Source organism: Perognathus longimembris, chromosome 18, assembly GCF_023159225.1.
Source record: "Perognathus longimembris pacificus isolate PPM17 chromosome 18, ASM2315922v1, whole genome shotgun sequence".
NCBI classification, from domain to species: Eukaryota; Metazoa; Chordata; class Mammalia; order Rodentia; family Heteromyidae; genus Perognathus; species Perognathus longimembris.
The window spans coordinates 42,703,244-42,775,332 of record NC_063178.1 but is presented as its reverse complement, the minus strand read 5'-3'; the positions used below and the strand labels follow the sequence as shown (position 1 = coordinate 42,775,332).

The following is a 72,089-nucleotide window of genomic DNA, read 5'->3' as shown; positions in this document are numbered from 1 at the left end:
TTATTTATTTATTTATTTATTTATTTATTTTGGCCAGTCCTGGGGCTTGGACTCTGGGCCTGAGCACTGTCCCTGGCTTCTTTTTGCTCAAGGCTAGCACTCTGCCACTTGAGCCACAGCGCCCCTTCTGGCCATTTTCTGTATATGTGGTGCTGGGGAATTGAACCCAAGGCCTCATGTATACGAGGCAAGCACTCTTGCCACTAGGCCATATCCCCAGCCCATGGGGGGTTGCAGTTTAAAACCAGCCTGGGAAGGAAAGTTGTGAGACACTTATCTTCAGTTTACCACCAGAAAACAGGAAGTGGAGTTGGGGTTCATGTGGTAGAGCACTAGTCTTGAGCCAAAAATGTTCTGGGGTAGTGCCCAGTCCCTGAGTTCAAGCCCAAGATCTGGCACAAAAAAAAGAGGCTAAGTATATCACGGGGACTTCTTTGGGCCTACAGTATACCACTGCTTCCCAGGACACATGGTCCAATGTGTACATAAAGCTCAACATAAAAGATGGAACTTAAAATGTTCATGTCCACAGAAATACATGGAAAAGTTCTAACATGTCCAATAAGCACAGTCGTAGATGGTTGATACAATGATGTCTTAGGGTATAGGATTCACCAGCAAAGATGGCTGAGAAGACTCAGATAATCCCTATTCACTAGGAATTTCCCTGGAGTCCCTAGTCGCATCTCGCTTAATCAGCTAAGAACTTCTAATCCATTGTGGCATCTAGTGAACCATGTGTCCTTTGAGAGGCCTGTGGTAAGACTGTGAGAATAAGACACTTAACACGTAGGTTAAAGCTCCCCATACTGATCAGCAGTGAGATGAAACAACTCTAATACAGGAAACTCAACTGATGATTAAAAAATGCGACCAAAGAATCATCATCTAGAATATTAACTAAAAGTGGGATGTGCATTTGTTGGCCTAGTGAACATCAATCAGGACCTGCAATCAGGATGCTTATGAGGGTGTCAGAGCATACCTGCGACAACATCATGGTGCTTGCTGCCTAGAGACTTGACAAATGATCCTTCTCAGGCCCTGAGTGGAATGTTTGTCGTAGCTGCAAGGGCAGAGTTGCAGTGTTACCAGGTCAGCGTGAGAGGAAAGCCCCTGGGCAGGGGAATTTGGGCACGGTCAGGTCTTCTCGGAAGATCTCAAAGAGAATTCCCAGACTTCTGATTGAGTCACTGTATGTTTTATGAGATTTGGCCACTGGGGTTTTCTGGTTTTCTAGATCTCTGAGAAAGCACACATAATTCCATTTGCGTGTACGTGACTAAAGTTAGTGTAGCTTTCCCACACTGCATTTCTTGATATTACAATCAATATCAAGTGCTATGCCTCAGTGCCAGACTCAAGAACTCTTACTGGAGGCCTTTGGTAAGAGTTTAGGAGAAATCTTCCAGAAAGAACTACCATAGGTAGAAAATATATATATCAAATTGGTAAATTTCCAGTTATGGTAATAAAGCGAACGAGAAACTGATTAATATCTAAGCCTTGTGGAGCAATTAACTTTTTGGGCAGAGGTTGTTTTGAATGTGTGCATATGCGTACATATATATGAGTGCATATATATTGTTCAGAAACCTAAAGGGTTTTGTACATTTATTCCTCTTTCTAGAAGGAAACAGTTTGGGTCCTAGCTATGCCTCTCACTAGTTATCTTTGGGCAAGCTAATTTCTGCAAGTTTCAGACTTATAAATTTAAAATATGCTACTACCTTCTTAATGAGATATTATAAGGATCACATCAGATAATACAAAACATCTATAGCAGTCTTCCATTTAGTAACTTGTTTATGAGCATAGTTTTCTAAAAAATATTTGTTTTCTTTAAGTAGCGGTGCAAAGAGGTTTCAGTTCCAGAAGTCAGGTTCTAAGTAGAATGCATCTTAGTCAAGACCACCCTTCCATCATTCTCTTCCATCTTTCCACTGCATCATTACCCTTAAGTTACCTAGCTTAATTTTTACATAGTGTGCATTGAATATGACTGTAGTTTCTCATCCCTCCTCTATTTGTATGCCTCAACCTCTTATTAGCCCCCCAATAATGTGTTTCAGCTTCCTGGCATTCATTTTGTTAAACAGTTCATTTAGTGAACATTATTTTTTGAATTAGAATTCTGTATAAATGGTATTTCTTTCCAGAGGTTTTCTCTGGCAAGAGTTCTTGAGCAACTCAGTCACCCCAAATGGTTGGCCTGCCATTCAACCTTCAAGGGCCACTCCTAAAATCAAAGCTGGCACTATGCAGCAAAGACTCCAACTTGTTTCTTTAGTTCAATCTATTTTATAGGAAATCTTGGGGACTCATTAAAAAATCAATAGATTGATTGCCCATTCTTGGCCTCTGCTATTGCAATCACTTTTGGCATCAAAAGACTACAGCAGAACGTTAACATTATGAATAAGAATCAAGGAACAGTGGCATAAATTGGCATTTCTCAAAAAACCACTTGGGTAGGAAATACTAAGCAACTTGCTACTTCAAATCTCAGGGGTGGTCAGCTCAACAGTGTAAGCATCACTTGGGAACTGGTTAATAGATACAGATTTTTAAAAATCTCCATTTCAGATGTACTGAATCAGAAACAAGATGGGACCCAAAAGTCTGTGTTTCAGTCTCCTTCCTCCTCCTTGATTCTTGCATCCTGAAGTTTGATTTAGAGTCCGTTCTCGGTGAGGTCTCTGCAAGGAGGACTTGTATCTGGAAGGGTATAAGTTGGCTCTTGAATCAGAAATATGTGAGGAGGGAGGGTATGAGCTGTATTTTTTTTTCCAGTCCTGGGGCTTGAACTCAGGGCCTGAGCACTGTCCCTGGCTTCTTTTTGCTCAAGGATACTGCTCTACCACGTGAGCCGTAGTGCCACTTCTGGCCTTTTCTTATATATATGTGGTGCTGAGGAATTGAACCCAGGGCTTTGTGCATGCTAGACAAGCACTCTACCACTAAGCAACATTCCCATCCCTGATCTGTAATTTTATTTGAGCACAATGTTGGAGAGCATTGATGTAGAACAGAAATCTTCCTTACATTTTCTCTGTGGCTAAGGCATTTATCCATGACTTCCAGTGTTAAGAATGAGCTCACCCATTTGGGAAAGGACAAGCTAGAGAACATGGTTCTGTGCATTCTGTACAAGTTTTGAGTGGCTATTTGTAAATGTGTTTATGTGAATGTATAGATGGATGTTTATCGAAATATTCAAAACAAACTCGGTTTAATAGGTGAGCTTTACTAGGCTTGAATATTAGCTGATTCCTCTTTCATTTTATTACCATGCTTGAAACTTTACCTTTGCAGATATATTCAGATTAACAAACCTCTTTGCAAATTCAGCTGTGAAAGTGGATTACACATGAACATGATAAGAATGGCCTTTTGGGAGGCCATTTAACCTACTTTTCTTGTGAGTGTGCCTAGTTAGTACTTCAGCATCTTTTCTCCAAGAGATGGTCTTCCACTCCAGTAAATCACCCCAAGATGCCACAGAATGCATTGCCCCGTCCCCCCCACAGGAGGCATAAGAGATGACAGCCCAGTGAGGGACAGTGCTACTGCCCAGGGCCTCCAACAAGAGGTGCTACTTGAAGTCACCAGCCCTTTCCTTTAGCTCTGTGACTTGCAGAAGCAGGAATGATGTGTGTGTCCATTACCATTATCTCAGGAATCAAAAGGCACAGCATTAGAGCATTAGAAAGTGTGTGGAACATGCCAGCCTCCAGTCTCTAGTCCATCTTCCTAGATATCGCTTGGAAAAGAGGAAGCTATATGCATAGTGTTTAGCTCAGGACCTGAGGTTCCAGGTGAAAGCCAGGTCCCCTCCCTCCGTGCCTGCGTGCTGGAGTCAGTGCTGATAAGGTCAGAGCACCACACTGCTCTGGTGAATGGCACCTGCACTCAGGGGAGTGCCTCTTCCCCTTGCTCCCTGTGCTTTCCTACCCTTGACGCCTTCAGACAGGAAAGTGAGATCTCTACTAAGACTCGTGCTTTCCACCCAACTTCAGGATTCTCCCAGCATCCCCACTTCTGTAGCTTTCACCGACTGGAGGAGACTGTTCCAGCTGATGGAGTCACCTCCTCCTCTGTCAATCCAGAATGCCCATCTGTTAGCAGAGGTTTTCTTATGAAGAAACAGCAGAGGTACTGCTGTGTGAGAGACTAGTACCAGGCACCCGTGTTCCTGCAGAGAATATACACACTCTCTGTGCTCCACAGAGAGAGCATACAATTAATTAATTAACCAACCTTTTTTTTGTGCTGGTATTGGGGGGTTAACTCAGGGACAGGATGCTGCTGTCCTATGGCTTTTTCACTCAAGACTTGTGCTCTACCACTTTAGCCATGCTCCTAAGTCAGCTTTTTGCTGGTTAATTGGAGATAGGAGTCTCACAAACTTTTCTTGCTTGGACTAGTTTTGAACTGTGATCCTCAGAACATAACTTCCTAAGTAGCTAGGATTACAAGCATGAGCCATTGGGGCTCAGTTAGTTAACCATAATTATTGAGATGAGTTCTAGACTAGTACCACGGTAAATTACTCAGTGAGGTGAATGCCTTAGATACTCTCAGACTCATATAATGTAGGGAAAAGGAGGGGTAGGAACCGTCTAGAAACATAGGAACAATTAATGCTCTGCAACTCTTTGTGCTTTTACATCCATCTGCCTATGGTTAGGATAGGATCCCATGGTACCTCTGGGGAGAAGGAATTTTATCTATTTGGTTATCATATTAAATGATTTCTTTAACAAACATTGGAGTACTCTCTGTAAGAGCCCCTAGGGCTGTGCATTTGGAATTCCTAAAGACGAACTGCAAGTGCTGGGCTTATAGGCATGCCTGCTAGCCATTAGATGCAGAAGGTTGAAGAACTTCGGTAGAATAATTGGGTCTGTCCGTTAAACTCATCTTCATCTCCCATGGAGATATGAATGTATGTCTTGGCAGTATGAATATTTTCCCATGGTCACGGTGACTGCTAGGTGAAGCTGGCAGAAATGGATCATGTCCTACTGTACAGAAATGGGTCTCGAGTGATCTGGGGACCTGAGTCTACCACTTGGGGCTCCTATATAAGCCACACAAAGTATGGGGCTTAAGTCAATAGATCATTTCTTGTTAGGATCGGGAGATGTTACATTGAGAAAATGTTGTACTCCTTGGCAGAGGGGCTGGCTTTGCCCTTGATGACTTAAGGCTCCTTGGGTCCGTGTGGCCAGGAGAAGGTATGTCCCCTCGATCTCGATCAGCTGGGTTTCCTTCATGGGCTGCACATCACAGTGTGTGCGATCATGCTGCCATTGCAGCGTTCACGTTTTCTCTTGGAAATGGTGGCTCCAAAGGCGACTTTCCCCAGGAGAATCATTATCCTAAGAACTGTGGTCCCTTTAAACTGAATGCACAGGGCATTTTCACCCGACTAAGAGGAAAATTCCAGCAACGTCCTTTGGGGTACAGAAATATTTCCTTCAGGCATGGTTCTTGTCATGCTATCTGCTTGCTGCCGTTTGTATTGCTCACTGGCTCTGTGGGTTTCTCAATTTCATCTTGATTCTGAACGTTGGTTCCTTCCTCACCATGGTTACTTGAATTTGGGGCCCCCATCCTCTCTTGATGGCTGTCTTGAGGCAAGGATATAAAAATGAATCATTTATATTATGAGGTAGAACCACGGACTCAAGGTCTTTACTCTCCTTACTCCACGTGGGTGGAGGGAGGTTGAGTTGATAATTGCTTTTATTTTTAGCCCCTGGAAAATAAATGTCCAGGACAGATTTATTTCTATGGCTGTATGTTTATGGAGTATGCAGGAGGAGGAGGTCACGAGGAAGGTCACTGCTACCTGGTGACTGCTACCTAAGGCTTTAAAATAACTCTGACTTATCTTCATCCTTCCTGAAACTCCTGTTGGCTATGCAAAGAGATTTCTTGGATTATTTTGGCTTTGTGTCATGAGTCCAATATCTCCTCCTATTAAAGAAATGCCAACCTTGGACTATGCAACGTTGAAAAAATTATCTGTTCTAATGCTGATAGTGGTCATCCTTAGACCATTTCACCTTGGCTCTGGCGTCCCTTAGTACTATTTCCCCACCCAGAGGAAAATAGAGGTGATGCTGTTGCCTAATTGAGCTTTCAGGGATCAGAGCACAGTCATCTTCCTGCAATGCCACTTCTGCTGCCAAACAATCCCAGCTCATTCCTCCTTTGTTCATAGGGCCAAGTCATTTTGCCTTTACCACCTAGAGCCTTCTCTGTTGATAGCTGCTGCTGATGCAGTAGCCCACAAGCTACGTGGTTTGCAGAACAACACAAATCTGCATGGAGTGGAGGGTGGTTTTGTGCCCTTGGTTTTGTACAGCAACATGTTGCTTTCTTTTTTTTTTATTGTCAAACTCATGTACAGAGAAGTTACAGTTGCATACCTTAGGCATTGGATACATTTCTTATATTGTTTGTTACCTCCTCCCTCATTCCCCGCTCCCTCCTCTCTTTTCCCTCTCCCCCCCATGAGTTGTTCAGTTGGTTTACACCATGTGGTTTTGAAAATATTGCTTTTGGAGTCATTTGTCTTTTTATCTTGTGTCTCTCGATTTTGGTATTCCCTTTCATTTTCCTAGTTATATTACCAGTATACATAGTTTCCAATGTACTCAGATAAGATACAGTGATAGTCCAGTTACATCCACAGGAAGGGGAGACAAGAGGATCATCAACAATAGAAGCTACAATTTCACATTGCATGTTGAAAATAATTACAACAGTGATATAACACTCATTTCCATAATATGGAGTTCATTTCATGTAGCATCTTCTTATGTGTTCATAAGGGTATAGCTATTGGGCTCCTGTGATCCTCTACTGTGACTAGCCTAAACCTGTGCTAATTTTTCCCTATGAGGGAAACCATAGAGTCCATGTTTCTTTAGGTCTGGCTCACTTCACTTAGTATAATTTTTTCCAAGTCCTTCCATTTCCTTACAAATGGGGCAATGTCATTCTTTCTGAGAGAGGCATAAAATTCCATTGTGTATATGTACCACATTTTCCTGATCCATTCATCTACTGAGGGGCATCTGGTTTGGTTCCATATTTTAGCTATGACAAATTGTGCTGCGATGAACATTGTTGTGCTGGTGGCTTTAGTGTGTTCTTGTTTTGTGGTCTTTTGGGTAGATGCCCAAAAGTGGGCTGCTGGGTTATAGGGGAGCTCTATGTTTAGCCTTCTGAGGAATCTGCATACCACTTTCCAGAGTGGCTGAACCAGTTTACATTCCCACCAACAATGAAGTAGGGTTCCCTTTTAGCCACATCCCCTCCAACAATTGTTATTGTTAGTTTTATTGATATAGGACATTCTTACTGGGGTGAGGTGGAATCTCAGTGTTGTTTTGATTTGCATGTTGCTTTCACAGAGCCCTCCAGTCCTTTGCGGAGTCCTGGTCTCTCATGCTAGCAGCATTGTTAGTGAAGCCCCAGAAGCCTTTCCCTGCTGCCAGCCAGTCGTCTGAGCCCTCCTGTGATCGTCCACCACTTCCCAAAGGGATTTCTTTTCTTTAAGGGTGAGTTGTACTCGTCCTTTGATGTCCGTTTAAAATCTTGTCTCCAAACAATCTTCATATTAAGTCCAATCAAGTAATTTTTAAAATTTAATAGTTGTTATTTTTATTAAGTTTTATCATAAAGGTGATGTGCAAAGGGGTTACTGTTATGTAAGTAAGGTAATGTATATATTTCTTTTGAACAGTGTCACTCCCTCCCTCATTTCCTCCCAGTTTTTTCCCTGCCCCCTAGTTGTATAGTTCATTTCCAACATTGAGTCAAGTGAGTATCATTGCTGAATTGTTTGGACCTTTTTATTTTTTGCCACTACTGGGGCTTGAACTAATAGCCTGAGCACTGTCCCTGACTTCTTTTTGTTCAAGGCTAGCACTCTACCACTTGAGCCACAGTGCCACTTATGGCCGTTTTCTATATATGTGGTGCTGAGGAATCGAACACAGGACTTCATGTATAGAAGGCAAGCACACTACCACTAGGCCATATTCCCAGCCCTACTTGTATACAGTAGAAGCATTGCACCTTTGTGTTCTTCCTCTTAATAGTATCCCACTGTGGTCTCACTGTGTGAATACCTACAGTCCTGTATAATTGATCATGCCCTGGTGTATTTTAGATCTACCTTTCACATATGAGAGAAAACATGCATTTGTCTCTTTCAGATAGGCTTACCTCACACAACATAATTTTAGTTCCAGTATACTGATTCTTTAAAACTATTAGAATTAATTGATGTGATATTATTTCAATTCATAGAATTTTCTTGAAATTCAACTCACTAGTTTTTTCTAATTCATTTATATCTTCTGCTATCTACTACTGCTTAACAGACTAAGTGAAATTTAAAATAGTTCTCAAAAAGCATCACAACTTCTCGTTCCTTTCCCTTGAAAAACAATTTTAATTATTTCCCATTTGATGCATTAAGTATCCCTTCATTTTTTTTTGCATAATTTACATAGTTGATCAAAGTGATATCATTTGTTATTGATTAGGCTGGGGAAAACACATCCCTGGTGAAGAAAAACACATTAATTTACATTGGTTTAAGATTTTGAGGGGCGCTGCCAGAGGTAATCATCGTTAAGTGTCTGTCTGTCTCTCTCAGGTTGCGTTTTCGTTTATAAGGATGGTATAGGAACCTTGTCAAAGACTTGTCTTCAATTCATAATAATCTGAAGCATTTACTTTGCTCAACTGTTCCAGTGTAGGGTGTGTGTGTGTGTATTTGTGTGTGTGATCTCTGCTGTGATTTGTTCTTTATGGGCCCCTTGGTGTCTGCTAACACTCACCACTCCCTCATATGTGCTCACAAATCAACCTATTAATATTCTATGCCAGGAACTTGCCTGGATTGGATGTCAAGCTCACTAGTCCATAAATGGCAGGATCCATTTGCATCTTTTTTAGATAAATGGGAACACATTTGTGCAGTCTCCACAATCCCACCAAGCACACTGCACATTCTCCAAGCACACCACACCATGCATGAGTGTCTATCTAGTCAGGGAACAGAACCACTTCAGAGAAACCAGGTGGTGTTTTATTAGACCTTATGCATCTATCAATATTTATTCTACGCATTTCAGAATAAAAACCATGCTTGCGAACAAAGCAGAGAAAACACTTGCAAAATCTAAATTGACTTATTTTCTATCTCACTGTCTTCTGTTGGCATTACATCACTGGCCCAGGCGGCTGAGAAATACATTCTCATTATTCTATTTATTTTCAATATGACAAAAAAAGTGTGCTTTTTGTCCTGGTATGATTACCATTTCCTACCTATTTGAGAGAGTATTTGATATTTTAGTATTGTGAAAGATTTGAGGTAATTTCTTTCTCTCCTTTTTTCTCTATATGTTATCTTTCCTTCCCAAAATTCAGTTTCTAGAGACTTTACTATTTGAAGACATCAGTGTCTTTAGCTCTGTTATTCCTTTGTTCCTTTTTTAGATTATTTTAATTCCATTGTTGAGATACAGTTTTAAAATACTGGCCAGCTTCCAGGAATCATCATGTTTATATCAGATCAGTCTTGAGTTAAGAGGAAAGAAGCAGGAGAGAGACCTCTTTTTCCATCTCGTTTATTTCAGACACATGGAAAGGGAAACCAATTTTTAAAGGCACATTTTTATAGAAAACAAAAATTGAAAATTCAGTAGAAAAATGGCTTTAAACTTTTCCTAAACCTGTCAGTCTCAGCTTGTTAAATATAGCTAATGACATTCATATTTCTGTGTGTGTGCGTGTGTGTGAGTGTGTGTGTGTGTGTGTGTGTGTGTGTACAGTTCCTGAGGCTTGAACTAAGGGCTTGGGTACTGTCCCTGAATTTCTTTTGCTCACGGCTAGCTTTCTACCACTTGAGTCATAGCTTCGCTTGTGGATTTTTTTGTGTGTGTGATTAAGTGGAGATAAGAGTTTCATGATTTTACTGCTTGGTCTGGCTGCAAATTGAGATCCTCAAATCTCAGCCTCCTGGGTAGCTAGAATTACAGGTATGAGCTACAAGTGCCTGGCCATATTCAGTTTTGAGGAAGATCTTTTGAAAAAACATTATAATCTTTCTTTGCTGCCAGCAGTAATGACCTATTCCTTCTGACTGGCTCTGCCCAGATCCAAAAAAACAAGCAAAACCCCAAACCAACCAAAATCCAATCAAACAAAACTCACAACCAATCAGGGACCACTCTGCTACCCAGCCAGCCAACCAAAAAACCAAAACAAATGGTAGCCTTATTTCAACAAACGCTTGGCTCTGAGACATGGAAAAAAATATCATATTAATTGAAGTGAGTCAGACCCAAAGAAACATAGATTCCTGGTTACCCTGATTGGTAATAATTAGTATATGTATAGGACAGTCCTAGCAGAGGATCACAATAGCTCAGTAGCTATGTACATATGAACACATAAAATGATGCTGAGCGAAATGAAATCTGAGATACAGAAACAAGAGGTTTTTCTTTGTTGTTTTAGTACTATGTGAAATTACTTATTTTTTCTCTTGTTTTTCTTTCCTATGGTTAATCCCCTGTTGCCACTGTATTTGATTTTGGTACCCTGGGTATTGTATATACATTTATCTGAATTAGGGAAGGGGAATATCAAAATGGTGAGACAAAGGATAAAGGGGACACCAACAAAAGAGCAATATTCACAAGACAATATGTTGGAAATTAACTGTGCAACCAGAGATAACAAGGAGGGGGCAGGAAAATGAAATGAGGGAGGGAGTAACACATGTGACAAGAAATGTATTTATTACCTTATATATGTAACTGTAACTCCTCTGTTCATTGCCTTGAGAAGAAAATTAAATAAAAAGAAAAATAACCTCATGAAGGACAAAGAGGGAACCCCCTCCCCCCCAAAAAAAACCTACCACAAAGCTTGGTTTTGTCAATGACAGTTTTTTTTCTGCTTCCAGCTTTGGTGTTGGGCCTAGCTGCAGGGATTTCTTCTATCATTTGGGCTAATCAACTTGAGTATCTTATCCCTACACAAGCTGTTTCTTTCCTTCTTTCATCCCAGCCAGTTCCTTATCACAGACTCCCAGTCTATAAGCCATGACACTGCTCACGAGTCCTGTACATTCCTTTCTAAACCAGCCCAAGTTTTCAGTGCCACTCATGCTGACCCAGAGGGTACATTTGACAGAACCTGTCAGTGGTGGTTCACTATCGCCATTGATAGCAACAGTCATCCAGCTCTGTCTGTAGTGTAGTGTGGTCAATGATGGCTGCACTATTGTCTTCGTGGCATCTCACTTCATTCAGGCTTAGTGAATAGTGTGCAGAGGGAATGGACACGTGTGGCTTTTAGAATAAGTATAAAGTCACTTTCCTAAAAGTGCTTAGAAAATCAGTGGCAATATTCAGATTCTAGACATTTGTCAGGTTTGTATTTTTCTCAACTCCAGTGAATTGAAGAAGCTTTTGAAATGATGATTATTTAATTATCATGAAATAATGCCAATTCTTTCTCTGACTGATTAAAAAACACACAAAAGGTCAAGGACAACGGGTGGGGAGATTTTGGCTTTCTTGCTTAATATTTCAGTTAGCAAAACTGATTTCTGAATAGAATGAACATTCCGGGAGCTGGGCTGGCATTTTAAGCTTTCTCCCACGTGAATGTGAGAGAGGAGGAAACTGAAATGTGAGGAACACAAGGAAGGAGGCAGCTACTAGATTCGGGAAATGGAAAGAAGGGAGGCCTGCCATCCTGCTTGCCCAGGCCGGCCCTAGATTGAGCACTGAATGTCCTGTGTCCTGTGACATCTCTCAGCAGTCAGCAAGCCAGGACAGTTGGTGACTCTTCAAATGAACTTCAGTTTTAAAGAACATACAGAAATGGTTTTGTTTTGTGTTGTTGTTTTTTAAATTTCTGGAGTTACCCAGTTTTTTGGAGCTTAGCAATATTCCCATAAAACACTTCAGATGCATAAATATTAAAATATTGATATTCATCTGCTGTAAAGAGAAAGAGTGACTAGTCTAAAGCCTGTTCAGGGCCATCATTGACTTTAAAGACCTTTTCCTTTTTATACAAGGACATATTCATAATTCTCTACATTTCTCTGTCCAGTTCCCAACTGAGTCTGATATTTCTCTCTAAAATGTTAATGACATGTATAATATTGGCAAGACTTGCTCTGCTTTCCCCCCTCCCCCCTAACCCTTTTGCTCTGCTTTCCTCCCCTCCCCTCTAGCCTCCTGCTGGTCCTGGTATACACTTGGGGCCTGGATGCTATCCCTGAGCTTCTTCTGCTCAAGGCCAGTGCACCAGCACTCGAGCCTCAGCTTCCCTTCTAGCCTTTTGGGGGGCTATTTTATTAGTGGTAAGAGTCTCATGGACTTTACTGCCTACTCTGGCTTTGAACTGTGATCCTGAGATCTCCTGAGTAGCTATGATTACAGATGGGAGCTCCCACGGCCTGGCTTCCTGAGGCTGAGGGTGTAATTAGTGGTAGTGGATATTCTCTCATGCATGAGGTTCTGGGTTCCATTTGCAGGACTGCAAACAACAGCAACAAATTGTGATGTGAATTGTATTACAATGGTATACTGGTTTGGGTAGAATGGTTTTTCCAATTGTGGGAAATAATTCAATGAAGGTTAAAAATACTACTGAAAATATCATTACTGCGTGGACTCATAAAATAAATACCTAAATTTAAGCAGGAAAAAAACCCCAACAGCAACAAAGGCTTGTTTGCTTGGTAGTCACTTTTAAGCCCACTTAACCTTAAACAGAGAGTTTAAACACAGCCAAAGCATTGGCATCTTGAAAAGGATGAAAATCATCATATTAGTTCTCATTACAAATTTTCAACAGTTTTAGCAACATCCCTCTGGTGAAGTAAAAGGTTTTTGTTTCTGCAATGTGGATTTATACATATATTTTTTTATATTTTCACTTGCATTGACTCAATGTGAAATGAACCGACAAACTTTTTGATGGTCATTCTATCTCAGAAATATTAATAAAAAGCGTTACTGGAGTCATGAGGAAATGCTACTTTTTCAAGTACAAAAGTAGAAGTTCTTGTTTCAGTAAGGAAAAAATATACCCTTCTGGAATTCAGTGGTCACATGGAAAATGTAGATCAATACTCCTGGTAGAAGTTCCCAATACTCAGTGTGTTAGTAGATGACATCTCCATCTTTGCTTGGCTAATTGTGGTGATCAGATTTCGTAACATTGGTTCTCATGCAGTTCAGTCCTATATCACTCTGTAGGCTTCTGGATGTGTTTTTACCTCCAAAATACTGTGATGGGCTTGGCTTGTTTTAATCTGAGAGTATACCAAAGTCTCAAGTTTATGGAGAAGGTATTTCTTTCTTTTTCTTTGTACTGGGGTTTGAACTCAGGACCTCATCCTTGCTAGATAAGTACTCTGCTATTTGAGCCATGTCCCAAATGCTGAAAAGTTTATGCCCGTAGGGTGAACAACTATCTCTTCCTGTCTCCCACCCTTGTTCCTAGTGTTGCTGAGGATTTATCCATGAAGAAGTGACAAAAACCAGGCATATTACTGGAAAGAATGTTTTAAAGATGTATTCACCTTTCAACTCATCCTTTGTACTTCTTAGATGGTGGACCGTATATAGCCTGTCTCTTCCCAGATGGGCTTTCCAATTTAGAGAGAGGGTACCTTCGTTGTCTCTGTGAGAAAGTTATCAAGAAGACAAGAGATTATTGAACACCTATGTTTACTAGGCACATTGTGGATAGAGGCAAATATGAAATACTGTTCTCAGGCATACTTAAAGCATAATGGTGGGAAGCAGCACAAATAATTGTTAGAAAGTGTGTTACAGTGACAAGAGTAGAGGTGTAGACAGTTGTATTTGATTTTTTTTTGTCAGTCCTGGGGCTTGAACTCAGGGCCTGAGCACTGTCCCTGGCTTCTTTTTGCTCAAGGCTAGCACTGTGCCACTTGAGTCACAGTGCCACTTCTGGCCTTTTTCTATATAAATGTGGTGCTGAGGAATTGAACCCAGGGCTTCATGTATATGAGGCAAGCACTCTTGTCTCTAGGCCATATCCCCAGCCCAACAATTGTATTTGAAATGGGACAAGATCACTACAAGAGCTGGGAGCCAAGCCCTGGTGGCTCATGCCTGTAATCTTAGTTACTAAGATCCAGAGACTTGCAGTTCAAAGCCAGCCCAAGGCAGAAAACTTTACAAGATACTCTTTCCAAAATAATTAGCAAAATGCTGGGTTGGAGGCATGATTCACATGGTATAGCTAGAATTCTTGTATTGGGAGAAGAAAAAACAACACTGTGGACTGGCAAAAGACATTAGGAAAGAAGATACTGGTTTTCTAGGGCCAAGGTCAGCTCTGGCTGGCTTGCAGAGGGGCCCAGTGTAGCTTCGGAGGATGCTGCCTTCAGCAGGGCTTGCTTCTGTGCACCAGCCTGTGCTCTGCACTGCTGGTTCTGACTTGTTCCTGCCCCCACTGAATTGAGAAATGAGTTTCCCCATCCCAAAATTCATTAATCTCATCCGGTGGCTGCTTAGGATTTCCCTCTGAGCAAGAATCCCTAGGGTTTGTTCAGCTGTTAGTTTTCAGTGTAACGTGCTCCCAGGGTGGGCTGCTCTCCATTATGTTAAGGCCTTCTCTTGAATTCAGTGGACATTTTGCAAAGCCGGGAGCCAAGTGTTTAAATTCCAGGAGAGCTCTATGCACAGATTTCCTATAAGGAGAGCTAGGATAAGAGCCATACGCTGAAGGCACCCACACATTGCCTTTTCCTTCACTTGGAGGACAAGAGATGGAGATGGTGGAGATAAACAAGTTAGATAGAAGAAATAAGTTCTGGAATGTGAAGTACATACACGATGCATCAATTCTCATCCTCTTAACTTACAATACTTTTCACATACAAATGTGCCACGTACATTTCAGGAAAATAATGTTAAAAATAGCTCAAAGCTGACTTCATTACAAATACCTTCCTGAAGAGCAGGACTGGAAACTCCACATTCATGAATTTGGTCAGCTGAGTTACACTGATCTGTTCAAATGATCTGAAGACATAGCTTTTCCATGAACTAGGATCCTCACAGAGGAAGGATTCTAGAAATATTTCTATTTGGGTGTCTGAGTTACTAAAGGAATGCCAAATACTTAGAATCTTAAAAGCCTTAAAAATAAAGCAATGACATATGGAAGCAACAGCAAGACATGTGTTCAGACCCCGAATCAGGCAGATTTGGGATATCAGGCCCATCTGCTCTCAGCTTGGGTGACTCCAACTGAAGGCAAAGAGGGAAGACAGTATGATCTCCTCAGAGAACTATGTGATGTTTTATCACCTGAATTTTAGTTAAACAATAGGAATATAGTATGAATGTCACTACACCAACCCAGTAACTACTGTGATTTTTTTCCAACTTTTGTCTAAAACTTCATTGCCATGTGTATATTTTTAATGTGGCCACATTGCATCAGTAATTGTATGGCTGTCTCTTTGGTAACACCATTTCACAGAGAATGTACTGCTAGGATGGATTCATGTTTATGATTGAATACTACTCCATTGGTCAGATGCTCCTTCATCTGTATAATCATTTTCTTGGTGTACATTTAGAAAAGTGATTGTTTTTGGCAGAATTCTACTTGTGCAAAATTCCTAGCTGTGTAGGACAGGAAAGACAAATTTGAATGGAAAGATAAATCTAGGCAAGCCAAGATTGGCTGCTAGTTGGGGCTGGGGATATGTCCTAGTGGCAAGAGAGCCTGCCTCGTATACATGAGGCTCTGGGTTCGATTCCCCAGCACCACATATACAGAAAGTGGCCAGAAGTGGTGCTGTGGCTCAAGTGGCAGAGTGCTAGCCTTGAGCAAAAGGAAGCCAGGGACAGTGCTCAGGCCCTGAGTCCTGGCCCAGGACTGGCCAAAAAAAAAAAAAAAAAAAGATTGGCTGCTAGGGAGTGTGTGGCTAGGATGCCAACAGGGAGTCTGTCAAGCTGGAGGGTTGCTTTTGGATCAGGGCTAGAGTCCAGACAAAGACAAGAGCACCTCCCTCTTCCGCCTCCCTCTCTTCCTTTCCATCCCTCTCTCCACACATACCCCTCTCTTTTCATTCCTTCATATACACTCTCCAATCCTATCCCTGTTACCCTTTCATAAAAAAACTATTCCAAAGTATTTTTTTCAGATGCATCTCTCTGGAAGGTTATTTGTAAGTTCTATGAGGCTCATGGGACAGGATTTCTGCTGGGCTTCTGCCAGCCAGGAGGGTGAGAAATGGGAGGAGGAGGGGGAAGCCCAGGTCCGAGAGACCAGGATTACAGACTACCTGATGCTGGAAGTTACCTAGACATAAACGTATGACACGTTCTCTAATGTGAGCCTGAGGTTAAGGTAGGTTCCACTGATCTCAGTAGGAGACAGCAAAATCAAGGGACCAAAGGATCTGGAGTTGAGGTGTCTTCTAGCAAGCTAGTGCTGGTGGTTGAGGTCAGTGGGCTAGCCTGATTTGTGCAATCATTCTGCACTCTTCTCCTCAGCATGCGGCTGCTGGGTGACCCACTCAGGTCCATGAGAGCGAAGCATCATGTTTTGCAGGTGGAGACATGACGGCCACTCACATCCCACTGTGCAGAACATGGCCACCCGGACTTATGTAACCTTGAGGGAGCCTGGGAAACATGGTCTCAAAGAGAGAACAGACTTGGGGCATGTTGAACCTGGGTAACTGCAGTCGAAATCAGGACACGGGGGATGCAAGGCGAGTGAACCAATGCATACTTTATTCCAAGAGGGCCAGGGTTTATATAGGGTTAGAAACCAATTTTACAATTACAGGGTAAAAGATCAATACAGCATGACATTTGTCTCAAATACAAAAGTGGAGGAAATTTCCTACTGTGTGGGCAGGAACTTGGTACAAATGCCTTTCTAATAACAGGAGGTAGTGACTACAAAGATTATTGATATCAAAACAAGGAACTGTATACAACCGAGGTAGAACTAATTATCTCCTAGCTACTATCTCCTTAAGGCTAGATAACATCAATCTTGACTTCTCCAAATACTTGTGAAATAACAGTGAGGAGACTTTCCTGTTTACTGTGAGAATCTAGTGAGGAGACTTTCCTGTTTATAGTGAGAATCTAGTGAGGAGACTTTCCTGTTTACAGTGAGAATCTAGCACTAAAGGCAGCTAGCTGGTCTAGCAAGTCTCCTAAGGGAGACTTGCTAAGTAGGGGGAAAAAGGAGATTCTCACAACTGGTGGCTTCCTTTGGCCCACAAACACCAGAAACTCCTTTCTGGGAATGTGTTCCCAAGGGCCTATTAGTGTGCTAATGAGGCATCAGAGTAACCGTGCCGGGGCTAAATTTTTCCACTGGTTGGAGACTTTAATTCTCCAACAATTCCCCCTTTTTTATTAATTTTCCACAGCCGCTTCTCTAGAAAGTTTAAGGGCAGTGAGTAAAACATCAGAGGAATTATTCCTAGTGTAACGCTGCATTATAGCTATGATAGAACAATATCCTAAGAAAAAGACACATATCATAAGTATTAAGGCAATAAAAGCACTTCCAACACTATGGGTAATACTTTGCCACCACCCCCTAGGGTCTAGTCCTTCTAAGGTCTGAGCTAGTCCTTGGGCTATATCATCAATAGAAGAGGCATCTGGCAATTCCTTTTGAAAAGCTTCAAAAACCTCCCTGTACAAGCTTTGTTCACTTAACGTACCATTTAGTAGGGCTCCATCTATAAGCATTTGTATATCATTCCATTCATATTCAGAGGCATTATATTTATAAGGTGTTACACAGACATGACTAGAATTCCAATCACAAGTCAAAAACAAATCGTTGCTGCAAAGCCAGGTATTTCTGTCCAAGCCAAAACACTCCTCCTTTAACAGCTTCTAACTCATCTTGAAGGTGGGCATTTACTTCTAGCTGGTGTTGCCACAGATTGTGGGAGTCCTGGTGCCACTGCACCATAAAGTCATGAGTTTGTACAGATTGTCGCAATGCGGCTCCGGATACTGCTGCAGTTGTAGCAATGGCAATCAGTCCAACAAGTCCTGCCATAATCAGTCCAATGGCACGACGACTCCTCCTCAGAAGCCGCTTGATAAACTGCATTACCAATCCTTGCACAGGTCCTCCAGCCCAGGGAAGATGCATGCGAACAGGAACCCAAAGGGAGTTGCGCTGGGTTAAAATCATGATCCTATCTTGACTAAAATTAAAGGTGACATTGTTATTCAAACAAGTATACAATTTACAATTTATGCAGGTAATGGCATTCTTAGTTATGTTTATGGGGCCGACCATCAGTACTTGTGGAAAATGAACACAAGCAGAGATATTATAGGTCTTTACAACTGTGAAGTTGTAGGAGGCCGAGGATCCTTTAGTTCCTGAGTAAGTTCCATTGGCCAGCAATACAGGAGCCAGAGAAGCTGCTAATTTCCAGAGATGACGTTGTGGAGGAAATAGCCTGTCTCCATGGGCGAGAGCAGGCCGGGGGTCACCAAAGCCTGCTCCAAACCACCCTAAAAGCTGTTTAGCAGACATGGCATTGGACATGTTCATAGTTAAATAGGGTCACAAGATGAGTTATATTCAGTGCAGTTTTGCAACCACACACCAAAAGGTCCCCAATCATACCAAGTATGTCGGGATGTATTCCAAATAGTTGGAAAAATTCCTAGACAATTTTCCCAACGTCTTTCAGTAAAGTTCAGGTTCAGGTAAGTAAAATTGTCACATTTAGGCAGGCCAACAGGAATAGGATAATTATCTAATTTATAGGTATGAGATCCCACAGACCAGGAAGACAGTCTAATCAGCCGAGTTCTACTGGAGTTATATGAACCTCCATGTTGAATCCAATATTGATATCTAAAAGGGTAACATGGGGAGCGGCCTAGGCAGATAGCCTTAGAGAAGTGAGAGTAAGAAAAGTTAAAAGACCGTCCTTCTTCCATAGGAAAAACTGGAGTACCGGACCCGTAAGGGGGAGAGAGTAAATCGGGAATAGATGTAGAAACAGAGATGGGGGCTTCTGTCCATAGATATGGACGTAATAAGGGAGGGTTAGGAATATAGGCCCAATACATTACCTCTGAGGTGGCCCCTGCCATAGTAGAGTTGCAGGTTATCAGAGCACACATAGCCAGGAATAGGTGTTCAGGAGTCAACGCTTTTCCGGTGGATGCTACTACCTTCTGGGCTTTATCAGCCAGAGCTTTTACCTGTCCCCAGGAGGGTAAAGGGGCTGTACTTGCTCTTCGAGGCTTTTTACGGAGACTGAGGGCAGCCATGGCTTGGATTGGGATCATCTCGTCGCTTGGATGAGGACGTCTTGTCCCGATCTTGATGTTCTGTGGGCACTCTTTGCCGGACCCATCGGAGTGGGTGCCAGAAGGATTGGCCATCTCCTATAGAAACATAAGCATAGCCTCGCCCCTGGGTTAACAACTCCCCGGGGACCCAATCTAGCCCAACCCCCAATCTAATCCAAACTGGCTGCGGTTTGTTTTGCATAGGCGGAGCTAGGAAGTGTCGCTCAGCTCTTGCTAAAACATCTCCTTGAGGCAAATTTAAAAAGTTAAGGACAAATAATGCTTCTGCAATAACAGCTCGGGCTGTTTTGTAAATACTTTTCATAGAAGTTGCATATCCCTCAGTACTATCCATACTCCCCCTCTTTAGTTTTTTAATTTGCGTTTTTAATGTATAATGAGCTCTTTCTACTATACCTTGACCTTGAGGATTGTATTCAATTCCTGTAACATGAAGAATGTTATGAAATTCTAAAAATTTTCGTACTTGTTTACTGGAATAAGCTGGTGCATTGTCAGTTTTTATTTGAGAAGGAATCCCCATGACTGCGAATGTTTCTAGTAAATGTTGAATGACATGAGTCCCTTTTTCCCCTGGTAGAGGAGTTGCCCAAATAAAAGAAGAATATGTATCAATGGATACATGCACATATTGTAAGCGGCCAAATTCAGGGATGTGTGTTACATCCATTTGCCAAATTTCGTTGGGAGCTAATCCTCGAGGATTCGCACCGTGGGGAAGAGTTCGCAGATGCAAGGGTCTGCAAGTAGGACAGTTAGCAATGATTTGTTTAGCTTGTTTAAAGGGAATTTTATAAGTAACATGTAAATGACCTGCATTAGAGTGCCGGGCAGCATGATCTTCTTCTGCTGAGGCAAAAGAGACTAAAGCATCTACTTTAGCATTACCGTATGCCATAGGACCTGGCAAATTAGAATGAGCTCGAATATGGACTACATACAAAGAGTGTTGCCTCTGGCGCAACAGGTTCTGTAATTGTTTAAATAGTGAACTTAGTGGGGGCTTTATTTGAGAAATAACAGCAGAGTATATATTGCATAAAACATGTGCTGCATAAGCAGAGTCAGTAATTAAATTAAAAGGTATCAAGACATTTTCCAGAGCATATATAATAGCCTGTAACTCATTTTGTTGTGCTGATTGCCAAGGGGTAAAGAAAACTTGATATTTATCTTCTGTCCAGAAGGCACATTTGTTATTTTTAGTACCATCTACAAAAACATTGGGAGCATTTAGAATGGGCTCAGAGAGTAAAATATTATCAATAACATAAGTTTGTCTTTGAAAAAATTGCCAAAGAGGACTAGAAGGTAAATGGTATAAAATTTCCCCTGTAAAGCCATTTAAAGCCAGAGGGAGAAGATCAGAGGTTTGTAACATAAACTCAAACTGCTGTTTAGGTATAGGGGTGATAATGAAGTAGGCGTCTTGCCCACTGATTTGCAGGCATCTCTTACGGCCTTGCATGATAATGAAACTGATCATCTCTGGATAGGTGGTTAACGTTTTGGAGAAAGTGTGTTTGGTATATATCCATTCCAAAGGCTTATTGTACTGAGCTAGCACCCCTGTAGGGTAGTCTTTGGTAAGTAAAATTAGCAACCCAATAGGGGCAGATAAGTCTACCCGAGCTAAGGAATTTTGAGCCAGGGCCTTTTCCACTAGGAGTAGCTCCTGATGTGCCTCATCAGTTAATTCTCGGGGGCTTTTTAAGTCCGAATCTCCTTGAAGGATGGAAAATAGATTATGCAGCGCATATGTGGGAATTCCTAAGGAAGGGCGAAGCCAATTGATGTCCCCTAATAACTTTTGAAAGTCATTGAGAGTTTTTAACTCTTCAGTACGGATTTTTATTAATTGAGGGGTAATTGCTTGTCTCCTAACTAAATACCCTAGATACTTAAATGGCTCTTCTGTCTGGATCTTATCAGGGGCAACTATCAAACCATACTGTTGCAGATGCAAAGGCAAAATTTTCAATAACTCTGATAGAACATCTTTATTAGGTGCAGCAAACAGCAAATCATCCATGTAGTGAATACATAAAACTTGAGGAAATCTTTTTCTAATAGGTTCTAATGCTCTGGCTACAAAAGTCTGACACATAGTAGGTGAATTCATCATGCCTTGGGGCAAAACTTTCCATTGAAACCGTCGATGGGGTCCTTGGAGGTTTATTCGAGGCAAAGAAAAAGCAAAACGTGAGCGGTCTTCAGGGTGTAAAGGAACAGTAAAGAAACAATCTTGCAAATCTATTACTATAATATGCCAATTTTCAGGAATCATGGATGGCTGGGGCATGCCAGGTTGTAAAGCACCCATAGGTATCATAGCTGCATTTACAGCTCGTAGATCAGTGAGTAGTCTCCAGTTGCCAGATTTCTTTTTAATAACAAAAATAGGAGAGTTCCAGGGAGAGGTAGATACCTCAATATGATTTTTAGCTAACTGATCTTCAACAAGCTGTTCCGCAGCCGCCAATTTCTCTTTAGACAAAGGCCATTGCTCAATCCAGACTGGACGATCTGACCGCCAGGAAATCTTAATGGGAGAGACATCCATCTGGACATCAAGGGAAAACTAAATGAGCTCCCCATTGTTCTAAGACATCTCGCCCAATGATGTTAATAGGTACTTCTAAAACATATGGCTTTACAATGGCATGCTGGCCTTCACCATCAGCAATATCCTGATATTCAACACTCTGTTTAATAACTGAAACTGGTGTACTACTGACACCTTTTATATCACACTGGATTGTTTGAGTAACCCAGTCTCGGGGCCACTCAGTCTGTCTGATTATAGTTATGTCTGAGCCAGTATCCAACAGTCCTTTAAATTGCTTGTCTCCTATGTAAAATTTACGACAAGGTTGCTTCTTTGCTATGTTTAAGGTCCAGAAAACATAATGGGGGTCCGTACTGTCAAAACCTCCTTTACGGGGGTTTGCAGAAGATGATATAGATATGTAAGGAAGCAAAATTAATTGTGCAATACGATCCCCAGCATTAATCTCATAAGGTACAGGGGAGGTCATAAGGACTAGAATCTCTCCCGTGTAGTCGGAGTCAATTACTCCTGGTATAACTAACACCCCTTTTGCATTTAAACTAGAACGCCCCATATGGAGGCCCCAGGTCCCCGATGGCAAGGGACCGTATATGCCAGTTTTAAATCTGATGGGAGCGGAGTTAGCAGGGAGAGTTAAGGTCTGGCTTGAGGGAAGGTCCACTGCGGCGCTCCCGCTAGTGGCTGGTTGTAGTGAAAAGACGGTGGGAAAGCCTCGTTTGTTGGAGCGGGGCCACGAGGCTGGCCCCGTGCCCCGTTTCCCGAACGCTTAGCACTTCCTCCCTGCACTACTCCCGATGGAAAGGAAAGTATGTTCCCTTCAATGTCAGTTTTAGACCGACATTCCCGGGCCCAATGCGCCCCGCGTCTGCAGCGAGGGCATTTCCCCGGCGGCTTTGTATTAGCCGATTTTCTCTTAACACAATTTCTTTTAGTATGTCCCTTGTCTCCACAGCCAAAACATCTAAGTTCCCCAGAGTCGGGCAATTTTAGATTGGCGGCCAAAGTCTGTCCCAGCAGCCTCATCTTTTGAGAGTCCGAATATACATTCCGACAAGCCTTGGCATATACTAGTATATCCCCAGTCTCTTTAACAGGCAAAATAGCACGCTGACAATCCTCATTAGCATTCTCAAATGCTAGTAACTTAATTAATTGATCACGAACAGCCGCATCTTGTACTGTCCTATCGATGTTCTTTTGAAGGCGCGCTATGAAGTCTTAAGTAGGGTTCCTGGGCTCCTTGAATAATACGTGCCCAGGAACCTTCTTTTTCGCCTTCGGGACGTACTCGACCCCATGCCTCTAGGCATATTTCCTGCAGCTGCTCATGAATCTCTCTAGGGATATTTACTTGGTCCTGAGCGCGCTTATAATCCCCAGTGCCTGTTAGCATAGCATGTGTAATCCTGCGGAGGGCAGGATTACGGGACTGAGCATTTTGGGCTGCCTTAGTGGCGGCACCATCACTGTACCACATTAACCATTGTAGATATTCCTGAGGCTTTAATAGCGCTCTACAAATAACTTTCCAATCCTCAGGAGCCAAGTTTCCATAGGCAGAGACAATTGATGACATTAGTTCTTTAACATATGGCGCCTGCGGTCCATATAAGGTTACCGCCTTCCGTAGCTGAGTTAGGTGGGCCATATCTATACTCTCATAACGAGGGGGCTGTGCGACCCCATCCACCGGAGGGGGTCTAATGACAGGGAAGGCTCTGTAGCTCCGGAGAGGAACAAAGCCCTCAGAGTCAGAATCAGAAGAAGAGGGAAATAGAGGCAGCTTTGGCAACTGTGGTCTTTTCTTTTTAAGCCTCATTTTCGTAGCAGGTCGCGGTGGATTGCTAGAGCATCTGTAGCTCTCAGACTGCCCTGCTGAGCTATATGAATCGGCCTCATTCTCTGAAGAGGTATGAGTAGCAGCCACAGATTTAGCTTTAGGTGCTACCTTTTCTCTGTCAACACTAGCAGGAGACTGCTCAGATGTAGCCATCTCTTTTAACTCCTGCCCGATTTGAGTTTTTACCTCTTCGGGCAAATTATAAGTCTCCATGGCTTTCTCCACGTCAGCCTCCAGTTCGGCCGCTGTTGTTCTGACAGCATTCCGACACATCATACTTAGAGCTGCACGTGTTAATGCCCAAATAGACCAAAAGGTAACTGGAACTTTCTCACCATGCCTATATGCCTTTTCCACATTATTCTTTACACGTTCCCAGACTTCTAGATCTAAAGTACCTTCCTCCGGGAACCATGGGTTAAACTCCACCACCACTTGTACGCATTCGTCTATCTGTGAGCGGGAGACTATAGCTCCATTCCACTTCAGTACGTGGTGGATAAGATTAGAAAATGGAGTTGATTTAGCTTGTCCCATAACCCCGTAATATTAAAAATAGGAGCTCACCACACAGATCCCTTGTCTCCTGTGAACTATACACAGATCCCTTGTCTCCTGTGAATTAAAAATATCTCTCACCTCACTCGAGAGCTCGGCAGTTCCGCAATCTCCTGTGGATCAATTGTCAGGTCCCTGGGTCCGGACGCCAGCTGTTGAACCTGGGTAACTGCAGTCGAAATCAGGACACGGGGGATGCAAGGCGAGTGAACCAATGCATACTTTATTCCAAGAGGGCCAGGGTTTATATAGGGTTAGAAACCAATTTTACAATTACAGGGTAAAAGATCAATACAGCATGACATTTGTCTCAAATACAAAAGTGGAGGAAATTTCCTACTGTGTGGGCAGGAACTTGGTACAAATGCCTTTCTAATAACAGGAGGTAGTGACTACAAAGATTATTGATATCAAAACAAGGAACTGTATACAACCGAGGTAGAACTAATTATCTCCTAGCTACTATCTCCTTAAGGCTAGATAACATCAATCTTGACTTCTCCAAATACTTGTGAAATAACAGTGAGGAGACTTTCCTGTTTACTGTGAGAAACTAGTGAGGAGACTTTCCTGTTTATAGTGAGAATCTAGTGAGGAGACTTTCCTGTTTACAGTGAGAATCTAGCACTAAAGGCAGCTGGTCTAGCAAGTCTCCTAAGGGAGACTTGCTAAGTAGGGGGAAAAAGGAGATTCTCACAACAACTGGTGGCTTCCTTTGGCCCACAAACACCAGAAACTCCTTTCTGGGAATGTGTTCCCAAGGGCCTATTAGTGTGCTAATGAGGCATCAGAGTAACCGTGCCGGGGCTAAATTTTTCCACTGGTTGGAGACTTTAATTCTCCAACAGGGGCACAGTGAGTGGCATGTATCTACTGGGGGCCACAACACAGGTTGTCTTGCCATCTGGCTTTCTCCAGTCTTAGTTTTCAAGTGGTTCAGAATGTGTGTGAGGAGGGGTACCATGTTGATACTGTCCTAGTATTATTGATATGAGTATTCCTTTGGTGATTTTTATTGGAATGAAAGGGAGGATTGGGAGATAGCTGAGACAAAGGAGGTAAAAGCAACTACTGGACAGTAAGTTAATAAGTCATAAGATGATGCCTATCATAGCTCAATGTTCTTGAAGGCAGATGTCTACCATTCTACCATTCTTTTGGTAATCCATTACTGGGATCTGAACTCAGGGTCTTGCTAGACAGGCACTGTACTGCTAAACCAGGCCTCCAGACCTTTGTTGCACCAGCTGTTTTGAAATTAATCTTACTTCCCAACAGGAACAGATCTGGACCGCAATCTGCCCATTTATGTTTCCCATGAAGCTGGGTGGATTGAGTGGTTTGTGGCTCAGGCTGGACTCAAACTCTGATCCACCCGATGTCAGCCTTAAGACTGCAAGCAGAAGGCTCCAGTTCCCAGCTCGCAAGTCATGCCATGGCCACATCAATGGAATGAGCCAACAGTTCATCTTTAGCTGGTAACTTTGTGTTTTCAGATTTTATTCATAATCGTAAACTTCACTATCCAGCTAGTGTTGGAGGGGAATAGGAAAGGATGGAGCATAGGAAGCGCAACTGGAGCACAAAGTTGTGGGATATTGCGAGAAGAAGGGGTGGAGGGTGCTCTCTGGGGCAGTCCAGGCCTGGTCAGGTGCCCATCAGGAGCACAAGTTGTCCACTGTTGGGAGGAGGGGTTTTGGAAGCTCTTGCCTTATGGAGCCCTAAGCCATGACCCGCACGACGTCCGTGCACTCTTTCACCTTCCACCTCCACCATATGCTGTCACCTGAACGCTCATACGTGGCAGCGGAGATGAAAATCTAGGGAACCTTTGTGTTTGGGCCAGCATTATCCATAGACAACATGCCAGGACCTGTGTGCCCCGAGATAAAGTTCTCGTGGTGGAATGTCTCCCCATGCATGGATTCACCGCCAGGACCGCGTGGCATGTGAGGTGATGATCCTGACATAGGAATTGGGACGCAGCTCTGAAAGTGGGAACTGGTAGAAGCAAGTCCTTTCTCTTTAGTGCTCAGCACCACCCTTTTCTGTTGTGTTTATTAGTTTGTCTACAAACAGCCCAGGGGCTCCTCCTCCATGGACATGTCAGAGGACAGGATGGAGCTGGCCACGTGTGGCCATAGGAAGCCATGAGGAGGCTGCCAAGTAGGGTGTAAGTGGTGATTATAAACATGGACTTTCCTACCCCACAGTCACTGCATGAATATCAGTCATGGGGGAAACAGTTTCCGTTTGAGAATAATCCATCATTGGAAACCAAACTTTCAAGAGAAGATGAATTTGAAATGATTGAAAGTATGCTTAGATGATTATTCTTGTAGTTATATTGCATAAGACTTTGGGGATAGAAGAAGTGATGGAGAAAAACTAAGATTTGATTAAAAAAACCTGAAAGGGTGCTTTGAGATTCGGGCCAGAGGCATCGTGAGAGTTACCTCTCATTGTACCTGTTAAGTGCAGCTACACTGCCTGTTGTAGTGTGCTTACTTCTGTTCACCAGAGCAAGGGGCTATTACGTTTCCCATATTGCATAGTGGCAAATGGGAGACTGTGGTTAAGTAAGCTTCTTTGAGGTCACAGGGTAAATCCAGGGTAAAATTAGGTTAAGAAGTCAGAGCCAGCTCCTAAGCTTGCACAAAAACCACTTTTTCTGGTCAAGTGCCTGTAGTGTCTGTAATCTAAGCTGTCTAGAGGCTGAGTAGCTCAGTAGTGATCTGCCTGGGCTAGTTCCTCCAGTGCAGCTGAGATTACAGGCATGAGTTACTGCACCTGGACCGTTTAATGATTTCAAAAATCACAATGTAAGCTTAGAAAATAAAGTCTTCTTTCTGAGCACCTGAAACTTACACAGAATCACTTCCCATGGGTGACTCCTGAAGTTTTTTTCTGCCCTAAGTGTTGACGTTAAAGAGGTTGCCATTTGAGTAAAGCGCTTGCGGCTTTCCCATGCAGAAGATGGGGTCACCTAGCTCAGAGATCATTTCTACTTTAAGTTAAACGTGATATGAGAAAACCACTTGGCTAAATAAGCATTTGAGTGTCAGTGAACATCATTATTGCTGGTCAGACAATCGCGGAAAACTATGACACGTTGTGAAACATGTTGTGATGGAAACTGAGCATCTGGATGAGAAAGTATTTGCAAATACCGTACAGGTTCTTGTCAGTATTTTACCAATGGATTGACTTACTGATTTACACTTTATTGACTTTTTAAAAGTGAGTCTTCTCCATGTACTGTTCCTCATTCAAGTGTCTGGGTTTGTGTGAAGTCCAATTTCAGTCCTGTGGTTTTTGAGTGTTTTGGTTCAAAATCTCTCCTGGCTGAATAGGATGTTAGTGCTTTGCTAGTGCAAAGCAGCTAAATGGTTAGCGAGGAACCAGATCTGTCTCATTTTCCACCAAGACTCAGCCACTCTAGCTGTCTAGTACTCTTAGTCTGGAATAGATCACTGTGTTGAAATAAACATACTTCCTCCATTTATCTGGAGGGTTTAGCTACGTAATTTAAAATACAATACTTTTCATCTTCAGAGTTCAAGAACTCCTTAGGTCTTGGGATGGATTTGTGGATCAGTCTGAAAAAGGTGACACCGAAGCAATTTATTCAATGTCATCATTAACCAAACAGTGCTGGTAACTATTTAGGTCCATGTGAGCAGAAAGTATGCTGCTTTGCCTTAGAAATTAAAAAACAAAACAGAACTGAACAGTGTTAGAAATAACTGTGAGGTTGAGAAATCACAGCTCCCTCCATCTCTAAACACCTTGAGGTCCCTGTGCATAAACACAAACAAGAAGTGGCCCTTTTCTCTTACTATTATTCCCCCAAGACAGAGATAGGGCAAAGGAATTGTTCAGTTACCCACACAGTGATGTCTTTTGGTGGCCGTTAGTGACCAGCCTTTCCATGGGAACTGGATTCTGTGGCTGGCTGTGTGTGCAAGGAACAGTGTGAGCCTCTGTGATATCACGGTCTCTAGCCAAACCAAGCAGTATTCCCCGAGAACAGACTGCACTGGCTCATCTAGCAGTGCCCAGATCTTGCTGTGCTTTTGTGACTTAAGCCAAACCCAGCCACACTATCCTCAGTTTCCTGAGCATCCACACAGATGTTTGCATCAACATTGTACTGACTGCTGGGCATACTTTGAGAACTCCAGCTTTGTTCTATGATTCCACTCAGATTTCCACTTGTTCTGTTTTATTATTTTTTTTTTAACTCTGCAGCCATAAATAGTTCTTCAAAAAAAAATAAAACTGTAACCCCTCTGTACTCCACTTTGACAATAAAGGAAAAAAATATAACCCAATGATGTGTAAAACATTCCAGCCATCATAAGAAATACTCTACAATTTCTTCAAAAAGTTGCAAATAAAATTGCGGTAAGATGTAGCAGTTTCTCCTCTGAGAATGTACCCTTAAGAACTGAAAGCAAGGTCTTGAATAGGTATTTTTATACCCATGCTAAGGGCAGCATATCAGTAGCCAAAGTGGAAGAAACAAGTGTGTATTGATGGATGACTGAATTAACAAAATACAGGGCATTCATACAGTGGAATATTTTGGAGTCTGAAAAGAATGAAAATTGTACACAGGATATAACACAGATGAAACCTGCACTTAATGCAACAGAACTGAACACCTGGGAATCATTTAGAAGGAAAATTTTGTCGTTTCCTGCAGACAAACAAACTCGATAAAGTCACTGCCCTTGGCTACCTGGGTCCTCCAGGAACTCTCATCACCCTTAGAGTCAAAGCCACTAGGAAGGTCCTGTCCAAGATTCCCACTGGCCAAGGCCCCCATTTGCTAACTCAGCTCATGTGGAAAGGGCCCAGGCCTGGTCTGTCTCAGGCCTGTGTGCCTGCTCTTGGTTTTGCTTGTTCCAAACAGATACCCCACGACTTTTTTGCTTGTGTTTTTGTGACTATACTGGAGCTTGAAATCAGGGCCTGGGTGCTGTCCCTTAACCTTTTCACTTAGGTATGGGTGCTCTACCACTTGAGCCAGAGCTCCACTTCAGGCCTTTTGGGGTTCATTGGAGATAAGAGCCTCAAGCAAGGACTTTCATCACCAGGCTGGTTTTGAACCATGATCCTCAGTCTCAGCCTCCTGTGTAGCTAGGATTACAGGCGTGAGCCACCAGCTTGTGGTCACACTCGATTCTTTTGAGCTTCCCCTTAAAGGCTATTCTATTGATGGCTTTCTGGGCTACTTTGTCTAAAATAATATCCTTCTTTAAAAAAAGATTAGGTGTTACATCTTCATAGCAATTACAATTCTTTGACTTCTTTTCTCGTTTATTGATGGATGGATTGATTTCCCATGTCCCTAACTAGAATTCTAGTTTAATGGCATTAAGGATTTTCTACGTCTCTGTATCTTCCATGTTGGTGGTAGTGAATATTTGTCCAATGAGAAGTATATAAATGCATAGAAATGATGAAATGAACCATTGTTGTAGGGAGGGCACAACGTCAGCCCCTGAGGCCGAAGGCAGGAGACACCCAGCACAGAGGCAGCTGCGCAAGGGCTTTCTGGAAGAGGCCCTTTCTACAGCTGCTGAGCCCCCACAAGCCCAATCTAGCTCCTGGCCACCCTCGACGTTTCAGGAGGCTGAGAGGACTCTTAGTACCTTCACTTCTTGCCTGTTGTTCTTCCCTTGGCACCTTTTCATCCTCTTCCTCCTCTGACAAGTCAAGAGGCAGAGATATTCTCAACTTGTGTTTCTTGGCAGAGCCTGTGATTTGCACATGTGTGACCACAGAGACGTGCCAGTCATGTGTCCATCACTGGATGCAGTGATCGCTGCCTCGAGCTGGGAGCACTGGACACTGGGGTCAATAGTGTTTGCAGAAAGAAAGGCCATGCATATCTGTTCGTCCTACTTTAGCTTTCAATGCTCAGAATGTTTGCATGCTCTCCATTCTTGAATCCTTGAGGGCAGGCATGTTTTAAATTCACAACTTCACCTTGGCTTTGACCCTTCAGGTCTTTCCTCGTAGGCTCTGGTGACTCTTTGCTTGCATCTGGACTCTTTTTAATACCTATTTACTGCTGCAGAGCTAGCTGTATGGCCATGGTCTCTGTCACCTAGGGTGGTTTGCCGGTCTGTGTCCATGCCAGAAGGCTGGAATGACCTGCCAACTTTCCCAGAGCTCACTTTAACTTCCTTTGGCTTGTAACATGGGATTGAGGCCCCAGAGGCTCCCTGTATGATCTCCAGTCCAGATAGATTTGTGCTTAGAAAGCGAGTCTCGCATATGGCTGAGTGGCTTTCTGGTTGTATTGTTTTTGTTTCCCCTCAGATGTTTTTGTTTTACCCTTTTAAGCCAGAGGTTAGGCTGGTTGCTTTTTCTGAGGCCTTCACTAAGATATAATAAAGTGAGCTATTTGAAATACGGATTTGAAGTTCAGAAGATTCTGATGCTCAACTTGCAGGGTGTCAGGCTTCCTTTTGGCTAACCTGGATGGTATAGTGGAGAAGACGTGGAAGTGGAGGCCAGAGGAGGAGCGGGTCTAGGGCTGAGTGAGGTGGAGATGAGTGGAAGTGTTGCTTGGAGACTTGTGGGCAGCTCCGCAGAGGTGGAGTCTGCAGGAGGAGTGAGCTGGCTTCCTCTCAGGAGAAGAGGCTGGAGATCGGGTCTTGAGGCCTTAGGAGTCCATGCTGAGGATGCAAAGGTGGGTTCTAAAGGCAACCGGGAAGACCTACAGTATCAAAAAACTAATTTATAGACTATTGACACACGATCGCTCTTGCTCCTGAGAGGACTGTGGATCAGAGAGGAGAAATTTGATACTAGGTTGAAAATTACAGTAGTAAATCAGGTAGGTATCTTGGATACCGTAGAAATTACAATGGAGAAAAGTGGCTAGCCTTAAAAAATCTTTTTTTATTTGTACAGTACACTTTAGTTTTTTTCAGAGTAGTTTCTGGTTTAAAGTCTCCACCTTATGTGAGTGAAGCTTATCCTAGTTTAGCATCTTGCATTAATGTGAAATATTTGTCATACCTGATGAACAAATACTGGGAAGTTACTGTTGCCCAAGGTCCATAGATCACATGAAGCTTTTCTATTTTTTGTGTTTTAGGTCTTTTTGTTTCCCTTTTGTCGCTTATGGGGCTTGAAGTCAGGGCCTGAACACTGTCCCTGAGCTCTTCTGCTCAAGGCTAGTGCTCTCACTTTGAGCCACAGCTCCACTTCTGGTTTTTGAATGATTAATTGGGGATGAGAGTCTCACAGAGACTTTTCTGTCTGGGTTGGCTTCAAACTATGATTCTCAGATCTCAGCCTCCTGAGTAGCTAGGATTATAGGCGTGAGCCACTGGCACCTGGCTGTCTTACTGTTGCTCACCAATAAAGAATGCCGGGAATTTACCATCATATCATAGTCATTTCACTGCTCCAAAAGTCCCCTGTGCCTCACTTGCTTATACTTTCCTCCTGTCTGGGAAGATCTAGAAGCAGTGATTCTCGTACAGTCTTAAGATTTCACTTTTCCAGACTGTTGTGTATTTGGAATTGTACAGTGTTTATGGATTTACTTGGCAGTAAGTGTTTCACGTACCTCCATGTCTTTTTGTAGCTTGATACCTTATTTAAAAAATAAGCTTTCCTTTTCTTAGAGTAATATTAAGTTCAGATCAAGAGGAAACAGGAAATGCATAGCTTTCTTCTGCCTCTGGCTCCTTTATAATAATATCATGAACAACATTCTCCTATAGGATGCAACCAAAGGAAAACTGGCTTCCAATTTCTGGCATGTGTGAATAATGCTGCTATAAATACTCGTGTAAATCTTTAACTCATTTGGAGCTCAGACCTATGAGCATGATTATTGTCCCATATGGTAAGACATTGATTAGGCTTGTGAGAAAATATCAAACCGCCTTCCTCTCAAAGTGGCCACATCTGTTTGTATTGTCACCAGCAAGGAGTGAGAGCTCCTGTTGCTCTGCATCTTTGTCACCATTTGGTGTTGTCAGTAGCTTGGATTTTAGCCATTTTAACAGCGTGTGATGATATTTCACTGTCGCTTTAATTTGCACCTCCTTAATCACGGATACTGATGAGAAGTGTTTCTTGTCTCGTTTTGCTATCTGTGACTCATCTTTGAGAAAACTTCTGTGGAGACATGGTGCTCTTTTTAAAAATTGTTTCCTTTTGAGTTTTAAAGAGCTCTTTTTATGGCTGGGCATGGGAAGGACAGGATTGTAGTCCTTCATTAGACATGTTGTGCTCATTTGAAAAACTATTGTTTCTTTTTGAGTTTGGACCTGAGGTTGGGGGATGGGAGGAAGGACAGGATTTCAGTCTTTCATTAGACATGTGTTTACACAGATATTCTCCAAGTTTGTAAAATATATTTTCATTTTCTTAATAATGTCTTTTGTAGAAAAGCAAACCTATCAGCAATCTCTATCTTAAGTATATAGAAATATATTCATGTTTTCACATGTAGATCCTGATTTTCCAGCACAACTTGCCAAAAAGACCATTCTTTCCACAAATTGAACGTCTCCTTTTCCAGTGATCAGTTGGTAATAATTATGGGCATCTATTTCTGGGCCCTCTAATATGTCTTATTGATCTGTTCATTCTTTTACCAGTCCCACACTGTCTGGATTATTGAAGGTAGTTTACAGTAAGTCTTGAAGTCAAGGAGTGCCAGTCCCTCTGTTCTCATTTACTATTGTGCTGGTAATCTGTGTCTTGCCTTGCTATGTGAATTTGAGGCTCAGTTTACCAATATACACAAAATGGTGACTTGTTTGGCTTTCAATTGGCGCTGTAGAGAACTTACAGATGAGGTTCTGAAGATCCAACATTATGACAATATTGATGTTTGTCTACCTAAGAACATTAAAAAATTCATACTTGAGATCCTTTTGAATACTTTTCAGTGCTGTGGTTTTTCTCAAATAGACCTTGTTTTATAGAGTTATTGTTGATTCAATTTCTTTGATAGGCATTTCTATTCAGTTTGCCTAATTCTTCTGTGAGTTTTGATAGACTGTCTTCTATACGATCAACATATCCACATGTCATCTAGTTTTTCAACTTTGTGGACTTAAAATCACCTTAATATCACTTTATTATCCTTTTAATGTATATAGGATCCATAGCTATTATTTTTTATAGCTCGTAGTAATAATTTGTTTCTTTAATATATTTATTTGTCATTTGGGCTGTATATTCCTTTTTTCTGAATAAGTATTTATTGTCAAAGTGATGGGTTACAGTTTCATATGTAAGGCAATGGGTACATTTCTTGTACAATTTGTTACCTCCTTCCACTTTCCCTCCCTCCCTCCCTCCCTCCTCCCACTTTCCCTCTCCCATTTATTTTTAAATTTGCCCATTTTATACATATTTTAAAGACATAGTTTTGCTTTATCAAAGTTTTCTATTTCATGGCTTCAATAGCACTGATTTATGCTCCATTTAAAAGTTTTAAAATTCTATTCATTTTAGATTTAATTTGTCCTTCTTTTTCTTGTTTCTGTAGGTATGTTAAAATATTAATTTTAGATCCATTTTGTTTCCAAACACATGCATTAACTGTTCAAAGATTTCTTCTAAGCCCTGCTTTTTATGTATCCCAAAAAATTTTGATAAATTTCATTTTCGATTAGTTGAAAAGAGTTAAATTTTCTCTAAAGAATAATTTTTTGTGTTATTTTAACAATATGGTGTTTAATTTCCAGATACTTGGATTTTCTAATTTTCCTGCTCTTATTGACTGGGAGTTTAATTCCAGTGTGGTCTGAGAGCATAATTTTCTTGGCTGTTATTCTAAAATTTGCTAAAACATATACGTTTAAAAAATTGCCAGTGATGTACAAAGGGATTAGAGTTTCATATGTAAGTCAGTGAGTACATTTCTTATAAAACTTTTTGCCTCCTCCCTCATTTTCTCCCACCTCCCTCCTCCTCAGTCCTCCCCCACCCCCGTGTCCAGTTGGTTTACAGCATACAGTTTTGGAAGTATGGCTGTTGCATTGGTTGGCCTTTTACCCTTTGTCTCTACACTTTGATGTTTCCCTACTTCCAATAAATGCAAGCATATACATTTTTTTCTGACTCGGAATCTCTGTATGGATGGATGCTTGGGTAAGCTTGGTGTGTTTCTCCTGTTACTGAACAAACGAGTCTGTGAATGTCAACTAAATGCTGTTACTGAAGTGCATGTAGTGCATTTCAGCTTTCTATATCGTTCCATCTACCAAAATGAAATTTATTGAACTGTATTTGTCATTTCCTGGTAGAAAGGGGATATGTATGCCAATGAGAGCCTTTTATCTAGATTATACAAGTTCGTGTAAACCATGTTCAACACAGGGGAAAGTTTCAAATACCAGATAAAAGTTGTTTCTCTGTTGCACTGTTTGAGGATAAATTCCTTACTTAATGTTCCATCACCCTTGAACACTTCAAGGTATATTTTCTATAAACCAGACAGCTACATCATGCTTACAAACCCTATCAGGAACATACACACACATTTGCCTGTGTCTCCAAACATTATGCCCATAGTCATTTCCATATATAATTGACTATATTAAAAATCAAAGTGAGCACACCTCATCAGGCAGGCCATCTAGCTTCATCTCTACCTTGCCAGAAAGCTCTGCGGTTTCATCCCACTCTGTGGCAAAGTCACTGTATCTCCCCATCGCTGCCTCCGCACACTGATAGTTGATGCCTACTTCGCTCAGTACCAACTAAAGGATTTTTTAAACGGAATGTTCAGGAAGGAAAAGAGGGGAGAAGGGAAGGCAGCTTGTGGAGGAACTAATGAATAAATTGGAGCTAGAAGAGGACTTGGTGGTTGATCAGATATGGGAGTGCAGGAGGAACACAGGCAGTATTATAGAGAGAACTGAAGAGCAATCAATTTGGGGCCTATGGTATGGGCCCGGAATGGTGAAAATGACGCCCCAAAAGAGAAATCTCGTTTAGATCATTGATTTGTTGCTCACCAGATTACCCATAATATTTGAAGAGATGGAAAAGCACGGTGTTCCCCCCAGGAACATGAATATAAATAAAAAGAGAAGCTATCCCAAGAAGTCTGGAAAGCCCTCTACTTTAAGAGATGGACAGGGCTCTGGGCCATAACAGAAAAGGAACAGCTTGTAAAATGTCATGTGAATCTAAGAAAGGGAATTTTTGAAGTCAGTTAACTTTCTTAGGTCGACTGAATCAGCTACTGAGATGAGCTCAGAAGCATGCCTCCTGATAGAGAAGGTATAAGTAGTAAGGTGGTCAAAGTAGTCTAATGAAAAGGTAATGCTTAGTGTCAAAGTAAGTGTAGTGGCTGGTTCAAGAAATTCATGAAGCAGAAGAGAGAATAAGGAATCTTAATTGGCAAGGTAGATAGTCAAGGTTCACAAGAGTGAATCGCTCAAATTCAAATCTTGATGAGAGAAGTTGAAGACCACAAGCTGAAGAGAAGATCTGTGTCTGATGGGACAAAGGGCAGTTAAGTCATACTTGATGGAGGACAAGTGTGATTTGCAAAATATTTTTTTTTAGCCAGTCCTGGGCCTTGGACTCAGGGCCTGAGCACTGACCCTGGCTTCTTTTTGCTCAAGGCCCGCACTCTGCCACTTGAGCCACAGCGCTGCTTCTGGCCTTTTCTATATATGTGGTATTGAGGAATCAAACACAGGGCTTCATGTATGGGAGGCAAGCACTTTTGCCACTAGGCCATATTCCCACCCCCGTGCAAAATAATTTTAATGCACCATTATATGATACTATGCATTGAGATTCTGATTGCAAGAGTCTGGACTGAGCCTTTCTCTACCTTGTCAAGCTCCCTGGGTGTTGAGGTATGTATTTCACAGATGATGTTTTGAGAAACAAAAGCAAAGAAAAGACCCTTGAGCACAATGGTGGGGGAGGGAAAGAGAGTGAAGAGGGGAGAGAGAAGGAGAAGGGGAGGGGGGAACAGAGGGCAGAGGAGAAAAGACAGAGGGAAGGGGATGAGAGGAAGGGAGAGAAACACCTTGACCACTATAACAGGACAGGCTTCTATTATTTGGAGATAGTTTAGTCATGGTTCTTGTCTTAGTTTGTTCTAGGTTTTCTAAGAAATAAGGTGAATTTCTCTCCTGAGAGTAAGAGTTTCATATTTGAAGAGAATAGAAAGACTGTAAATAGGGATCACAAAGAATGGAATACAGTGCATTACTGCAGAATGGAGGATTTCTGAGAAATTTACAGAGCTTAGTTGAAGCTTGTAGACCATGAATTTCTACAAGGGCAATCACCTGTAGTGTTTTGCAAGGATCTCTAACCAAGCTCAACACCAAGAAAATCTGTTTCTTGAAGTTTGGAAGGTAAAGAAGATAGTGAAGGAAGGAATTGCATTTAGTGCCCAGAAAAATATTAAAGTGCTGAAATCTAAATGAAGAAGTAAAGGCAACAGAATGCTGAGGGGGCAAAGGAGAGGACCCAAAGAGCAGAGATCTCAGCGAAGCCCAGCTGGGAGGCCAAATCTTGGCAACCATGAAGAGAAATATCAGATTGGAAAGCTTCTGAATTTCAGTCGTGCTGGATTGTAAATGGTATAGCATGTGGTCAGGGGCGGGGGGGGGGGGGATGTAGCTGAGTCGAAAGGCAATGAGGATGAAATAGGTTACAAATGGGGAAGCCAGGTCCTTTGCTGGGTTGTATTCAACAGTTTTATATTTCTAGCACTGAAGAACTAAATGATGCAACTATGGGTATTTTGAATGTGCTTATAAAATCAGTTGGTTAACTTCTGTAGAGAATGAATTTCCATATGCAAGGTGACCTTTTAATGATAGAAGGACTCTCCTCAAGAATCCAGAACCCCAGAAACTTAACAACTTAAGATTTCTTGACACTGCTTAAGGTAAGGGCAGCTTAGGTAAAAGATCTAAATATAATAGAGTTTTACAGTCCATAGTGATGGATTGTGAAAATGATCACAGTAATAGATTATAGAAATAACCATAGTAGTTACAGAAATGCCATGGCAACTGTCAGGTTGGTCCATTTATGACTGAGTACTGACTGGATTGGTTTAGCCTGCTCGTGCTTGCTCAATTGATATTAGGGGGACATGGTAACAACTGTTAAAGTTGATACTAGCCTGACCGCCAAATTCTGCTTCTGTAAATGGCTTGGTTAACCCGTTTGTGACTTGTTCTGACCCCCTCCCTGCGTCTGTGCTATGTGACCACCTGCTGTAGAATGCATAGCTTCTACCTTTAAAAACCCAGCCCTTTGGTGGCTCATTGCTGTTCTTTACCATCCCAACGATGGGGAATAGATGCTGTGTGCAGCTAAATAAAGACTCCTAGCCTGACTGACTGAGTGCTGGTGATTTGATTGTTATGAGTTCGAGTCCTGGGTGACCAGGACACTACAATGTATATGTGCATATAATATATGTGTATATATACATATATATATATACACACATATATTTTAATTTTAATTTATTTATTTTTGTTGGTTGTGGGGCTTGAACTCAGGGCCTGGGTGGTGTTCCTAAGTCTCTCTGTGCTCAAGGCTAGCACTCTACCACTTGAGCCACAACACCACTTCTGGCTTTTTCTGTTTACAGGGTATTGAGGAATCAAACCCAGGGCTTCATACATGCTAGGCAAGCACTCTATCAGTAAGCCACATTGCCAGCCCCTTCTTTTAATTATGTTTTAATTATCTCTAAGTATTTGTACAAAGGGGTTATCATTCAACAAATCAGTTTATTAGTGTACTACATCTTGATCAGTGTCACTCCTTTCATCCTTCTCCCTATCTCTCCTAACCCAATCCTTCCCTTCCGTTTCCCTAGTTTCACTGGATCTGCATTGAGTATTATATTATCCCCCATTGCCTTTTAATTTTATTCTTATTGTAAATGTGATGGACACAGGGGTTACAATTACCTAAGTCAGGTAATGAGTCCATTTCTTTTTGAACAGCGTCACCTCTTCCCTCATTTTCTCCCAGTCTTTTCCCTCCCAACCTCCCTTCCTCACAGTTGTATAGTTCATCTTCAATGTAGAGTGGTAAGTATCCCTGCTGCATTAGTTCCCCTACCCCTTCCTCTCTCCTATCTCATTGATCAGCTTTCCAATATTCATTTGTTTTGGATTGTGGGTTCATTTTCTAAGGAATTTTACAGTTTGAATTCTCCCTGCATATACTATTCTTTGGTTAATACATTTGTTGCACACATTTATATTTACTTGTATTTTATAAATTAGATCTCATTTCCACAAATAAGAGAAAACATATATCCTTTGTCTCTTGGCCTGACTTAACTTCACTTAACATAATTTTTTTTTGGCAGTATTGAGGTTTGAATTTAGGGCTTTGCACTTACTGGGCTTGCTTGCTCACCTAGGGCGCTACCATTTGAATCCCACCTCCAGGCCTGATGTTTTGGGTTTTTTTTGCTGGTCATCTTTAGAGGTGTAGTCTTGGCAGACTTTTCTCTTTTTTTTTTTCTTCAAATTTTTATTATCAAACTGATGTACAGAGAAGTTACAGTTTCATACATTAAGCATTGGATACATTTCTTTTACTGTTTGTTACCTCGTCCCTCATATCCCCCTCCCTCCTTCCTCTTTCCCTTTCCCCCCATGAGGTGTTCAGTTCACTTACACCAAACAGTTTTGCAAGTATTGCTTTTGTAGTTGTTTGTTTTTTCTTACCCTGTGTCTCTCAATTTTGGTATTCCCTTTGAATTTCCTAGTTCTAATACCAGTATACACGGTTTCCAATATACTCAGATAAAATTACAGAGATAGTGTAGGTACAACCACAGGAAGGTGATACAAGAACATCATCAATAATAGAAGCTACAGATACACATGTGATGTTGAAAGTAGTTACAACTGTGATGTAACAGTCGTTTCCATAACATGGAGTTCATTTCACTTAGCATAATCTTATGTGTTCATAAGGGTATAGCTATTGGGCTCTTGTGATCCTCTGCTGTGTCTAGCCTAAACCTGTACTAATTATTCCCTATGAGGGAGACCATAGAGTCCATGTTTCTTTGGGTCTGGCTCACTTCACTTAGTATAATTTTTTCCAAGTCCTTCCATTTCCTTACAAATGGGGCAATGTCATTCTTTCTGAGAGAGGCATAAAATTCCATTGTGTATATGTACCACATTTTCCTGATCCATTTGTCTACTGAGGGGCATCTGGGTAGGTTCCAGATTCTAGCTATGACAAATTGTGCTGCGATGAACATTGTTGTGCTGGTGGCTTTACTGTGGTTTTGTTTGAGCAGTCGATACTTCTCATGTTTGAAAGAGCAAGCTGGACCACAGAAAGAACACATTTCCTTACACAAGGAGTTGAGTGGCAACTAATATTAACAAATATCTTAACTCCCAGACAGTATCTGTGATTTAAGCAACACTGACGTGCTTGTGACTTTGGTTTGTTTGTAATATTGAAGGCTGGTGCTAGGAGAAGGAGAGGACAGGGCTTCATGCTGTTGTCCTTCTCAATACTTATAAAAGACTCCCCTTCTGGAGTCTTCTGGAGTGTGCAGTGTATTATTATTTTTATTCTTCTAATTCCTAAGTTACATGTAAAAGCAAATTCAGGAAACTAATATTTCTTACTAATCACAATGATATATAGTATCTTTTCTGCTCTCCAGATGGCATACTAATAGGCTCTAGATGGAGTTTATCTTCCCTTGCTCCTTAGGGGCCATCACATTTTCTCACAGGAACCTGAATAATAGCACAGAGCCTCCGTTTGTCAAAGCCAGAGTGGGTCATTCTGCTGCATTTGCCTTCATCCCTCTTAGAAGGAAGCAGCCGTCGTCCATGGTGCTATCAGAGGAGAATATTATGCATTCTCTTCACTGTCTTTGTGGTATAACACAAAGCAAATTACTTCTGTGGTACACAAGAATTACACAGCTTACATTAGCATAATGCATCAACCTCTTTTTGTTATTGTTCTTGGTAAGTAAGAGGAAAGAATAAATCAAATACCTTACTCAGACCGCACCTACATTATATCAACACAGCTAGTTGCAAAGATGACTGCTCACTCGATCATCTCCTTACTATTCTGCTGGCTTTTAAAAACATTTTAATGTGGAAAATTGCAAACGTATATAAAATATAGTGAATATGCTAAAGCTTTTCTGTTCCATTGCCTATACTGGATATTTTTCAAGCCATAAACAGTCCTGTTTGTTCTGCAAACTTACCAATTTCACCCTACCCGTGAGTTATGGCACAGATCTTATATTTGAGATCATACATATATATATATATACACACATATGTATGTATATGTATATATATTTCAGCATACACATGCGCACACACACACACAACACTATACATTTGACAGATAAGGATTCTCTGAATGGTGACAACAAACATCTAACAATGTTAGTATTTTCACTTAAAAATATATCTTTAAGTAGTTGCACAAAGGAATTTCCATTCAACAAAGCAGATTATGTGTACAATGCATGTTGGCCAATGTCACCTGTTTAAAGTGTTTTCTTTTTTTTTTTTTTTGGCCAGTCCTGGGGCTTGGACTCAGGGCCTGAGCACTGTCCCTGGCTTCTTTTTGCTCAAGGATTGCACTCTGCCACTTGAGCCACAGCGCCCCTTCTGGCTATTTTCTGTATATGTGGTGCTGAGGAATCGAACCCAGGGCTTCAAGTTTATGAGGCAAGCACTCTTGCCACTAGGCCATATCCCCAGCCCCTTAATATTATCAAATAACAAGGTACTTTTTTTTGCCAGTCCTGGGCCTTGAACTCAGGGCCTGAGTACTGTCCCTGGCTTCCTTTTGCTCAAGGCTAGCACTCTGCCACTTGTGCCACAGCACCACTTCTGGCCATTTTCTGTATATGTGGTGCTGGGGAATTGAACCAAGGGATTCATGTATGGGAGGCAAGCACTCGTGCCACTAGGCCATATTCCCAGCCCCAAATAACAGGTACTTTTAAAAGTTCATTTTTGTCTTTTCTTTTGTGCCAGTATGTTTATATGGATCAGAATATCGATGAAGATACATTGCAAATAGTTGATAGTAGGTAGCAGTCATGAGTGACAGAGAACTACAAAGCAGAGTGGAAAGAGTTTATATTTACTCAGTTTGTGGCATTCTGTTACAGTGACAGAAAATGGATAAAGATAGTTTGATTTCCCACGTGGGAAAAATGGAGGACAAAAAGGCACGTGGAGGCTGAGTGAATAAGTGCAAAAAAAAAAAATTCCAGAAGTGGCTTGAGTGGTAGAATGCTATCTCTGAGCACTAGAAAGCTCTGGGGCTGTGCCCAGGCCTGGGGTGGAGACCCAGGGGTGGCATGCACACAGGTGCGGGGAAGACTTCCTGGGCAATGATGCTATAAGGGAGTTGTTATGTCGGGACAGAACAACCTGTTTTGCAGATACCCTGTGCCAACAAGATGGAGGAGACTTGGGAATCTTCGGTGCATCAGAAATGTCTCAAGTTCTGACCTTGAACTAAAGAAGGCTTTATACAGGGCAAGAGAAGAATTAGGAGGAGAGATAGCAAAAACAAAAAGCCTTTTGTGAGATTCATGAATTTGTGAGATAAATTGTAAATTGCAGGAGAAATCATGGCCTGAAGGCACCTCAGAACGTCCCCCTGGAAATTGGGAGTAGTCAAGGAAGCATGATTTTTGACTTTTTTTTTTTTTTTTTTGGCCAGTCCTGGGCCTTGGACTCAGGGCCTGAGCACTGTCCCTGGCTTCTTCCCGCTCAAGGCTAGCACTCTGCCACTTGAGCCACAGCGCCGCTTCTGGCCGTTTTCTGTATATGTGGTGCTGGGGAATCGAACCTAGGGCCTCGTGTATCCGAGGCAGGCACTCTTGCCACTAGGCTATATCCCCAGCCCCGATTTTTGACTTTTTAAAATAATACCTCCATTACTTATTTAAGACATATAAAATGGTATGCATTTATCATGTATAACGTGTTTTGAAACATGTTTACATTCTGGAATCACTAAATTGAACTAATGAATTGCGTATTACATCCTATAATTTTTTTGGTGAGAGCATTTGAAGTGGCTTTCTTAGCAAGTTTTGCACACAAAATACTTTTTCATTAGATGTAGTCATTACATTGTGCCATGCATTCCTTTCCTCTTTCCTTTCCTTGGTGGTAGTAGAGTTTTAAGTTAGGGCCTCGCACTTGCTAGTTAGGTACTCTTGACATTTTCTGAACTGATAGATTTTCTTCATGGGGTAACACTTCCTCACTTTCTCACCCCACCACTAGCCTCTGGTAGACATCATTTCCTTTCTGCTTCTAAGAGTGAATTTGTATTTTTTTAGTGTTCCAGTCTAGAGGCACGAGCTCAGGGCCTGGGTACTGTCCTTGAGCTTTCATGCTCAGGACTAGAACTCTGCAACTTGAGTCACAGCTCCACTTCTGGCTTTTTTTGGTGGTTCATTGGAGATAAGAGTCTCATGGACTTCCCACACCAGTCTGGCTTTGAACCACCATCCCCAGATCTCAGCCACCCGGGTAGCTAGACTTATAGGTGTGAACTACCGGTACCTGTCAAGAGTCCAACTTTTTACAGGTCAAATCATGGGATTATTTGTCTTTCTGTTGCTGAGTACACTTAATATCTTTAAGACTGCTACATTTTGTGACAAATAACAAGATTGCAGGTTTTCTCTATTCATCCATTGATGGACCTTTAGATCGACATCATATTTGAATGCTGACATTCTTGTTTTCCTTTACCTTTTTTGGATTCAGTTTCTACATATGCACATGTGTGTGCACACACACACACATTGGTTTCTTATAATTACCTTGGTCATAATTTGCCAAGGGTAAATATTGTTTTCTCCATTTGTATATCAGAAATACAATTGAATGCTACCCAAGGGCTCGTGGCTTTGAAGTGGTAAAGCTGCAATGGAAACACAGGTCTTCTCACTTCGAATCTGCTGTTCTTTCTCATGTTAGTTTGCTTTGTCACGGATTTGTCTATTTAATTTCAAAATCCTCATTCTTTCACTTCTTTCATTAAGAGTTACACTGAAACAATTATGGGTTGCTGCCAGTTTTTTTGCAAAGTGCTTTTCAATAATTCATGATACCTTAAACATGGAAACCTGCTGCCTAAATATAGCACGAGAAAATGTGCTATGGTGCTTAGTTAAGCCAAATGTGGTATATTTAAATACATTAAAGTTCTCTTTTGCCTCATATAAATACATCCAATGTCACTCATTTGTTTGTGCAGAATGCTTTAAAAATAACCCTTATTGAAATATGCGGGTACTTGGTAAGCTGTTCTCTGAGCTTGTAATATTTGTGTTAGAATTTTGCAAATCTAGCCCTCAGAGCTTCCTTTTTGTTTATTTGACAAGAATACAGGCAGGCTTTAGTTGTTTAGCTTCTCTGTTGATTAGCTTGCAAGCCAAAGGAAAAAGCGCTAATGGTCATGGGAAAAAATCTGTGAAGAAAAGTCATGGCATCTGAAGACAGGTGTTGCTTAGCCTGCAACAAACTTGATTTTCCTGGGCTTCACAGCAGTGTTGGCCAGCCTGAATTCTGAGGGCCTCTGGGCAGTCCTGGGCAGGACTGTGGACGGGGACATCAAAGTTCTAATGCATTGGGTGTTGAGACCCAAAGCCACTCTGGATGATGTTCCTAAAGAACAAGCATCCACTGGAACCACAAAATAACCTCTCTGTGTCACTGGGGTTTGTCTCACCCTGCCTTTTTTAGATGCCTGCTAGTTGATTCTGATTTGAAACTGACATGTCTTCAGTTAAAAAAAAAACAACAACCAACTCATGACGGCTGCTTCCGTTTACAGATGTTTTTGATCGCTCCTTACATTTCTTCATGAGGCACGTGCCCCTTGGTTAATCCCAGGGGAGCAACCACAGGGGATTCAAGGAGATTTTGCCAAGATGGACTCAGCAAAGCCTCTTTCAATTTGGGGTCATTAAAGACATTTAATATTTCTAATTTGTGAGTTCAAGTTGATTTCTATGAAGAGCTTCTTTTCACCTAAAGTGCATGCCATTCATTCCCTGACTTTGACACCATCCATTTTGCATCTTTCTGTTTGTCTCATAGACATTTTTAGGGCATCGACATCCTGCTGTAATCACAACAGCCATAACCAACTTCCAGCTACTTTCCTGTGCCTGCGATGGCCTTCTGTACTTCACTCCTGCTGACAGTTTTAAGGAGAAATCTGCCTTTGAGTTCCTTGTATTGATGCCACCTAGAAGATTGTAACTTGTCAGAGCCTGTCAAGCCAGGTATGCAATTGGGAAATAGTGTTTTAGGGCTGTTTGGTAAATGAAATAATGCTGAGAAAGCAAAGAGGATGAAAGGCATTTCAAAGAGAAGGAACTGTAGGGAATAAGAAAATGGGAAGTAAATGGGATACTTGAGAATACGAGCTATTTGTTTATTTTGACCTGAATATAGATGGAATAGAATTTTAGGATACAAGATCATAAAGATAGACAATACCAAAGCTCTGACAAAACTCTTCTCCTTTGCCCACACTTTACTCAGCTCTTCTTGGATTTATTTCTCTTTTCTACTAGTCCCCAACCTTGAGCTCTGACCATGACCCATTTAGTTCAGTTACAAGAAGACCCCTGCTGAGTCTGTAGCAGAAATCCCGTAGCCAGCCTTAGCATTTGATTACCTAGACCTGCCTTCAGCAAAAATATTATTGAATCAGCTAGCAAGAATCTCATCAACTTTGATATTTCCCCTTAATAATTTTCTGTTAATCCTACCTTCATCTCGGGTTATACATCTACCTTGTTGCTTGGAAAACCCAGCCTGATCTCATTACCTCCTACTACAAAAATCCTACTGCAATATCCTGCCTTGAATAAAGGCAGACTTATACTCCTTATGGTGTCATAAATATTAAATATACGTACAAATACATGTGTGTGTGTGCATGCGCACACATGTGTATGCTATTCCTGGGGCTTGAATTCGGGGCCTGCGTATTATCAGCTTTTTCACTCGAGGTGAGTGCTCTACTAGAGCCACAGCTCTACTTCTGGCTTATTTGATGGTTAACTGGAGATAAGAGTTGCACAAACTTTCCTGCTTGGGCTGGGTTTGGCCCTCTATGCCCTTGCAGCCTCCTGAGTGGCTAGGATTATAGGCATGAGCCACCAGCACCTAGCCCATAAGTAATATCATTTTCTCTGACAAAGCCATATAACTTTAACATCAGGCATTATCTAATGAATTGTCGTATGTAAAGCAGGATTAGTCAAAGCTGTGGGAGTTTCTAGTGGATGACTGAGATGATTAGAAAAACACATACAGGAAATGATGGGTGGACTGAGCATTTAAGGCTGAACAGGATTTTTATGTCAAAGACTGAAAGATAGAAGAATTTGCATCCATGGGTTTAAGTGACCCAGTAAAGACTGAGTGTAGGGCTGGGAATATGGCCTAGTGGCAAGAGTGCTTGCCTCCCATACATGAAGCCCTGGGTTCGATTCGCCAGCACCACATATATAGAAAACAGCCAGAAGTGGCGCTGTGGCTCAAGTGGCAGAGTGCTAGCCTTGAGCAAAATAAAGAAACCAGGGACAGTGCTCAGGCCCTGAGTCCAAGGCCCAGGACTGGCCAAAAAACAAAAAACAAACAAAAAACAAAATGAAGTGGTGCTGTGGCTCAAGTGGTGGAGTGCTAGCCGTGAGCAAAAGAAACTCAAGGACAGTGCCCAGGCCTAGAGTACAAGCCCCAGGACCTGTTTCAAAAAAAAAAAAGACTGAGTGTAGCTCGGTAACCCATTTAAAACATACCATTTAGCTTGAGGTACAGCACAAATTCTAGAGTTTGTGGGACTTTTTTCTTTTCTGTTGATGGTCCTAGAGCTTGAACTCATAGCCTAGCCACAATTTCCTAAGTTCACTTGTTCAGCTATGTATTTATTTTTTGGTGCTGTTTATAGGCCTTGAAATCAGGGTGTATTCCCAGCTAGGACTTGTTGTTCTTGTTCTTGTTCTTCTTCTCCTCCTCCTCCTCTCCTCTTCTTTTTTTTTCTGTGTCAGTCCTTGGGCTTGAACTTAGGACCTGGTCAATATCCCGGAGTTTTTGCTGCAGGCTCCATTCTTTGAGCCACAGCTCAGCTTCTGTGGTTCTATGCTTGTTTTGGGTTTAGTTGGTGGCTCATCTCCTATGAAGGTAAGGTCACTACGTCGGTGCCTGAAATTGGAAGACTGGGATTCGAAAACAGCTCAGGCAGGTAAATCCATGGGACTCATCTTCATTTATCCTCCAAAAGAGAGCAGGTAGTTGAGTGCTACCTGTAAGCAAAATAGTTCTGTTTCAAGGCCTGAGTTCAAGACCTAGGACTGACACACACACACACAGACTCAGTAATTCCTATTGGACTTTTCTGTATGGGTTGGCTTAGAATTGAGAGCTTCAAGTTCTGTCTTTTGTGTAGATTGAGCTGCAGGGGTAAGCCACCAGCTCTCTGCTTATTTTAACATCTGTAATTTCCTAGTGCTCTTCCATTTGAGCCATACCACCACTTCCAGCTTTTTCTGTGTATGTGGTGCTGAGGAATCGAACCCAGGGCTTCTTGCATACGAAGCAAGCACTCTACCACTGAGCCACATTCCCAGCCCACTCCTGTTTTATTTTTGTTGTTGTTGTTGTTATAATGGCATAGGTGATGTAGAGTGGAGTTACAGTTTCATTAGCAGGTGATGAGGGTATTTCTTTCTGCAGGATTGCCTCCCAAAGTATTCCCCCTCCTTCCTATGGGCCGTTCAGCGCTGAGAACGCTGCCTTTATTCTATGACCCTATTGCCTTGGTACCTGACTGTTTACAAAGATGTGATCCTGACTCCTTAGCAACCAGGAGAAGGAACACATGGTTCCTGGGATGGGATGAAACCAAGCAGACCCCGCCACTCAGTGTGCTGCCTAGCTCGAACAGGGGCGGGGGGAAGGACAAGAAGGAAAGTGCCTCTGCACCATTTTTCTATTCATTTCTGACATGTGAGAGCTGGGGGACTTGTCCAGGGAGTCGTCCAGGATCTCCATCTTGTCTGGGAAGGAAGGGGCCTCAACGTGCTGCTGCCTTCCCTGGCTTGCTCCCTCACCAGGGTTTTCCCACATCAGCCAATAGATGGGGACTCAGGAAACGTTGCCTGCTGCAGGTGAAGTCGCTCTAACCCAAACTATCCTGATGACCACAGGAGTCCATGCCTGGGCCCATGCAAGCAGTGGTGACACTTGCTGCTCCTGTGGCCAGGAGTGTGGAGGTGGCAGTGTTGGGAGGTTTGGCACATGGAACCACAAGCTCTGTGTGGGTACATCAGCGCGCGCGCACGCGCACACACACACACAGAAACAAAACAAAGTCAACACGTTGCAGCTGGCAACTGACTTTTCTCCAGATTGGTTTTATATTACTGAAAAAGCCTTTTGGGGAGAGTTAGACAGAGAAAAGTTCTAAATTTGGAGCATAATACTTGATTTGTTTGTCCTTTGCTCTCTGAAAAAGACTTTCAGCATGGCATTGGTGGACACACCTGGCATCCTAGCTGCTCGGGAGGCTAAGGATCACGATTTCAGGAAAGTCCCAGAGACTCTTATCTCCAATCAGTCACCAGCAAACCAGAATTTGAGCTGTGGCTCAAAGTGGCAGAGTACTAGTCTTGAGAAAAAGTGCTCAGGGACAGCATCCATCCCTGAGTTCAAGCCTCATGACTAACCAAACAACAACAAAAAAACTTTCCTAATGCTGTCCTATCTAATATTTCTCTAAAATAGCTGAACATCCTAAAAACAGTGCCACCTAAAATAGTATTACACCATCCCATCAACTTGAGTTACATTTTCTCTCAGGCTATAGAAATCAATTCCTGACTGTTCGTTCAAGGGATAAAGGACATGGCACTAACCACCGTCATTTATCAGACAACTGAAACAGGTAGGGAAATGTTAAGCACTTTCTTACATTATAACCTCTCTTCACAATAAAGATGAACGCCACCTTCCTGCGCATTGAGCCTTGGGAAGCCAATGAGGCAGCCACCAGCCTTGGAAGGCTGACATGAGCATTGACACAATGCTTTAGTGAACACTCAGAAAAGTGCTAGGGTAGGGTTTAAATCTTCTAAGAAGTTGTCTTACCGATCAAGTCCCTAAAGTGTGCTAAGACATAGGCTTCTGAGATGAGCATTAAAGAAATATGGGTACAAGGAAAAGTTTAGAAACATCTAGAATATTCATCAGTGAAGGATGATGACAGAACACATAATGGCACGCATGAGTCCAATGATGTAACTCCTTTGAACAACTAACAAACCCTTTGAGAGAATGAAAACAAAATGGAAAGATGTATGTGGGGAGCACACAAATAGAGGAAGGAAAATTGAGGAGATTAAATTATATTTATTGTGAACTATGTAAAAAAAAACAACTAGTAACTTGAGGGTAGAGATGGGATAGAGAAAAATGGAGAACGACAGAAACCGTGCCATCAATCAAGATGCATTGTATTGACCACTTCTGGAATCAATCCCCCATTTGTAAATACAACTTCTTAATAAAAAATATATATTTTCCAAAAGAGCACTGAGCCCTGAGTTCAAATTCCAGTACTGTCCCAAAATAAAATCTAGAGACTGGGAATGTGGCTTTACAGTAGAGTGTTTGCCTAGCATGCATGAAAGTTTGGGTTTGACACAGCTACACTACATAAGCAGAAAAGGCTTGAAGTGGCACTGTGGCTCAAGGGGCAGAGTGCTAGCCTTGAGCAAAAAAGAAGCTCAGGGACAGAGCCCAGGCCCTGAGTTCAAGCCCCACGACTGCCCCACCCACCCCCAACCCCACTCCCTGAAAAACAAAAGAAACACAAGAGAGCCTGGGGCCTTGGTAATACTTCTAATCCTAGCTGAGGAGATCTCAGCAGGCTGAGATCTAAGGATCCAGGTGGAAAGACTTGCAAAGGAAGGAAAGTACATTAGACTCTTAAGGTCAACTCACCAGCAAAAGGTTGGAAGTGGGGGGCTGGGAAGGTGGCTTAGTTGTGGTAGTCTCTCCACCGCAGTGTGGCTGGGCCACAGAGCCTGCCCACAGGGAGGCTGAGGGCCTGGGCCTGCAGCTCAGGGGCCTGGGCATACGGGGCCTGGTATCCCACGGCCGTGGATTGGGGGAGGGAGGCACTGGGCCACGGTCCTTACGGTTCCCGAGACGCCGCCACGCGGGTGACCGCAGCATCCACCTTGCGTCCTTGGCTGCAGTCCTCCTGCCCTTGCGTCCTTGATGGTGCTTGGTCCTCGAGGCCTAGGAGCAAGACCGTCACGAGGGGGTGCCGCCTGTGATTGGTCCATCCCTCGGTGACGTCATGGGCCCGCCTGTAATTGGTCCATTTCCTCACCTGCCATTCCGAGGCCCTGCAGCAGTTGCAGAAGGCGGTTCCTGGCTGTAGCTTGGTCCCTTACTGTGCTGAGCGATCCTGACTGATCTCCTGAGATTCCGACTGATCGCCTGCGTTCCCTACTGATCTCCTGCCATCAGACAGAAGGCTATAGGAAACCCGAGCGAGGTTGAAGCTTTCATTTGGGGGTGGGGGTAGGGAGGGAGGCTTGGGGTTGTGTGGGTTGGGGGGAATTCCATTATTCTGGGGGTTATACTGTGCTAATTCCTGTGAAGCTAAGCTGTCACTGAATTGATTCAACTAAGTTTACTTAAGATATGATTTAGCTTATTTTAGTTCAGATTTGCTACCTGCCATATTTATTTAGCTAACTACAGTTGAGATTGAGGACCCACCACATTGATTCCGTTAATTGGTTACGATTTTCCACCTGCCTTACTTACTGCGCTAAGTGTAGAGAAGACTTAACTCCCCACCTTATTTGTTTGGCTAAGTCGGTTAAGATCAGGTCCACATCCTAACATGGAGCCAGCCCCATTTGAATATATGTCCAACTCTGTCCTGTTGGAGAAGAGTTTTAGTGACCAATATGAGACCTATGAGATCATTAGAGGTGGCAGCTACGGTGTGGTGGTGAAGGCCTATCACCGCCTCTTAGAGAGAGTGGTGGCTGTGAAAATGCTAGAGAAGGAAGCGAACCTGAGCTTGGTGGAAAACGAGGTGGACATTGTCAAAAATATCCACCACCCCCATGTGATCAGGATGTACCAGGTGATCCAGGGAGAGAGATATGTCCACCTGGTGCTGGAAATGGCCACCAATGGAGACCTCCTGTCCTGGCTCACAAAATTACGCCGCTGCCTCTATGAGGACGAAGCCAGGAGGTTCCTGAAGCAGATAGCCAGTGCTATTGTGTACTTACACCAGAACAGAATCGCACACCGTGACCTGAAGCCCGACAACATCCTTCTGGATGAAAAGGGCAATGCAAAGGTCGGGGACCTGGGGCTCAGTGTCAGGATTGCCCCGGGGCAGTTGCTCACAGAGAAGTGTGGCGCCTTCATATTCCATGCCCCTGAGCTGTACCTGCAGGAGGAATATGATGGGTTCAAGGTGGACCTCTGGGGCCTGGGCACCATCTTGTTCTTCATGGTGACGGGGAAATTCCCCTTTAAAATGACCACATACCAGAAGCTAAGTGCCCAGATCGTAAATGGCCTGTACGAGATCCATTTTACCTGACCTCAAAAGGACTTAGCATCCTATTAAAGCTCTTAACTGTAGACCCCAAACAGAGGCCCGATATCCAGCAGATTATGGCACACCCTTGGTTTGACCGGGTGGAGGAGGGCTCCCTGTATCCCTATGAGCCACTGCCTGATGACTTAGACCCCACCATTACCACCGTCATGTGCATCATGGGCTACCCCGAGCCTCAGATCCGCCAGTCAGTCCTGCAGAGGGCTTTCGACGAAGTCATGGCCATCTACTGTATGATCAAAGATGGTCTCAAGGGGGAGACGGTCAGCCCGGTGAAAATCCAACCTGTGCCACTCTACCCCACCCACACCAACCTCTGTGCCTTCCCCCCGCAGAGGAGAGCCAGTTTGCCCGCCCAGCTCCATTCTTTGCTCTTACCCTCTGAGCGGACCCCAACCTGCATGGAGCCCCAGCTGGAGAGAGGCAAGAGCAGCTCCCTGCCCCCCCTGGCCCTGCTGCCTAGCACCAGCTCCGGACCACCAGTACCCCCTCCCAGCCCGATCCGGTGGGCGCCCCCGACTGCTGCAGCTGCCTCCCAACAAGGGAGGGCCTCGAGCAGCAGACCCCCAAGGAAACATCCGAACTCCAGCCTCAGGCAGATCCCCAGGTGGAGAACAGGGCCCCCGGCGGGGTGAAGAGCGAGAGTCAGGGCTGCAAGGGGCTGGGAATAGAGCCCAGGAGGTATGCCTGGTATGGAAGTGAAGAGCTGTCAGAGGAGGCCATCCAGTTAGCACGCCGCCACCACCACGTGGTGTTCCAGGCCAGCTCCCCCAAGATCCCAGGCTGCTGTTGCTTTAGGCGCCAGGGTAAAAAATCCCAGGTAACCGGGCAGCCTCAGGATGATCACAGAGACTCTAGATCCCGAAGAGAGCTGGGCAGGACGGGGGTGTTTGGCAGGATAGTTGCTGCCCTTTGCAGACTGTGCTGCTGTCTGCGGTGCCAAGGACAGAGCAGGGACTGAAAGACCCCAAAGTCACTGAGAGCCTCTAGATGCCCCTGTCATTGACTCCCACAACCCCGGGCAGGGGATTTGTACCAATAGGCGTGCAAGGGAACCCGAGCTGGAGGCTCTGAACACTGCTAACCCCATATAAGACTGCTCTGATGGTTACCAATTACCCTGACTGAAAACACTTGACTTATTTTCTTACCAAAAAATAAAAAAATTTAAAAAAATTGAAAGTCCTGCAAAGACAAACAGGAACGTCATCAGAAGGAAATAACTGAGATCACACTGTCTTTGGTTGCCTGAAAACGCTGTCGGCTATGTATTCTCCATCCTTAGCACACTTAGGATGAACACGCATAGTGGAGAGGTGTTGGGTCCCACTTTAAACGTAGCTAAATCACTTCATCTCTTAAGCGTGAAGTTATTTTTAAATTAATTCTAATTTTACTTGTAGTGTGTAGACAAATCCCTATTCTCTTCCTTTAGAAATGTATATGGTATAAGTGAATTCTATAACTGATTTTATAAGTATGATATAACCATCCCTCCATTAAAATCTAAAAAGAAAAAAGAAAAAACAAAACAAAAAAAAAACAAAAAAAATTTAAAAATTAAAAAATATAAAAACAACAAAGAGAAGCAAATCAGCCTAGCTGGCTGCTGGTGATGGGGTTGACTTGAACAAAGACCCTTGGGCAAGCAAGCCCCTGAGTGATGACCTCTGCCAGTGCCCACAGCCCCCTCCTGGGCGGGGACTCAGCCCAGAGCTCAGGGAATAAGGAAGTCAGGTGGAGCCCAGCCTATTAGTTCTCCCAAGGGTGTACAGCCCCAGGGGGCAGAGCACAGAGATCCATCACCACATAGGCTGAGAATTGTCACTTCTAAACAACCATTCTTTTCTTTCTTCTTCCTTTCTTTTGTTCTTTCCTTCCTTCCTTTCTTTCGTTTTTCCTTCCTTTCTCTTTTCTTTTTTTATTCCTTATGTTTCTTTCTCCCTTTGTTCTTTGATTCTTCCTTCCTTTTTTTCTCTCTCTTTCTTTCATTCCTTCTTTCTCTCTTCCTTTCTTTCCTGTGTGTTTGATTTATTGCTTACAAGTCTCATGGTTTTTCCCACCTGGCCTGGGTAAGAATTAAGATTCACAACCGTCAGCCTCCTAAGAATCTAGAATTTCAGGCAAGAACAAACATCACTCTGATCTCTAAGATCTTTCAGGGGCTTTTGTCTTTTTACTGTCCTTTTCATTCATTTTTATTATTATTTGTTATTGTTGTTACAGAGTCAGGCCTGAACATGCTTCTTGTTTTTATTTTTCCTTCCTTCCTTCCTTCCTTCCTTCCTTCCTTCCTTCCTTCCTTCCTTCCTTCCTTCCTCCCCTCCCTCCCTCCCTCCCTCCCTCCCTCCCTCCCTATCTTTCTTCCTTCTTGGTGGTGGTGTGTGTTTTCCGTCTAGCAGGCTCTACAATTTGACCCAAAGCTCAGCTTGTGACTTTTTTTTTTGTTTGAGTGGTAATCCTGTCGATCCTAAGGATTGAACTCAGGGACTGCCTGCCAATTTTTCCAGATTTTTGGTTTTTTTTTTCTTTTTGCTCGGGATTAGCAGGATTCATACCTTGAACCACAGTGGAACTTCTGGTTTTTTGTTGTTGGTGGTGGTGGTTCTGTGTGTGCTGGTTGGATCTAGTGGGTGAACCCACACACTGGCAACATTTCCTCATTTTTTCCCTCAAAGCTAGCAGGCTCTCCAAGTTTACCCACAAGTGAATTTCAGCCTTTTTGTGTGTATGGGGGGGTTGTGGTTTTTTTGTGCTTTATAATTTTTTTGAGGGTTTTTTTTTTTCGTTCCTCTGTTAGGGCTTGAACTCAGGGCCTCATCACTATCCATGAGCGGTTGCTTTATTGTTTTTGTTTCTATGCTTAAATCAAAGAAGGTGTAGAGTTAGAGCCAAAACTGGATTACTAGAGTGTGTTTGCTTTTTCTTTTTCTTTTTTTTTTAAATTGAAGGTTAGCAGGCTCTCCTACTTAAGCCAGAGATCAACGTCTGCCTTTTTCATTTTTCTTGGTGGCTACTAGAAGAAAAGAGTCCATGGGTAGCCAAGGGCACTACACAGTGTCCTAAAATCTGAGGATTGCAGTTCAAAGCCAGCCTGGACAGGAAAGTCTGTGAGACACTGAAATGAACCACCTCCAGCCAGGAAGTAATAGTGCCCACTGCTGGCATACAGGAAAACAAGTCTCATGCACTTTCCTTCCCAGGCTGGCTTCGAACCATGATCCTGAGATTTCACCCAGCACGAGCAGCTCATATTACAGCTTTGACTCTCGATTTTAAAATCTTTACTTGGCTCTTCTTTGGCTTCCTTTTCATTTATTGTTCTTTTTGGAGTAGTTATTTTTTTGTTGTTACTACAGGTTCTATGGCTTGTTATTAAAATACGGGCACACTCCCAGAGGTGGTAGTGGTTGTTTTTCTCTCTCTCTTTATGTCTAATGAGTTTCTCACATTGAGCCTCACCTCATCTTCTGTGGGTTTTCTTCCTGTTGTTTGGGCCATTTTTTTTTCATTCTTTTGTGGGGCTTGAACTCAGGGCATGGCTACTTGTTCTCAGTTTCTTTTTCCCTCCATAAAGCTGGCAGGCTCTACTACTTGAGTCACAGGTCAAATTCTGCCTGTTTCCCTGTCTTTCTCTCTCTCTCTCTCTCTCTCTCTCTCTCTCTCTCTCTCTCTCTCTCTCTCTCTCTCTGTTTCTTTTCCTCTCTTTTTCTTTCTCTTTTTTTCTATTTCTCTTTCTCCTTCGTCTTTCTTCCTGTCTCTTTTTCTATGTCTCTCACTTTGTTTCTTTTCATTCTCTTTCTCTTTCTATTACTCTCTTTCACTTTTTTCCTTCCAGTCTCTCTGTGTCTCTCCTCTCTTTTATTCTTTCTTTCTTCCTTTTTATCGCTCCCTCCCTTCCTTCCTCTGTTACTTTCTTTCTTTTCTTTCTTTCTCTATCATTCTTTCCTCTCTTTCTCTTTCTCTCTTTTTATTTCTCTTTCCTTTTCCTCTTCCAGTCCCTTTCTGTGTCTCTCATTTTCTCTCTTTTCTTTCTTTCTCTTTCTATTTCTCTCTCTCCTCTTCCTATCTCTCTCTGTGTCTCTTTTTCTATCTGTCTCTCCTTTCTTCTTTACCTCTGTTTCTTTCTCTTTCTTTTTCTGTTTTTTATGTTTCTCAATTTCTCATTCTGTTTCTTTCCTATTTCTGTCTCTCTGTGTCTCTCTCTCTTTCTCTCTCATTCTCTTCCTTTATTTCTTATTCTCTTTCTTTCCTGTCTTTCTCTTTTTCTTTATCGTTCTCTTTCTTTCTATTTTTCGCTTTCTTTCCTCTTTCTCCCTGTCTCTTTATCTGTGTCTCTCATTTTCTCTCTTTTCTTTCTTTCTCTTTCTGTTTCTCTCCCTCTTTCCTCTTTCTGTCACTCTCTGTGTCTCTTCATACTTTCTACCTGTCTCTCTCTTTTGTTCACCTTTTCCTGTTTCTTTCTCTTTCTCTTTTCTCTGTCTCTCAATTTCTCACTTTCTTTGTATCTTTCCTATTTCTGTCTCTCTCTGTGTCTCTCTCTGTGTCTTTTTTCCTTCCTTCCTTCCTTCCTTTCTTTTCTTTCTTTTCTTTCTTTCTTTCTTTCTTTCATTCTTTCTTTCTTTCTTTCTTTCCTTGTTTCTTTCCTCTCCTCTCTTTCTTTCTGGTGGTTAATAGGAGATGAGAGTCCATGAGAAGCCTAGGGCACTTAAACAGTGTCTGAAATTCTGAGGATTGCAGTTTGAAGCCAGCCTGGTCAGGAAAGTCCATGAGACTCATCTCAATTAACTACCAGTAGGCAGAGAAAAATAGAGCCTGGTCCTGAGTAGAACACCAAAAGTTCAATCCCACCCCTGGCACACACAAAAACGAGTCTCATGGACTTTCCTGCCCAGGCTGGCTTCAACCCGCAATCCTCGGATTTCACCTACAAGAAGCAGCTTACATTACAGTTGGAAAGTCTTCATTTTAAAAGCTGTAATTGGCACTACTTTGTCTTCCTTTTCAGTTATTGTTCTTGGGGTTTTTGTTGTTAGCACAGTTTTTATGGCTTGTTACTAAAGGTTTGGCCATCTCCTTGAAGTTTCTCTCACTATGTCTCTATGTCTTTCTCTCTGTTTCTCTGTCTTTAGAGCAGACCTCATACCTTGAGCCATAGCTCAAAAATATTTTTTTTTGCCAGTCCTGAACCTTGGACTCAGGGCCTGAGCACTGTCCCTGGCTTCTTTTTGCTCAAGGCTAGCACTCTACCACTTGAGTGAGCCATACCATCACTTCTGGCTTTTTCTATATATGTGGTGCTGGGTAAATTAACCCAGGGCTTCATGTATAAGAGGCAAGCACTCTACCATTAGGCCATATTCCCAGCCCCTGAACTTTTTTCTTAATTGTATTTTTGGAAGTCCTAGGGCTTGAACTCAGGGCACAGACACTTTATCATTGTGTTTGTGTGTGCCTCTCAGGGCTAGCAGGCTCTACTACTTGATCTCTTAATTCTGCCTGGATTTTATTTGTTTTTGGTGGTTAATAGGTGAGTCCAAAGAGTAGTCAAGTGCACTACAGAGAAGCTTGAAATCTGAAGATTGAGGTTCGAGGCCAATCTGGACAGGAAAGTCTATGAGACTCTTATCTCCAGTTAACCATCAATAGACAGAAAGTCGCAGAGCTCTAGCTTTGAGCACCACATGTTCAAGCCAACCCCAATAATGTCTCATGTACTTTCCTGCCCAGGCTGGCTTCAAACCAAGATCCTCAGATTTCAGCGACTTGAGCAGGAATGATTACAGATTTGAGCCATAATTTAAAAAAATTTAATTGGCTCTTTCTCTTTTTCACCTTCCTTTTCATCTGTTTTATTGTTCTTTTCTTGTCTTTTTCTTCTTTAGTTCAGTTGCTCTGGCCTGATGTTAGAACATAACCCCTTACCCTCAGGGTTTTTTTGCATTGTTTTTCATTTTGAAACTAGCAGACTGTACGACTTGAGCCACAGGTCAAACAGTGTTTTGTTTTTGTTCTTTTAGTAGGGCTTGAAATCAGTACCTCATCAGTGTTCAAGGTCTGGTGGTTTTTGTTTTGCTTTTGTTGTTATGCTTAATTCAAAGAAGGTGTACAAGTAGAGCCACAGTCGGAATCCTGGGATGTTGTGTTGCTTTTTTTTTTTTTTTTTTAATACAGGGCTAGAAGGCTCCACTCCTTGAGACACAGCTTCACTTCTGCCTGGCATTGTCTCTGTTTCTTTCCTTCCTTCTTTCTTTGTTTCTTTCTTTCTTTCCTCTCTTTCATTCTTTCTCTATTTCTTTCTTTTTATTTTTCTCTTTCTCTTCCCTCTTTCTACCTACCTCTTACTTTGTCTCTCAAATTCTCTTTTCCCTTACTTTCTCTCCTCTTTCTGTCTCTCTCTGTGTGTCTCCTTTTATTTCTTTCTCTCTTTCTTCCTTTCTTTTTTTTCTCTGTCTCTTTTTGTGGATGCTCTGGGGGTTGAAGTCAGGGCCTGGCTAATTTGTCCCAGTTTATTTTTTCCCCCCACATGGCTAGCAGGCTCCACTACATGAGTCACAGCTCAACGTCTGCCTGTTTACCTGTCTTTCTTTCTTTCTTTTTTTCCTCTCTCTTTTACTTTCTTTTTCTTTCTTTCTTTCTTTCTATTATTCTTTTTCTCTTTCCTCTTTCTCCCTATCTCTTTCTGTTTCTCTCATTTTCTTTCTCTCCTCTTTCTATCTCTGTGTCTCTTTTTCTTACTCTCTGACTTTCCGTCTCTCTTTTGTTCTTGTTTTCCTCTGTTTCTTACTTTCTCTTTCTCTTTCTCTTTTCTCTGTCTCTCAATTTCTCATTCTGTTTCTATCTTTCCTATTTCTGTCTCTCTGTGTCTCTCTCTCTGTCTCCCTCTCTTTTTTCCTCCCTTCCTTCCTTCCTTCCTTCCTTCCTTCCTTCCTTCCTTTCTTTCTTTCTTTCTTTCTTTCTTTCTTTCTTTCTTTCTTTCTTTCTTTCTTTCTTTCTTTCTTTCTTTCTTTCTTTCTTTTCTTTCTTTCTTTCTTTCCTCTCCTCTCTTTCTTTCTGGTCGTTAATAGGAGATGAGAGTCCATGAGAAGCCTAGGGCACTTACACAGTGCCTGAAATTCTGAGGATTGCGGTTTGAAGCCAGCCTGGTCAGGAAAGTCCATGAGACTCATCTCAATTAACCACCAATAGGCAGAGAGAAGTAGAGCCTAGTCCTGAGTAGAACACCAAAAGTTCAATCCCACCCCGGCACACATGGACTTTCCTGCCCAGGCTGGCTTCAACCCGTGATCCTCAGATTTCACCTACAAGAAGCAGCTTACATTACAGATATAAAGTCTTTATTTTGAAAGCTGTAATTGGCTCTACTTTGTCTTCCTTTTCAGTTATTGTTCTTGGGGTTTTTGTTGTTAGCACAGTTTTTATGGCTTGTTCCTAAAGGTCTGGCCATCTCCTTGAAGTTTCTCTCACTATGCTTCTGTGTCTGTCTCTCTGTTTCTCTGTCTTTTAGCAGACCTCATACTTTGAGCCATAGCTCAAAAATAATTTTTTTTTGCCAGTCCTGGACCTTGGACTCAGGGCCTGAGCACTGTCACTGGCTTCTTTTTGCTCAGGCTTCTTTTTGCTCAAGGCTAGCCCACTACCACTTTAGCCATAGCTTCACTTCTGGCTTTTTCTATATATGTGGTGCTGGGTAAATGAACCCAGGGCGTCATATATAAGAGGCAAACACTCTACCATTAGGCCATATTCCCAGCCCCTCTACTTTTTTATTGTATTTTTGGAAGTCCTAGTGCTTGATCTCAGGGCATAGCCAATTTTTGTGTGTGTGTGTGTGTGTGTGTGTGTGTGTGTGTGTGTGTGTGTGTGTGTTTCTCTCAGGGCTATCAGGCTCTAATACTTGAGCTCAACTCTTCCTGGATTTGTTTGTTTTTGGTGGTTATTAGATGAGTCCAAGGAGTAGTCAAGTCCACTACAGAGAGGCTTTAAATCTGAAGATTGAGGTTCGAGACCAGCCAGGATAGGAAAGTCCATGAGACTCTTTTATCTCTAGTTAACCACCAACATACAGGAAGTAGTGTAGAGCTCTAGCCTTGAGCATAACACCTCAAGCCCACCCATGGCACACATAAACATGATTCTCATGGACTTTCCTGCCCAAGCTGGCTTCAAACCACGATCCTCAGATTTCAGCCACCATGAGCAGCTAAGATTACAGGTATGAGTCTCAATTTTAAAATCTGTGACTTACTTTTGTTTGCCTTCCTTTTAATTTCTTCTTCCTTATGTTGTTTTTTGTTATTGCAGGTTTTATGGCTTATTACTAAAGGCCTGGTCACTCTCCCTGAAGTTCTTTGTTCTCTGTCTTTTTACTGCAGGCTTCACACCTTGAGCCACAGCTCAACTTCTTTTCTCTCTCTCTCTCTCTCTCTCTCTCTCTCTCTCGCTCTGTGTGTGTGTGTGTGTGTGTGTGTGTGTGTGTGTGTGTGTGTGTGTGTGATTTCTAGGACCTTAACTCAATGCATAGCCACTTGGTCTCAGTTTTTTTTGTTTTTTGTTTTCCTCATTGCCGGCAGGTTCTCCTTTTTTTTTTTTTTTAACCAAAGCTGAACTTCTGTCACTCTTTTTTGTTTTTGGTGGTTAATAGGAGACAAGAGTCTATTTTCCCAACTGGAATTATTACTAAAATCAAAGAAAAAGGTGTCTCAAAAATGCAAATCCTAGTGGCTCCCTTCTGGACTCACAAATCAACTTAGAATAATTTCCAGGGACTATGGAAGTACAATACCTAATTAAGTTGAACACTTGGTGCAATATCTTGGAAAACACAACATACTTCAATGATATTTGAAACATTTTTATAATAAATCATTAAGGAATATTTTACAATCAGGATTGCCAACATCATTGCTTTAAAACTGCATAACATTTTCTATCTAGGAGCCCAAAGATTCAAAGAGGAATTCATGCTGTAAGTGTTAAGGTGAACTTACATCCAACTTTCTGTCTAGGAGTCCAAAATCTCAAGGAGAAGTTAGTGAGATGCAAGGGCTGAAGGTCAAAAGGAAGCTGAATGAATGAAAAATAATTGTGTTTCCAAATGAATGAAATGCACAAGAGGAATATAGCTCATGTGGAAATATTTGACCTGAGAGATCAGAAATCCACCTGGGCTGAGGGAAGAATGAATTTTCTTTTGCGTAGTCGAGGCTTGATGGAAGAAATAAACGCATGGAATCTGAAGAGCATTCTATGTTATCAGGCTTCAGAAATAATCATGGAGCAAGAGGACAGGAACCTGGCTTAAAATTTAACCCAATGTTCATCATGCCTTCTAGGCCGTAGTGCTTAAAACCACAAATTGAAATTTTTATCTGCTTTCCAGACAATGAGATCTTCACATCAGTAGAACAAACTCATCTTTTCCCAGAACAAAAGCGTTGGTTGATTTCAATTATGATCACCACACACAAAAGAAATGATGCAAATTCAAATGCTTCTAAACACTTCTTACTTCTCGGATTGGTGTATTGTTTTATACAACCTGTGGGAGACTTAGCGGTAAAGAGAGCCTGCCAACTACTGACTTGTTAAAGCCAGGAACACGTAGGTTAAAGGATTCCCCATTCTCTCATGCTGTGTCTGTCTGTCCATCTGCGGTTCCATCACTGTAGCCAACCAACTGCCTCTGAGAATCGCTGTGAATAAACAGACATGACCCAAGGTAGATAGCAAACACAACAGTTGGTTTGAGTACATTCTACCAAACATTCTTATTTTACTTGCATGCAGGGAACTCACTTCTGTAGCCCTGGTTACACAAAAGACTGAGATCTGAAGTATCAAAGCTAGTCAAGCCACCCTCATTTGAAAACAAGACATGCTCTGCGTCCAAAATAACTAGCAGACAGTCCGGCTGGAAGTGTGGCTCCCATGGTAGGGCACCAGCCAGGAGCCTGAGCCAGTGGGGAGCCCTAAATATAAGCCCTCCTGCCCCTCCAAATGAGATATCTGTGTGGGACAGTCGAGTCCCTGGTTACTTGCCCCGACCCTACATGCTCTGTCCTATGCATGCACAAGAACAGCCATATCAAAAAGCAGAATTGTGTAGCACTCGGGGCTCCTAAGGGATTTGAGGGATGAACATCAAAACAATAAAATGTCAAATGTATGAACGCCCTTGTTAAGGTTCATACCACAGAGTTTCCTACAGCGTTAAACTGTGTTAGGATTATGCCTGTAGTCAGTAAGTATATATATATATATAATACGCATGTCTATATACATGCAGGAGTGCACACATTTGCGCATGCGTGCTTGCAGGTGAGAACACAAGGCAATAGAGATGAAAAGCTAATACAAAAGCTAATCCATGGGGACATGCTCTGTGTCGACGTTTTTCTGACTGGATGCTCTGGGTTGAGACATCCCGCTTTCGCATGGGTGCTTGATGACCTCTCTCATGACAGTCGGCTTAATCCTAAGCCAGAACAACCCCCACGGCAGAATTTTTGGCTGAAATTTTCTAAAGGCACCTAAAATGGGGTCATTTCTTTTTCCCTGGAGAATTTTACCCTGGGGTTTCCCTAGTTCTTTTCAAATATTTCTCTTTCTTTGGCCTTTTCTGAGTTTCTCTTATAGTGTACTTGTTTGTTTTCTCTTTTTTACTTCCACATTTGAAGTTCGAAATCTTTAGCATACTTCAAATCTTATCCCGCACAGAACAATGCTGTACAGAGTTTGCTTACTCATGAATCTTTCAATGTGAAAAGCTTTGTTATTTTCAATTACTGGACCCAAAGAGGATAGTGGAAATTAATACAGAAGCTTGCTTAGGTCAGATTCTAAGTGTTTTTTCCAAATAATTTTTGCATTAAGTCTTCAGGCAGGATGGAAATCCATGCTGGATTTATTCCTCATCCAAAATGATGATCAGACATCTCAGATGCTAAAGATGTCAGGACTCAGAGAAGAATAAGGTGCTTTGTTAAATGGTAGCTCCCTTGTGCAATCACTTGAAAATAATAATTAATATTTAAATAAATAAATAAATGCAAGAACAACAACTGCAACCACAAGCATTGCTGTGTGTGCTGATTTAAGAGGTCTTAAAATTCCATTTCACAAAGTGCTTGTGATTTTCCAGAGAGAAATGTGTGACCACAAATGTTGGGAAATTAATGAAATATTCAAACTATTACTTAGTTTAAGTTTAAAAATATGAGTTAAATTGTGTATGAGGTTTTTGGCACTGATGGTTCCTGCATGTAATCCCAGCTAGTCAGAAAGCTAGGATCTGAGGATTTCAATTCAAAGCCAGCCAGTATGGGCAAGAAAGTCCATGGGACTCTTACCTTCAGTTAATCAGCATCAAAGCCAGAAGTGGAGGGGGATCTCAAGTGACAGAGCCCCAGAGCAGAGTGAAAAAGCCAAGGGGAGTGGAAGGTGCTGATTTCAGGCACCAATCCCAGCACAAGAACAAATAATACTATAAAAACCTGTTAAAAATCTGTTTCTTATGCCTATTCTTCTACTCTCTTTTCATCTTCCTGCACATAATCACTTAATTATGGGGACTTAAAATTCAAAATGATTATAGGAAATGTGGAAGAATTAGAAAAGATAAATCAGAAAATAAAATATCAACAGCAATCTCTCACCAGAAAGTTAACAAATAGCATGTGCATAATAGAGGTATGATTGTGTATTTTAATACACAACTGTTGGTTTTTTAAGTGCATGCTTGGAATGTCTCCGACTGATTACATCGGTGTGCTTATAAGTGCCCAGAATACACAGCAAGGAGAAGGTCAGATTCTTCAACTTTGTAAAATTGAACCTTAAAAATAATAGCAAAAAAAAGTTGGACTCATTTTGCTCCTCAGAAGCCCAGTGCTCTGGATAATTCCTTACACGGTTTCTCCCATTTTAATTTTGATTGTTCATCTAGCGTATTATTTGAATCCGACAAGACAATTTTGCAGTTTATTTCACCCATTTCATAGGCAAATATTCTTCACCGTGACTGCGTGGCTTGTGATGGCTTTGGGAGGCTGGCTGAGCTGGGGCTGGGGCCCTGGGAGGCCCCCTGGCCACCCTGAGTTCCAGGGTCAGGGTCCCCACTGAGTCTGTGGGCCTAGCAGGGTGGGGCGCCCCACAACACAGAGGCTGGGTGAGGTGTCAGGCCTGGTCCAGAGGGCCCGCTGGGGCTGCTCTCTCCTTGTTCCAGTGACTTGTAGAAAACATTACAAACAAGACAAAAAGAAAAGAAAACACAAACAACATAGGAAAAAAACCCTCTTGTTTCCACTTCCCAGAGTTCTTTTCACTAAGTCTGAGTTTCTATGATCGGATGACTTAGGCAGGACACCTGTGCACTCCTCCTCTCCTGAGAATACCGGCTTTGGCCTCACCTCTGGGGGCTTTGCTGAGGTGGGAAACAGTTGTCCATCTAGATCTAAAGCTCGACGGGCACACAGTAGACCAAACACTAGGAGCAGCCGCGATCCTCTCATGCTGGGTAAATAGGAATTATGGCTGTAGTATCATTATAGTTATAGAATGCATGAAAGACTTAGCTCATAGAGTAACTATAAGTCTCTCTATGCACTAGCATACTATACTGTATGTTGTATGTTGACATAATAGACTATATATTATATATTAATATTTTATATATGCTTATATGCTTACTTTGAACCAAGAAACAATTTATTTCCATATGCTTTTTGTAACTAGTTTTTCTTCCTTAACATCCAGTTTTTGATATAGCATGCATTAACTCTGTGTGTGTGTGTGTGTGTGTGTGTGTTATTCTGTATGTAGCAAGGTGGATCCAGCAACAAATGCCCCCTGTGCATCAAGACCGGGGTGAGAAGTCCTTGTTCGAGTGATGAGGCCATCCCAATCCAGGCCATGGCTGCTCTTAGCATCCATAAGAGACCTTGAAAAGGGAAGACAGCTCCTCTACCAACATGGGGACAGGTAAAAGCACTATCCAACAAGGCTCAACATGTGCTGTTATTTTCTGGAAAGGCGTTAACCCCGGAACATCTCTTCCTGGCTATATGTACCTTAATAACCTTTATTTCCATGGCTGAGGCCACGTCAGAGGTAATGTATTTACTGGGCCCATATTTCCAACCCTCCTTTATTTTAAGCATCCACACTGAAGCTCCTGTTTCCGTTTCTACATCTATTCCCGACTTACTTTCTCCCCCCTATGGGTCCCGCATTCCAATCTTTCCTATGGAAGAAAGATGATCTTTTAGATTCTGTTACTCTCGCTTCTCCGAAGCTCTCTGTCTAGGCCGTTCCCCATGTTATCCCTTCTAATATCAATATTGTATTCAGCACGGAGGATCTTAAAATTCTAGTAGAACTCAGTTGATTAGAATGTCTTCTTGGTCTGTAGGGTCCCCTACTTATAAGGTAGATAATCATTCTACTCCTATTGGTCTGCCTAAATGTGATGCTTTTACTTATCTGAACTTAAATTTTACTGAAAGGGGTTGGAAAAATTACCAAGGAATATGGAATACATCCTGACATACTTGGTATGATTGGGGACCTTTTGGTGCATGGTTACAAAACTGCACCGAGTAGAACTCATCTTGTGACCCCCCTTTCTATATGAATATATCCAGTGCTTTCTACTAAGCAGCATTAGGATGGTTTGGAGCAGGTTTTAGTGACCCCCGGCCTGCTTTCGCCCATATCCAATTTCAGGGGACCTGCATGGAGTAGTGAGAAGGGAACTAGACATCGATCACTTTGTGTACAACAGGTGCTATGTTTTCAGCTCAGGGATCCTTGCATTAATTTCTAGGGATGCATCATGAGAAAGTCCACAGAGACACAAATCCTGCCATCTAGGCCTAAGGCCTAGCCTCTTGCTGCCCAGTGCACAACTACCTACCTGTTCAGAAGGGACCGTAGGCCTGACTCATGAGTTTTGCTGTCACGCTTTTCATTACAATGACACTGCCCTTTGCAAAAACACCATCTTCTGCTCCTCAAACACTTGGCATCTGAGTTCTGCTTTGCTGTTGAATTTGCATCCTGGACTGCCAGGATTTTCCCGAACCCTGATCTCACACAGCAGAGCACTTTGGGTCTTATCTCGTCCCCTTACTCCTGGAGATCATCACCTCGTAGGAATACTACATTCCCAGGAAGTGACACAGCGCCAAGGATACCCAGTAACAGAAACATCAGGAATTGAGCTCAGTTGAAGGAAGGTCATAGATCTTTTTCTTGATAATTTCTAATGAGATTATTATTAATTATCAAGGGAGAAACTGCATAGAATTTTATTAAAACCAGGGGCATTGAAATATCTGCTTAATAATCAATTCCATTAAACATTGGTTATATAATTTTATAAAAGACAAGACAGTTCAAACTATAAAAGTATGAAGGACAAACTTTATAATATTAACAACAGTAAACACCTCCAATGTTAATGTAAACATTCGGGAAGAAGATGGAAATTATTTTTCTGCATTAGTACCTTACCCATAGTGAGTGTTCATGAAGTATTCTGCAGCTAAAATTTTAATTTATTTATGTATGTCTTATTTTCTCAACGTGCTTATACTGCTCCAACAAAGGATGGAGCCAGAATTTTCAGTTTTCTCTACCCTTTTTATCAATGCAAGAGTCACATATTAGGCACTTGATAGGTTTAGGGTCCTGTTTCCTTTAATTTCTTGTTCTTTTTCTATGAGTGCTTTCTTATACAAAAGACATGGGATTCTGAGTATCCTGTGAGAGGGCCTCACTTCCCAGCTGGGTGGTCACAGGAAAGCCACAGTGGAAACTCAAAGCATAAGCCCACCGCAACGTGGACAATGGGAACCTAGCTCCCGTTTACCAATGGCTGCCAAGAAGCTGAACGTACCTGACATCACCAGTAGATAGTTCCCCTTAGAACATAACTCAAGAGAAAAGTGGACTTTGGCAATATTGTCCCTATTCCCTGAGCCGGAAGTTGAGGACTTGAGAATGTTATGGAATCATTTCATCAGTGTTTTCCCAGTTTTTAAACCTCTTGCCTTTTCTGTTTCTTTTTACTATTATCTGCACAAGGGGTTTCAACTCAACAGGATGGTGTGTTAGTGCGGTGTTTCTGGATCAATGTCAACCCGCCCATCCCTCTCCCAGCTCTCAAGCCCCGCCCCTTCGTGCGAGTGGCCTGGTTGCATCTTGACATGCATAGTTTTTATATTCCCACAGTTTTCCTTCCCGCATTCTCTCCTTTCATCGGCCCTCCCTCCCCTTGGCCACTGCTCTCTGGACAATCGTTTCAGCTTCCTGGCATTCATCTTGAACGGTACGTGAATGGTTCCGAGGAGTTAGGCCATTAGGAATCTCCTCTGAAAGGTATTTTGACGTAACGTTTAAATGAGCCAAGGCCCATTGGTTCTCTTCCTCAGGGAACTTAGCCCACTCCCTGCTCTCTGCCCTCAGTCTCCCTGGGTGGAGGTGGGGGAAGGCAAGATCTCTGCCTCTGTCCAGAGCCTTTCCAGTACCGTTACTTAGTCTCTCCCACCATTTCTAGCGCCCATGACCTTAGGCTCTACAAGCTGGATCCTCCAGCCTTCTGCCCGGAGCCCATTTATCAAATTATTAATCATTTTTATTACTCCTCTTTGGTTTTTTTCCAAATTCTCTTTATCATGACTCAGGGATGTCTAAGTGAACCCCATAGTATATTAATTAGATAAAGTCTCTTTCAATGTAGTTTTTCGTTCAGGCTAGGACTTTTTACAGATTAGCTTGATTTTAGCTTTACTGGGGTATTAATTTTATACTCTTTACGCCGGTTTTTATTTACTAGGGTCATTCGTATGACCGCAGTGGCTGGCATGAAGTTTACCAACCCTATATCAGTATAACTTAGTCGAACTTTTGTTCATAGCTTAAATTTTATTACTGCTGTTGCCTGTGGGGATAAATAAATATTTGATAACTGCTCGAGTCAAGAAAGAAGCGCACGTTATGATTTACACAGGCACTACTTCGGGGCTGGGCCAAGGCCTCCCTGGTGAAGGATTCTGCAAAGTGGCGGAAACTGTGCTTTCTCGAAATTTCAGTAGTGAATTCTTAACTCAGCACCTACTTCTTACTACACAGAGCACTCTACTATTTGAGCCACAGCTTCTCTTCTGTGTTTTGCTGGTTTGCTGGAGAGGAAGGTCTCATGGACCTTTCTGCCCCAGCTGGCTTCAACCGATGATCCTCAGATGTAATCTCCTATCGCTCAGATTCCAGGTGTGAGCCTCCACGCGCGGCATGAGTTTGAAGTTTTTAAGTCTGGTTCTAGATGTTAAACCAGTGTGGTCTATATGAGCTGGAGCTGCCAGTTCAACCTAAGTTATGTAGGGAGCTCAGCAGAGCAGAGGAAAGCAGGGAGACTGAAGGAGAGGGAAAGCAAGGCGAAAACCAAGAGGTTGTCATGGCTCGGGTTTGCCATCGTACACGGATAGGACAGCCCGGACTCGGCGTGCAAGGAATGCAGAATCGACTTTTACTCCAGCTTTACAATAAATAGACATTTCTTCCAGTTAAGTAGAACTTATTGAAGATTGATTTGTTTTTCTTGAAATTGTTTCAAATAAAAGCACATAGTAAAATTGTGAACTAGGGAAGACAAGTCTTTATTTTTCAAATCATTTCCCACAGCAGCATTCAACTTAAGGTTTTAATCAAGAAAGGGTTTGAACTCGCCAGTCTGAGGGAAACCGCTGCTTCTCTTCCAGTCCGTCAGGAAGCAGCGACTAGGTTGGCAAGGTGGTTGTTGTCAGTACCTCAGTGTGCGAAGAGCTCAGCAAACAACTGGCAAGTGAACGAATGGGTGAATAGGGGAATGGGTGGATGAATGAATTAATGGAAGAACATCATGTCCTTCCCCTCAGTTCCCAGGACTGGTGAGTTCCGTAGTGTTGCCTTTTCTTTGACCCTTCTGCTTCTGTGCCTCCTTCCCTTCATCTAACCATCCAGGTGACAGAAGAGTCACCCCTCCCATAACCTACTTCTCACTCAGCTACAGATGGATTCCTTCCTGCTCCTTGAACCTTTCCTCTGACTTCACAGCCCCCTTTTGCTTCCTCCAGACTGTTTGCTAAGGAGTTGTGAGAGTAATCAGAGCGTGATTGTGGCACATCCACACTGACAGCTCTTTTGTGTGCTTTTATGTTTTCATTATCCTTAAGTCATGTCACTCCTGGACATTTATCCAATAGAGCAAAAACAAGGCCACGGGAAGGCTACCAGTACAACCCTGTTAATAGCCAAGTCATTGAATCACCCATTATCTGTGATGAGTACACATCTTTCCTTATTTCTTTATCTATATTGGTGCATGGTTTCTAAAATCTGAGATTCTCCTGTCATAGTCTCAGATCATAGCCATCACTTTCCCACATGGTAGTACTTTGTCTGTAAAAGTATTAAATGCAGATGGGTCTTGGGTCTCTGTTTAAAACCCTGGTATCACTCAATTATATTTCCATCATGGTAGGTTTAGTCCAAATATGGCTTCAAATTTCATTTAAGGTTTCTGTGCAGAGAACTCATTACATTGTATTTGCTGCTGAGACCTCCTTCCTCTTAGCTCTTGATGCATGTATTCAACTCAATCCACCCTTCTGGAAGGCTCCGTTACCTTAACTAAAACATATTTAAAACGGGACTTTTTTTTCTCTGCATTTCAGCCTTTTGGAGCCACCACAACATCCTTTGACTCAGATTCAGAAGGTCTTTGCAGTGGATCTGCACCCCATTCTTCCACTATGGAGTCTATCGTCCACTTCGCATCGCAGGATTCTCCTCTGTCCTCCCAAACACTAGTTACCACTATTCTGCCTGGAACGCCAGTGCAGGCCCAGTTGAAAAATGAAAATCAGGTCCCTCCTTCCACTTCTTCAATTCTTTTTTGACTTTTAATAACTCTGGAGTGAAAGAAAATGTGACTGTTAAAGCACTTCCAAAATTTGCCTTTTAAGGTCTCGTGACTCAGATCCAGCCTGGTTTGACTGTATCAGTTCTTATGGGCCAAAGTTTGGAGAAATAGCTCTATCATCCATCCTCGTGGTCAGTGTGGTACTTGTGATTAAGTTTGCTAAGCAAATTTTTAAGTTTGTTAAAGAAAACACCACCTAGAAATTAACTCTTCGTAAACATTTGTTGATTACTTAGAAGTCCAGAAACAAATACTCTGGAAGATGGCACAGAAAGAATTATGACCAGAATTTTCAAACCCCAAAAGCACACTTCAATCACTCTCTATTATGAAAAGATACATATCCCAACAAACAAGAAATACATACTTCAATTTCTTTCATGTAGGATCTCTTAATTCCTATTATTTTTTTCCTGGATACCTACCAATACATTCACCAACATATAGATATTAATTTTATAATTCAGATAAGATTACTAATGTATACATTATGAAAGGTCCCATTTTACAGGTGAGGAAACAAATGTTCAACAAGGTGCGTTTTTTCCCATTCATATCTAAAATATATGAAATACCACCATCACACGATCATTTGAATTTAGAGCTCTTGTTCAATCTCTCATCCCTGCTTTCAAACACAGAAGCTGCTGATTGTCTGCTTGTTGATTTAAATTCATTTACCCACTGTATGGTGAGGACATACTGCCAACTTCTTCACTCCTCCCTCTCCTTTCCCTCTTTTCTCTCCTCCTCTTTCCCTTCCTCCTTTCTTCTTATCCTTAAGTTTATACTTTTCAAGAATACTCATTGATAAGCCTCTCACTTTGCATGGAGGTTAGAGGTATTAAAACAGCTTTCACCTCTATTGTTTCTCAAGTTCTTCCCGACACATCTTCTCCCAGGAGTTTCAAGTACAATTTCAGTTTTTATTTGATTTGTCTCCAAACACCCTCTTTATCAATTTACCTGTTCTTACTGTGTGTGTGTGTGTGTGTGTGTGTGTGTGTGTGTGTGTGTAGGTGTATGTGTACACATGCGTGTACGTGTGCATGCATGGGTAGTCATGTGTTCCTGGGGCTTGAGCTCAGAGCTTCACACTCAAGCTTTGCTATTTTGCTCAAGGTTGCTGCTCTACTCCTTGAACCACACCTCCACTTCAGTCCTTTTCTAATTAATTGGTGATAAAAGGCCTTTTCTGCCCAGGATGGCTCTGAACATTGATTCTCAGATATCTCAGCCTCCTTAGTAGCAAAGGTTTAGCAGGTGTGAGGCACTCACACCTGGCTCTTCCTCAGTCACAATCCATGGATATTGGTGGCAGACATCCATGAGTCCTTAGAGCTAGCTGAAGGATAATAGCAATCAAACTTTAAGTGGAGACATTTGCGTGTAAAAGAGTAACCAATATCCAATATCCAAAGGTCAGTGGGATATACACAATATATTACATTTGCATGTAGAAGAATAAAAGATAACAAATAATCACAAGTCAGTAGTGGAATATGTGCTTTATATTAGTTTGTAACAAGCTCAGGTTCCTTACTTAGGGAGGCCAGTTGCAAATTTCCTGTACTCAAAACCCCCATCATTGATATAAAGTATATGAAAAGCAAGGAGTAGTGTCTTTAATGTTTTGATCATGTACATGATTGCTACTAGCAGTATTAAAGTGTCTCTTGCATTGGTTAATACTTTTGTCTGTAAAATTGTGTACCTTATGCAGCTCCTGCCCAGCGGTGTTTGGAGCTGAGAAGTTGGTTCTATGTAACAGCCTTTGTAGCCAACCTGAGAACTTTTACCCACACTTGCTCTAATTTTAGAGTGAAATTACAGAACCTCCTTGACTGCCTTCCAAGTAAATGATGGTTTTCCCCCATTATGCTTAAACGTGTCCTTTCCTCCCAGCTGTGTGATTTCATTCCCATCAGCATTCCGTCCCAGAGGCAGAGCCTAGAGCAGGCAGAAGGCTGGGACCCGGCTCTCAAAGCATGGGGAGAATAACAGTCAGTACAGCTTATACCACTGCACGAGAGGAGGAAATGCACGCATCCATTGAGAGATATATATTTTCACAAGGAATGGAGCACCGTGAATAGTGTGACCTTGGAACTGAGGTGGGGACCCCATCTAAACAAACTCAAGGCCCCGAGGAAGAAGACCAGGTGAGGTCTCAAGAACGAAAGCAATCAACTGAGGAAATGGGGGGAGGGAAGAGCCATTTTAGGCAGAGGAACCTTCTTATGTACAGCCTACAAGTCTGACTTCAGTCGGTCACCTCATCTCTCAAACATAACAGTGACAAACCAGAATGCTCTGAAGTCACATTGCAATATTTATATACTACAGTTCTGCAGCAAACAATACTCATGAATAAGAGTGATAATACATATCAGACGTGAGATTCAAGCACCGTGATCAAACTGTTATCTCTCATCCACCTATGGTCTATCGCCTTTCTCTCATCAATTTGTCTATACCTCACGGCATGTAGGTGGAAAACTGAGTCTACACGCCATGGTAATGTTTCCCATAATGCTCTAGGTGAGGGACTGGGAACAGAAACATATCAGTTGCTCTGGATTACCGTGAGAATGAGCAAGGTAAATTTGTGATGGCGGAGCATGAAGGAAGAGTGACCTCTAGACCCAATGAAAACATACATCTGTAATTTTCTGAGAAAGAAAAGAAATTCTCTTTAAAACCGAACATTACCTAGAGACCAGACATTCCCGTGGCGATCTGAGTCAGAGATTGAGGACCAGAGTGCAGTGACTGTCTTTACCTGAAGCTTTTGATTTCCTTCAGCACAACAAGTTTTCCTAGCTACCCCTGTCTGTCTGTCACCTTCTAGTCTAAAAGAAGCAGGATCTTAAACCCAAGTCAACCACAGGGAAAAGGTGGTTCTGCAAGGATTGTAAAATGAGCAAGTTGTGAAGGAAAGCCACAGTCTTCTGGATGACACAGTTAAAGACAAGGCTGACAACCTAATTTGGGGAAAAGCCAGCTGCTATTTCTTGAGTT

The 72,089-nt window shown here is 42.3% G+C and overlaps 1 long non-coding RNA gene across 1 annotated transcript; it reads left to right on the top strand.

The window, feature by feature from the left end:
• The first annotated feature begins 50,983 nt into the window (after positions 1-50,983).
• On the top strand, positions 50,984-67,005 carry LOC125366763. Its single transcript, XR_007213968.1, has 3 exons — positions 50,984-50,998; positions 60,138-60,140; positions 66,861-67,005. It is a non-coding gene; the product is annotated as an uncharacterized LOC125366763 (long non-coding RNA).
• The last annotated feature ends 5,084 nt before the right edge of the window (positions 67,006-72,089 follow it).